Below are 72,089 nucleotides of genomic sequence, written 5' to 3'. Positions count from 1 at the left end.
TGGGTAGGTTCTGTAAGAGTAGATGAAGCTCCATAGAGAGAGGACAGTGACAAGGTGGGAAGGTTCTGTAAGAGTAGATGAAGGTCCATAGAGAGAGGACAGTGACAAGGTGGGAAGGTTCTGTAAGAGTAGATGAAGGTCCCTAGAGAGAGGACAGTGACAAGGTGGGAAGGTTCTGTAAGAGTAGATGAAGCTCCATAGAGAGAGGACAGTGACAAGGTGGGAAGGTTCTGTAAGAGTAGATGAAGGTCCATAGAGAGAGGACAGTGACAAGGTGGGAAGGTTCTGTAAGAGTAGATGAAGGTCCCTAGAGAGAGGACAGTGACAAGGTGGGAAGGTTCTGTAAGAGTAGATGAAGCTCCATAGAGAGAGGACAGTGACAAGGTGGGAAGGTTCTGTAAGAGTAGATGGAGGTCCATAGAGAGAGGACAGTGACAAGGTGGGGAGGTTCTGTAAGAGTAGATGAAGGTCCATAGAGAGAGGACAGTGACAAGGTGGGAAGGTTCTGTAAGAGTAGATGAAGCTCCATAGAGAGAGGACAGTGGCAAGGTGGGAAGGTTCTGTAAGAGTAGATGAAGCTCCATAGAGAGAGGACAGTGACAAGGTGGGGAGGTTCTGTAAGAGTAGATGAAGCTCCATAGAGAGAGGACAATGACAAGGTGGGAAGGTTCTGTAAGAGTAGATGAAGCTCCATATAGAGAGGACAGTGACAAGGTGGGAAGGTTCTGTAAGAGTAGATGAAGCTCCATAGAGAGAGGACAGTGACAAGGTGGGAAGGTTCTGTAAGAGTAGATGAAGGTCCATAGAGAGAGGACAATGACAAGGTGGGAAGGTTCTGTAAGAATAGATGGAGGTCCATAGAGAGAGGACAGTGACAAGGTGGGGAGGTTCTGTAAGAGTAGATGGAGGTCCATAGAGAGAGGACAGTGACAAGGTGGGAAGGTTCTGTAAGAGTAGATGAAGCTCCATAGAGAGAGGACAATGACAAGGTGGGAAGGTTCTTTAAGAGTAGATGGAGCTCCATAGAGAGAGGACAGTGACAAGGTGGGAAGGTTCTGTAAGAGTAGATGAAGGTCCATAGAGAGAGGACAGTGACAAGGTGGGAAGGTTCTGTAAGAGTAGATGAAGCTCCATAGAGAGAGGACAATGACAAGGTGGGAAGGTTCTGTAAGAGTAGATGAAGCTCCATAGAGAGAGGACAGTGACAAGGTGGGGAGGTTCTGTAAGAGTAGATGAAGGTCCATAGAGAGAGGACAGTGACAAGGTGGGAAGGTTCTGTAAGAGTAGATGAAGCTCCATAGAGAGAGGACAGTGACAAGGTGGGAAGGTTCTGTAAGAGTAGATGAAGGTCCATAGAGAGAGAACAGTGACAAGGTGGGGAGGTTCTGTAAGAGTAGATGAAGGTCCATAGAGAGAGGACAGTGACAAGGTGGGAAGGTTCTGTAAGAGTAGATGGAGCTCCATAGAGAGAGGACAGTGACAAGGTGGGGAGGTTCTGTAAGAGTAGATGAAGCTCCATAGAGAGAGGACAGTGACAAGGTGGGAAGGTTCTGTAAGAGTAGATGAAGGTCCATAGAGAGAGGACAATGACAAGGTGGGAAGGTTCTGTAAGAGTAGATGAAGCTCCATAGAGAGAGGACAGTGACAAGGTGGGAAGGTTCTGTCAGAGTAGATGAAGGTCCATAGAGAGAGGACAGTGACAAGGTGGGAAGGTTCTGTAAGAGTAGATGAAGGTCCATAGAGAGAGGACAGTGACAAGGTGGGAAGGTTCTGTAATAGTAGATGGAGCTCCATAGAGAGAGGACAATGACAAGGTGGGAAGGTTCTGTAAGAGTAGATGAAGGTCCATAGAGAGGACAGTGACAAGGTGGGAAGGTTCTGTAAGAGTAGATGAAGGTCCCTAGAGAGAGGACAGTGACAAGGTGGGAAGGTTCTGTAAGAGTAGATGAAGGTCCATAGAGAGAGGACAGTGACAAGGTGGGAAGGTTCTGTAAGAGTAGATGAAGGTCCATAGAGAGGGCAGTGACAAGGTGGGAAGGTTCTGTAAGAGTAGATGAAGGTCCATAGAGAGGACAGTGACAAGGTGGGAAGGTTCTGTAAGAGTAGATGAAGGTCCCTAGAGAGAGGACAGTGACAAGGTGGGAAGGTTCTGTAAGAGTAGATGAAGCTCCATAGAGAGAGGACAATGACAAGGTGGGAAGGTTCTGTAAGAGTAGATGAAGGTCCCTAGAGAGAGGACAGTGACAAGGTGGGAAGGTTCTGTAAGAGTAGATGAAGCTCCATAGAGAGAGGACAGTGACAAGGTGGGAAGGTTCTGTAAGAGTAGATGAAGGTCCATAGAGAGAGAACAGTGACAAGGTGGGAAGGTTCTGTAAGAGTAGGTAAGCTCCATAGAGAGAGGACAATGACAAGGTGGGAAGGTTCTGTAAGAGTAGATGAAGGTCCATAGAGAGAGGACAGTGACAAGGTGGGAAGGTTCTGTAAGAGTAGATGAATCTCCATAGAGAGAGGACAATGACAAGGTGGGAAGGTTCTGTAAGAGTAGATGAAGCTCCATAGAGAGAGGACAATGACAAGGTGGGAAGGTTCTGTAAGAGTAGATGGAGCTCCATAGAGAGAGGACAGTGACAAGGTGGGAAGGTTCTGTAAGAGTAGATGGAGGTCCATAGAGAGAGGACAATGACAAGGTGGGAAGGTTCTGTAAGAGTAGATGGAGGTCCATAGAGAGAGGACAGTGACAAGGTGGGAAGGTTCTGTAAGAGTAGATGAAGCTCCATAGAGAGAGGACAGTGACAAGGTGGGAAGGTTCTGTAAGAGTAGATGAAGGTCCATAGAGAGAGAACAGTGACAAGGTGGGAAGGTTCTGTAAGAGTAGATGAAGGTCCATAGAGAGAGGACAGTGACAAGGTGGGAAGGTTCTGTAAGAGTAGATGAAGCTCCATAGAGAGAGGACAGTGACAAGGTGGGAAGGTTCTGTAAGAGTAGATGAAGCTCCATAGAGAGAGGACAATGACAAGGTGGGAAGGTTCTGTAAGAGTAGATGAAGGTCCATAGAGAGAGGACAGTGACAAGGTGGGAAGGTTCTGTAAGAGTAGATGGAGCTCCATAGAGAGAGGACAATGACAAGGTGGGAAGGTTCTGTAAGAGTAGATGAAGCTCCATAGAGAGAGGACAATGACAAGGTGGGAAGGTTCTGTAAGAGTAGATGAAGGTCCATAGAGAGAGGACAATGACAAGGTGGGAAGGTTCTGTAAAAGTAGATGAAGGTCCATGGAGAGAGGACAGTGACAAGGTGGGAAGGTTCTGTAAGAGTAGATGAAGGTCCATAGAGAGAGGGCAGTGACAAGGTGGGAAGGTTCTGTAAGAGTAGATGAAGCTCCATAGAGAGAGGACAGTGACAAGGTGGGAAGGTTCTGTAAGAGTAGATGAAGGTCCATAGAGAGAGGACAGTGACAAGGTGGGAAGGTTCTGTAAGAGTAGATGAAGGTCCATAGAGAGGGCAGTGACAAGGTGGGAAGGTTCTGTAAGAGTAGATGAAGGTCCATAGAGAGAGGACAGTGACAAGGTGGGAAGGTTCTGTAAGAGTAGATGAAGGTCCATAGAGAGAGGACAGTGACAAGGTGGGAAGGTTCTGTAAGAGTAGATGAAGGTCCATAGAGAGAGGACAGTGACAAGGTGGGGAGGTTCTGTAAGAGTAGATGAAGGTCCATAGAGAGAGGACAGTGACAAGGTGGGAAGGTTCTGTAAGAGTAGATGAAGCTCCATAGAGAGAGGACAGTGACAAGGTGGGAAGGTTCTGTAAGAGTAGATGAAGGTCCATAGAGAGAGGACAGTGACAAGGTGGGAAGGTTCTGTAAGAGTAGATGAAGGTCCCTAGAGAGAGGACAGTGACAAGGTGGGAAGGTTCTGTAAGAGTAGATGAAGCTCCATAGAGAGAGGACAGTGACAAGGTGGGTAGGTTCTGTAAGAGTAGATGAAGCTCCATAGAGAGAGGACAGTGACAAGGTGGGAAGGTTCTGTAAGAGTAGATGAAGGTCCATAGAGAGAGGACAGTGACAAGGTGGGAAGGTTCTGTAAGAGTAGATGAAGGTCCCTAGAGAGAGGACAGTGACAAGGTGGGAAGGTTCTGTAAGAGTAGATGAAGCTCCATAGAGAGAGGACAGTGACAAGGTGGGAAGGTTCTGTAAGAGTAGATGAAGGTCCATAGAGAGAGGACAGTGACAAGGTGGGAAGGTTCTGTAAGAGTAGATGAAGGTCCCTAGAGAGAGGACAGTGACAAGGTGGGAAGGTTCTGTAAGAGTAGATGAAGCTCCATAGAGAGAGGACAGTGACAAGGTGGGAAGGTTCTGTAAGAGTAGATGGAGGTCCATAGAGAGAGGACAGTGACAAGGTGGGGAGGTTCTGTAAGAGTAGATGAAGGTCCATAGAGAGAGGACAGTGACAAGGTGGGAAGGTTCTGTAAGAGTAGATGAAGCTCCATAGAGAGAGGACAGTGGCAAGGTGGGAAGGTTCTGTAAGAGTAGATGAAGCACCATATAGAGAGGACAGTGACAAGGTGGGAAGGTTCTGTAAGAGTAGATGAAGCTCCATAGAGAGAGGACAGTGACAAGGTGGGAAGGTTCTGTAAGAGTAGATGAAGGTCCATAGAGAGAGGACAATGACAAGGTGGGAAGGTTCTGTAAGAATAGATGGAGGTCCATAGAGAGAGGACAGTGACAAGGTGGGAAGGTTCTGTAAGAGTAGATGAAGCTCCATAGTGAGAGGACAATGACAAGGTGGGAAGGTTCTGTAAGAGTAGATGAAGCTCCATAGAGAGAGGACAGTGACAAGGTGGGAAGGTTCTGTAAGAGTAGATGAAGCTCCATAGTGAGAGGACAATGACAAGGTGGGAAGGTTCTGTAAGAGTAGATGAAGCTCCATAGTGAGAGGACAATGACAAGGTGGGAAGGTTCTGTAAGAGTAGATGAAGGTCCATAGAGAGAGGACAGTGACAAGGTGGGAAGGTTCTGTAAGAGTAGATGAAGGTCCATAGAGAGAGGACAATGACAAGGTGGGAAGGTTCTGTAAGAGTAGATGAAGGTCCATAGAGAGAGGACAATGACGAGGTGGGAAGGTTCTGTAAGAGTAGATGAAGTTCCATAGAGAGAGGACAATGACAAGGTGGGAAGGTTCTGTAAGAGTAGATGGAGGTCCATAGAGAGAGGACAGTGACAAGGTGGGAAGGTTCTGTAAGAGTAGATGAAGGTCCATAGAGAGAGGACAGTGACAAGGTGGGAAGGTTCTGTAAGAGTAGATGAAGGTCCATAGAGAGAGGACAATGACAAGGTGGGAAGGGTCTGTAAGAGTAGATGAAGCTCCATAGAGAGAGGACAGTGACAAGGTGGGAAGGTTCTGTAAGAGTAGATGAAGGTCCATAGAGAGAGGACAGTGACAAGGTGGGAAGGTTCTGTAAGAGTAGATGAAGCTCCATAGAGAGAGGGCAGTGACAAGGTGGGAAGGTTCTGTAAGAGTAGATGAAGGTCCATAGAGAGAGGACAGTGACAAGGTGGGAAGGGTCTGTAAGAGTAGATGAAGGTTCATAGAGAGAGGACAGTGACAAGGTGGGAAGGTTCTGTAAGAGTAGATGAAGGTTCATAGAGAGAGGACAATGACAAGGTGGGAAGGTTCTGTAAGAGTAGATGAAGCTCCATAGAGAGAGGACAGTGACAAGGTGGGAAGGTTCTGTAAGAGTAGATGAAGCTCCATAGAGAGAGGACAGTGACAAGGTGGGAAGGTTCTGTAAGAGTAGATGAAGGTCCATAGAGAGAGGACAATGACAAGGTGGGAAGGTTCTGTAAGAGTAGATGAAGCTCCATAGAGAGAGGACAGTGACAAGGTGGGAAGGTTCTGTAAGAGTAGATGAAGCTCCATAGAGAGAGGACAGTGACAAGGTGGGAAGGGTCTGTAAGAGTAGATGAAGGTCCATAGAGAGAGGACAATGACAAGGTGGGAAGGTTCTGTAAGAGTAGATGAAGGTCCATAGAGAGAGGACAGTGACAAGGTGGGAAGGGTCTGTAAGAGTAGATGAAGGTTCATAGAGAGAGGACAGTGACAAGGTGGGGAGGTTCTGTAAGAGTAGATGAAGGTCCATAGAGAGAGGACAGTGACAAGGTGGGAAGGTTCTGTAAGAGTAGATGAAGGTCCATAGAGAGAGGACAGTGACAAAGTGGGGAGGTTCTGTAAGAGTAGATGAAGGTCCATAGAGAGAGGACAGTGACAAGGTGGGAAGGTTCTGTAAGAGTAGATGAAGGTCCATAGAGAGAGGACAGTGACAAGGTGGGAAGGTTCTGTAAGAGTAGATGAAGGTCCATAGAGAGAGGACAGTGACAAGGTGGGAAGGTTCTGTAAGAGTAGATGAAGGTCCATAGAGAGAGGACAGTGACAAGGTGGGAAGGTTCTGTAAGAGTAGATGAAGCTCCATAGAGAGAGGTCAATGACGAGGTGGGAAGGTTCTGTAAGAGTAGATGAAGGTCCATAGAGAGAGGACAATGACAAGGTGGGAAGGTTCTGTAAGAGTAGATGAAGCTCCATAGAGAGAGGACAGTGACAAGGTGGGAAGGTTCTGTAAGAGTAGATGAAGCTCCATAGAGAGAGGACAGTGACAAGGTGGGAAGGTTCTGTAAGAGTAGATGAAGCTCCATAGAGAGAGGACAATGACAAGGTGGGAAGGTTCTGTAAGAGTAGATGAAGGTCCATAGAGAGAGGACAGTGACAAGGTGGGAAGGTTCTGTAAGAGTAGATGAAGGTCCATAGAGAGAGGACAGTGGCAAGGTGGGAAGGTTCTGTAAGAGTAGATGGAGGTCCATAGAGAGAGGACAGTGACAAGGTGGGAAGGTTCTGTAAGAGTAGATGGAGGTCCATAGAGAGAGGACAGTGACAAGGTGGGAAGGTTCTGTAAGAGTAGATGAAGGTCCATAGAGAGAGGACAATGACAAGGTGGGAAGGTTCTGTAAGAGTAGATGAAGCTCCATAGAGAGAGGACAGTGACAAGGTGGGAAGGTTCTGTAAGAGTAGATGAAGCTCCATAGAGAGAGGACAGTGACAAGGTGGGGAGGTTCTGTAAGAGTAGATGAAGCTCCATAGAGAGAGGACAGTGACAAGGTGGGAAGGTTCTTTAAGAGTAGATGAAGGTCCATAGAGAGAGGACAATGACAAGGTGGGAAGGTTCTGTAAGAGAAGATGAAGCTCCATAGAGAGAGGACAATGACAAGGTGGGAAGGTTCTGTAAGAGTAGATGAAGCTCCATAGAGAGAGGACAATGACAAGGTGGGAAGGTTCTGTAAGAGTAGATGAAGGTCCATAGAGAGAGGACAATGACAAGGTGGGAAGGTTCTGTAAGAGTAGATGAATCTCCATAGAGAGAGGACAATGACAAGGTGGGAAGGTTCTGTAAGAGTAGATGAAGCTCCATAGAGAGAGGACAATGACAAGGTGGGAAGGTTCTGTAAGAGTAGATGAAGCTCCATAGAGAGAGGACAGTGACAAGGTGGGGAGGTTCTGTAAGAGTAGATGAAGGTCCATAGAGAGAGGACAGTGACAAGGTGGGAAGGTTCTGTAAGAGTAGATGAAGGTCCATAGAGAGAGGACAGTGACAAGGTGGGAAGGTTCTGTAAGAGTAGATGGAGGTCCATAGAGAGAGGACAGTGACAAGGTGGGAAGGTTCTGTAAGAGTAGATGAAGCTCCATAGAGAGAGGACAGTGACAAGGTGGGAAGGTTCTGTAAGAGTAGATGAAGGTCCATAGAGATAGGACAATGACAAGGTGGGAAGGTTCTGTAAGAGTAGATGAAGCTCCATAGAGAGAGGACAATGACAAGGTGGGAAGGTTCTGTAAGAGTAGATGGAGGTCCATAGAGAGAGGACAGTGACAAGGTGGGAAGGTTCTGTAAGAGTAGATGAAGCTCCATAGAGAGAGGACAGTGACAAGGTGGGAAGGTTCTGTAAGAGTAGATGAAGGTCCATAGAGAGAGGACAGTGACAAGGTGGGAAGGTTCTGTAAGAGTAGATGAAGCTCCATAGAGAGAGGACAGTGACAAGGTGGGAAGGTTCTGTAAGAGTAGATGAAGCTCCATAGAGAGAGGACAGTGACAAGGTGGGAAGGTTCTGTAAGAGTAGATGAAGGTCCATAGAGAGAGGACAATGACAAGGTGGGAAGGTTCTGTAAGAGTAGATGAAGGTCCATAGAGAGAGGACAGTGGCAAGGTGGGAAGGTTCTGTAAGAGTAGATGAAGCTCCATAGAGAGAGGACAGTGACAAGGTGGGGAGGTTCTGTAAGAGTAGATGAAGCTCCATAGAGAGAGGACAATGACAAGGTGGGGAGGTTCTGTAAGAGTAGATGAAGGTCCATAGAGAGAGGACAATGACAAGGTGGGAAGGTTCTGTAAGAGTAGATGAAGGTCCATAGAGAGAGGACAGTGACAAGGTGGGAAGGTTCTGTAAGAGTAGATGAAGCTCCATAGAGAGAGGACAGTGACAAGGTGGGAAGGTTCTGTAAGAGTAGATGAAGGTCCATAGAGAGAGGACAGTGACAAGGTGGGGAGGTTCTGTAAGAGTAGATGAAGCTCCATAGAGAGAGGACAGTGACAAGGTGGGAAGGGTCTGTAAGAGTAGATGGAGGTCCATAGAGAGAGGACAGTGACAAGGTGGGGAGGTTCTGTAAGAGTAGATGAAGGTCCATAGAGAGAGGACAATGACAAGGTGGGAAGGGTCTGTAAGAGTAGATGAAGCTCCATAGAGAGAGGACAGTGACAAGGTGGGAAGGTTCTGTAAGAGTAGATGAAGGTCCATAGAGAGAGGACAATGACAAGGTGGGAAGGTTCTGTAAGAGTAGATGAAGGTCCATAGAGAGAGGACAATGACAAGGTGGGAAGGTTCTGTAAGAGTAGATGAAGCTCCATAGAGAGAGGACAGTGACAAGGTGGGAAGGTTCTGTAAGAGTAGATGGAGCTCCATAGAGAGAGGACAGTGACAAGGTGGGGAGGTTCTGTAAGAGTAGATGAAGGTCCATAGAGAGAGGACAATGACAAGGTGGGAAGGTTCTGTAAGAGTAGATGGAGGTCCATAGAGAGAGGACAATGACAAGGTGAGGAGGTTCTGTATTGTTACACATCTATGCGACTCTCCCTTGTTTATTGCCTTTCCAGGAACTGAGCTGATAGGAAGAACTTCTGTGGGAGATAAGGCAGAGGATCTGGTCAGACTGGTCAGAGCCGGTGACAGAAGCTGCTCCCATCCCTATATGGTAGGGAACGCAGGGGCTGTGGGCTCATGCACAGCTTAGTATTAGGTAACATGTGGGGTTCCCCGGGGTCCTGATGAAATGGACCCACAAATATACAATAAATTCTAAAAATTATAACATTTTCTTTAAATGTCTGTCCTGTTCCTGATCTGGATTTAGGCCAGATCAACACACATTGTCATACCGCACCAGTAACCAGCACCCTGCATTCACAGCAGACAACTGTAGAGACCCCAGAGCAGACAAATACTAGAGACCCCAGAGCAGACAAATACTAGAGACCCCAGAGCAGACAAATACTGGAGACCTCCAGAGCAGACAAATACTAGAGACCCCAGAGCAGACAAATACTGGAGACCTCCAGAGCAGACAAATACTAGAGACCCCAGAGCAGACAAATACTGGAGACCTCCAGAGCAGACAAATACTAGAGACCCCAGAGCAGACAAATACTGGAGACCTCCAGAGCAGACAAATACCAGAGACCCCAGAGCAGACAAATACCAGAGACCCCAGAGCAGACAAATACCGGAGACCCCAGAGCAGACAAATACCGGAGACCCCAGAGCAGACAAATACCAGAGACCCCAGAGCAGACAAATACTAGAGACCCCAGAGCAGACAAATACTGGAGACCTCCAGAGCAGACAAATACTAGAGACCCCAGAGCAGACAAATACTGGAGACCTCCAGAGCAGACAAATACCAGAGACCCCAGAGCAGACAAAGACCGGAGACTCCAGAGCAGACAAATACTAGAGACCCCAGAGGAGACAAATACTAGAGACCCCAGAGCAGACAAATACCAGAGACCCCAGAGCAGACAAATACCAGAGACCCCAGAGCAGACAAATACCAGAGACCCCAGAGCAGACAAATACTGGAGACCTCCAGAGCAGACAAATACTAGAGACCCCAGAGCAGACGAATACTGGAGACCTCCAGAGCAGACAAATACTAGAGACCCCAGAGCAGACAAATACCAGAGACCCCAGAGCAGACAGAGACCGGAGATTCCAGAGCAGACAGAGACCGGAGACTCCAGAGCAGACAAATACTGGAGACCTCCAGAGCAGACAAATACCAGAGACCCCAGAGCAGACAAATACCAGAGACCCCAGAGGAGACAAATACTAGAGACCCCAGAGCAGACAACAAAATAAATAAATCCGCTCTTCTCATCCCTGCACCACATGCTGCAGCTTCTACTTTTTTCATGACGCACAACTGTGATGTCAGATGCTGGGGCATGCGCACGTCATAGACTAGACGCTGGCGCACATGTAGAAAGAAGAGGGGGGCAGGCTGGCCGTACACTACAGGGGGGCATGCTGGCCGTACACTACAGGGGGGCATGCTGGTCGTACACTACAGGGGGGCGTGCTGGTCGTACACTACAGGGAGGCTGGCTGGCCGTACACTACAGGGAGGCTGGCTGGCCGTACACTACAGGGAGGCTGGCTGGCCGTACACTACAGGGAGGCTGGCTGGTCGTACACTACAGGGGGGCATGCTGGCCGTACACTACAGGGGGGCTGGCTGGCCGTACACTACAGGGGGGCTGGCTGTACACTACAGGGAGGCTTGCTGGCCGTATACTACAGGGAGGCTTGCTGGCCGTATACTACAGGGAGGCATGCTGGCCGTATACTACAGGGAGGCATGCTGGCCGTACACTACAGGGAGGCTTGCTGGCCGTACACTACAGGGAGGCTTGCTGGCCGTATACTACAGGGAGGCTTGCTGGCCGTATACTACAGGGAGGCTTGCTGGCTGTATACTACAGGGAGGCTTGCTGGCCGTATACTACAGGGAGGCTTGCTGGCCGTACACTACAGGGGGGCTGGCTGGCTATATACTGGGTTTTGTTGGTAAAATTAGGTGCCTTGGCTTATACTTGGGTCAGCTTATACTCGAGTACATAGCTAAATGTGTTAAATCATCAGTTTTTTTTTTTTTTTGCAAAGAAACATAGGATGCAGGCCTGACTGGTGAGCATTTGTTAATAAGCCTTAACACTCATGGTTGGATGTCCCCCAATACTGCAATTGACCTACCCATAGGATAAGTCATTAATATTTAATCAGCGGGACAACCAATCATCTATTAAATAACACTCAGTCCATATTCTATTGGCCATCCAGTGGCACTCACTTTACACTACAGAGTCGCGTTCTCCCGGCTCTATAGTACATAACAGCGGATGGGCAGGAGGGTTGGGAGTCGCAGCTCCACTGATCCGCTACTAATGACTAATCCTTTACAGGAAGCCTGGCGGGGTGTTCATTACCATGGCGGCTCAGCTGCATCAGCTCAGATGTCATTGTTATGGAGGCTACAATGTGTGTAAAGAGATTGGGGCACAATTACTGGAGAGTTCACTAAAAGTGCATTGTCCGTGTGTTACGCTTGGTGCGGTGATTCACTAATCAAGAGCGTCAGAAATCATGAATGTGTCGCTTCCCTGCACCGGCCCGGCAGAGTTCACCATCTTTTTGTGGTGCACCTTTAACACAATTGGAAAGTTAAATACAGTGCTTACCTGTGCAAAAGTGCAGCGCAACCCTTAGTAAATGAGCCCCAAGTGTCCGACAGAATAGCTGCAGACGTACAAACCTGACCCAGATACTTAATGAATGAGCAGAGCCATAATGTGACAAGGGGGTGTAGCTGAGCACTGACCGCAATATCCATGGGATTTCTTATGTTATATAATATAGATTTGTAACAATATACAGGACACCGGCTGCTGGTTACCAATCGTAGGCATCTCAATGGAAACGCATGTATTATCAGACCGCCGCTGTGCACAAGCGTTATGTTAACCCCTCGGCCGCTGAAGACACTTTTCACCTTCCTGACACGGCCCATTTTTTAAAATCTGCTTGTGTCAGTACAAGTGGTTATAACTTTGGAAGCTTTAACGTATACAGGAGATTTTGAGATTGTACTTCATGTTAGTTGAAAAATTTTGCTCATATGTTTTGCGTTTATTTATGAAAAAAATGGATATTTGGTGAAAATTTGGAAAAATTCTTGATTTTCTACTTTTTTCACGCAGTCATAACAGCAAAAAAAAAAAATTGATAACTAACATTTACCAAATGTCTGGTTCATGTCTCCAGGGTTTTCAATGTGTCCTCTCGTTTTTGTAGGATGTTCTGGGGCTTTGAACTTTAGGTGTGAATTTTCACATTTTCATAAAAAACACAAAATCATGGAGGGACCTGCTCACGTTTCAAGTCACTTTGAGAGCCCCAAATAATAGAAACACCCCATAAATTACCCCATTATTCTAACTACACCCCTCAATGTTTGTAAAACAACTTTTATGAAGTTTGTTAACCCTTTAATTGTTTTACAGGGGTTAAAATAAAATCGGATGCCATTTTGAAAAAAAAAAATTTTTGGGCTAAATGAAGGTGTTTTTCAGAAAATGTAGAAAAGGCTGCACAAGGTTTGATCCCCAATCTCTCCCGAGTCTAACAACCCCCCATATGTGGTGGTGACTGCTGTACGGGGGGCGCCCAGCAGATTATACATTGTCTATACATCTTTATACTCCTGTTCTGGACCGCAGTGTATTTGTACAACGTTTACGCTTGCGCCATAGTTTGCATTTTCCCAGACATCTGCACCTGGACACTTATGATAATTCATTGCTCCTCTGAAAAAAAAAACACGACAAACGTTTTGTAAACACAAATGTTAACAACAATATAACCACAACTCTTGTATTCGGTTTGCAGACGCAATGTAAACGCCACATGTGACGCAGCCTGCGCCCGGCCGGTGCTGTAGCGCCCAGTTCCTTGTGTAATCAGAGGTCCGGATAGACATTTGTTTGCAGCAGATTTTGGTTCCGCTGAGGTGACACTCGGATAATGTGGAAGGAAACGTAAGGATTGAATAGAGACCTCGGCAAACTAAAGGAGAATACGCAAACCCCTGCAGATGTTGTCCTTGATCCGATTAGAACCATGTAACCCAAAGCTGCACAGCAACAGTGCTAATAATGGGTCCCGGGGGAACCTGCTGACTGTAATTGGGTCTGTCCGTCACATACAGAGATGACGGACACCTGGCTATAGAGGCCGTGGCAGGGACTATAGGGGCTCATTCTCGTGGGGGGCGGATGGTACGGGCTGTTGCCTTGATCTTTTACACTTGTGCACAGGTTACAATGTGTCTCCAGCTAGTTCCAGCGTCTGCTGGAGGCAGCTCAGACCAGTTCAGACCTCACTGATCAGGGATGCATAGCGAGAATTACAGGTGTGGTATGCAGGAGACACAGCTGCTGCAGAACACACACAACCAGACCGGAGCCACCGCCTGGCACAGCCACTACCCCTGGCCCATTACACAATAAACAGGACTGTCATCTGTCATCTCTGGTACTTATTCTGCGGTGCTACCTGCCCATATGTATGCATGTATAGATACATAATGTACATAGAGGAGGAGACACAGGAGTATACAGGCCTCTCCTCACCCTGTGATATACATGTATAGATACATATTATACATAGAGGAGGAGACACAGGAGTATACAGGCCTCTCCTCACCCTGTGATATGCATGTATAGATACATATTATACATAGAGGAGGAGACACAGGAGTATACAGGCCTCTCCTCACCCTGTGATATGCATGTATAGATACATATTATACATAGAGGAGGAGACACAGGAGTATACAGGCCTCTCCTCACCCTGTGATATACATGTATAGATACATATTATACATAGAGGAGGAGACACAGGAGTATACAGACCTCTCCTCACCCTGTGATATACATGTATAGATACATATTATACATAGAGGAGGAGACACAGGAGTATACAGGCCTCTCCTCACCCTGTGATATGCATGTATAGATACATATTATACATAGAGGAGGAGACACAGGAGTATACAGACCTCTCCTCACCCTGTGATATGCATGTATAGATACATATTATACATAGAGGAGGAGACACAGGAGTATACAGGCCTCTCCTCACCCTGTGATATGCATGTATAGATACATATTATACATAGAGGAGGAGACACAGGAGTATACAGGCCTCTCCTCACCCTGTGATATGCATGTATAGATACATATTATACATAGAGGAGGAGACACAGGAGTATACAGGCCTCTCCTCGCCCTGTGATATGCATGTATAGATACATATTATACATAGAGGAGGAGACACAGGAGTATACAGGCCTCTCCTCACCCTGTGATATACATGTATAGATACATATTATACATAGAGGAGGAGACACAGGAGTATACAGGCCTCTCCTCACCCTGTGATATGCATGTATAGATACATATTATACATAGAGGAGGAGACACAGGAGTATACAGGCCTCTCCTCACCCTGTGATATGCATGTATAGATACATATTATACATAGAGGAGGAGACACAGGAGTATACAGGCCTCTCCTCACCCTGTGATATGCATGTATAGATACATATTATACATAGAGGAGGAGACACAGGAGTATACAGGCCTCTCCTCACCCTGTGATATACATGTATAGATACATATTATACATAGAGGAGGAGACACAGGAGTATACAGACCTCTCCTCACCCTGTGATATGCATGTATAGATACATATTATACATAGAGGAGGAGACACAGGAGTATACAGGCCTCTCCTCACCCTGTGATATGCATGTATAGATACATATTATACATAGAGGAGACACAGGAGTATACAGGCCTCTCCTCACCCTGTGATATGCATGTATAGATACATATTATACATAGAGGAGGAGACACAGGAGTATACAGGCCTCTCCTCACCCTGTGATATGCATGTATAGATACATATTATACATAGAGGAGGAGACACAGGAGTATACAGGCCTCTCCTCACCCTGTGATATGCATGTATAGATACATATTATACATAGAGGAGGAGACACAGGAGTATACAGGCCTCTCCTCACCCTGTGATATACATGTATAGATACATATTATACATAGAGGAGGAGACACAGGAGTATACAGACCTCTCCTCACCCTGTGATATGCATGTATAGATACATATTATACATAGAGGAGGAGACACAGGAGTATACAGACCTCTCCTCACCCTGTGATATGCATGTATAGATACATATTATACATAGAGGAGGAGACACAGGAGTATACAGGCCTCTCCTCGCCCCGTGATATACATGTATAGATACATATTATACATAGAGGAGGAGACACAGGAGTATACAGGCCTCTCCTCACCCTGTGATATGCATGTATAGATACATATTATACATAGAGGAGGAGACACAGGAGTATACAGGCCTCTCCTCACCCTGTGATATGCATGTATAGATACATATTATACATAGAGGAGGAGACACAGGAGTATACAGACCTCTCCTCACCCTGTGATATGCATGTATAGATACATATTATACATAGAGGAGGAGACACAGGAGTATACAGACCTCTCCTCACCCTGTGATATGCATGTATAGATACATATTATACATAGAGGAGGAGACACAGGAGTATACAGGCCTCTCCTCACCCTGTGATATACATGTATAGATACATATTATACATAGAGGAGGAGACACAGGAGTATACAGGCCTCTCCTCACCCTGTGATATGCATGTATAGATACATATTATACATAGAGGAGGAGACACAGGAGTATACAGGCCTCTCCTCACCCTGTGATATGCATGTATAGATACATATTATACATAGAGGAGGAGACACAGGAGTATACAGGCCTCTCCTCACCCTGTGATATGCATGTATAGATACATATTATACATAGAGGAGGAGACACAGGAGTATACAGGCCTCTCCTCACCCTGTGATATGCATGTATAGATACATATTATACATAGAGGAGGAGACACAGGAGTATACAGGCCTCTCCTCACCCTGTGATATGCATGTATAGATACATATTATACATAGAGGAGGAGACACAGGAGTATACAGGCCTCTCCTCACCCTGTGATATGCATGTATAGATACATATTATACATAGAGGAGGAGACACAGGAGTATACAGGACTCTCCTCACCCTGTGATATACATGTATAGATACATATTATACATAGAGGAGGAGACACAGGAGTATACAGGCCTCTCCTCGCCCTGTGATATGCATGTATAGATACATATTATACATAGAGGAGGAGACACAGGAGTATACAGGCCTCTCCTCCCCTATGATATGCATGTATAGATACATATTATACATAGAGGAGGAGACACAGGAGTATACAGGCCTCTCCTCGCCCTGTGATATGCATGTATAGATACATATTATACATAGAGGAGGAGACACAGGAGTATACAGGCCTCTCCTCACCCTGTGATATGCATGTATAGATACATATTATACATAGAGGAGGAGACACAGGAGTATACAGGCCTCTCCTCACCCTGTGATATACATGTATAGATACATATTATACATAGAGGAGGAGACACAGGAGTATACAGGCCTCTCCTCACCCTGTGATATACATGTATAGATACATATTATACATAGAGGAGGAGACACAGGAGTATACAGGCCTCTCCTCACCCTGTGATATGCATGTATAGATACATATTATACATAGAGGAGGAGACACATGAGTATACAGGCCTCTCCTCACCCTGTGATATGCATGTATAGATACATATTATACATAGAGGAGGAGACACAGGAGTATACAGGCCTCTCCTCACCCCGTGATATGCATGTATAGATACATATTATACATAGAGGAGGAGACACAGGAGTATACAGGCCTCTCCTCGCCCCGTGATATACATGTATAGATACATATTATACATAGAGGAGACACAGGAGTATACAGACCTCTCCTCACCCTGTGATATACATGTATAGATACATATTATACATAGAGGAGGAGACACAGGAGTATACAGGCCTCTCCTCACCCTGTGATATGTATGTATAGATACATATTATACATAGAGGAGGAGACACAGGAGTATACAGACCTCTCCTCACCCTGTGATATGCATGTATAGATACATATTATACATAGAGGAGGAGACACAGGAGTATACAGGCCTCTCCTCACCCTGTGATATGCATGTATAGATACATATTATACATAGAGGAGACACAGGAGTATACAGGCCTCTCCTCACCCTGTGATATGCATGTATAGATACATATTATACATAGAGGAGGAGACACAGGAGTATACAGACCTCTCCTCACCCTGTGATATGCATGTATAGATACATATTATACATAGAGGAGGAGACACAGGAGTATACAGGCCTCTCCTCACCCTGTGATATGTATGTATAGATACATATTATACATAGAGGAGGAGACACAGGAGTATACAGACCTCTCCTCACCCTGTGATATGCATGTATAGATACATATTATACATAGAGGAGGAGACACAGGAGTATACAGGCCTCTCCTCACCCTGTGATATGCATGTATAGATACATATTATACATAGAGGAGGAGACACATGAGTATACAGGCCTCTCCTCACCCTGTGATATGCATGTATAGATACATATTATACATAGAGGAGGAGACACAGGAGTATACAGGCCTCTCCTCACCCTGTGATATACATGTATAGATACATATTATACATAGAGGAGGAGACACAGGAGTATACAGGCCTCTCCTCACCCTGTGATATGCATGTATAGATACATATTATACATAGAGGAGGAGACACAGGAGTATACAGACCTCTCCTCACCCTGTGATATACATGTATAGATACATATTATACATAGAGGAGGAGACACAGGAGTATACAGGCCTCTCCTCACCCTGTGATATGTATGTATAGATACATATTATACATAGAGGAGGAGACACAGGAGTATACAGGCCTCTCCTCACCCTGTGATATGCATGTATAGATACATATTATACATAGAGGAGGAGACACAGGAGTATACAGACCTCTCCTCACCCTGTGATATGCATGTATAGATACATATTATACATAGAGGAGGAGACACAGGAGTATACAGACCTCTCCTCACCCTGTGATATGCATGTATAGATACATATTATACATAGAGGAGGAGACACAGGAGTATACAGGCCTCTCCTCACCCTGTGATATGTATGTATAGATACATATTATACATAGAGGAGGAGACACAGGAGTATACAGACCTCTCCTCACCCTGTGATATGCATGTATAGATACATATTATACATAGAGGAGGAGACACAGGAGTATACAGGCCTCTCCTCACCCTGTGATATGTATGTATAGATACATATTATACATAGAGGAGGAGACACAGGAGTATACAGGCCTCTCCTCACCCTGTGATATGCATGTATAGATACATATTATACATAGAGGAGGAGACACAGGAGTATACAGGCCTCTCCTCACCCTGTGATATGCATGTATAGATACATATTATACATAGAGGAGACACAGGAGTATACAGGCCTCTCCTCACCCTGTGATATGCATGTATAGATACATATTATACATAGAGGAGGAGACACAGGAGTATACAGACCTCTCCTCGCCCTGTGATATGCATGTATAGATACATATTATACATAGAGGAGGAGACACAGGAGTATACAGGCCTCTCCTCACCCTGTGATATGCATGTATAGATACATATTATACATAGAGGAGGAGACACAGGAGTATACAGGCCTCTCCTCACCCTGTGATATGCATGTATAGATACATATTATACATAGAGGAGGAGACACAGGAGTATACAGGCCTCTCCTCGCCCCGTGATATACATGTATAGATACATATTATACATAGAGGAGGAGACACAGGAGTATACAGACCTCTCCTCACCCTGTGATATACATGTATAGATACATATTATACATAGAGGAGGAGACACAGGAGTATACAGGCCTCTCCTCACCCTGTGATATGCATGTATAGATACATATTATACATAGAGGAGGAGACACAGGAGTATACAGGCCTCTCCTCACCCTGTGATATGCATGTATAGATACATATTATACATAGAGGAGACACAGGAGTATACAGGCCTCTCCTCACCCTGTGATATGCATGTATAGATACATATTATACATAGAGGAGGAGACACAGGAGTATACAGACCTCTCCTCGCCCTGTGATATGCATGTATAGATACATATTATACATAGAGGAGGAGACACAGGAGTATACAGGCCTCTCCTCACCCTGTGATATGCATGTATAGATACATATTATACATAGAGGAGACACAGGAGTATACAGGCCTCTCCTCACCCTGTGATATACATGTATAGATACATATTATACATAGAGGAGGAGACACAGGAGTATACAGGCCTCTCCTCACCCCGTGATATGCATGTATAGATACATATTATACATAGAGGAGGAGACACAGGAGTATACAGGCCTCTCCTCACCCTGTGATATGCATGTATAGATACATATTATACATAGAGGAGGAGACACAGGAGTATACAGGCCTCTCCTCACCCTGTGATATGCATGTATAGATACATATTATACATAGAGGAGGAGACACAGGAGTATACAGGCCTCTCCTCACCCTGTGATATGTATGTATAGATACATATTATACATAGAGGAGACACAGGAGTATACAGGCCTCTCCTCACCCTGTGATATACATGTATAGATACATATTATACATAGAGGAGGAGACACAGGAGTATACAGACCTCTCCTCACCCTGTGATATACATGTATAGATACATATTATACATAGAGGAGACACAGGAGTATACAGGCCTCTCCTCACCCTGTGATATACATGTATAGATACATATTATACATAGAGGAGGAGACACAGGAGTATACAGGCCTCTCCTCACCCTGTGATATGCATGTATAGATACATATTATACATAGAGGAGGAGACACAGGAGTATACAGACCTCTCCTCGCCCCGTGATCTCGGGGTAATAGGGTGACTATCATTCCTACATCAGTAAGCAGCAGCAGTTTGGTCGCACAGTGTAGACACATGGGAAGTTGTGTAAATGTCCACGTGACTCCGATGTCTCACTATTTCCTGAATCAATGGTTGATGATTAATCTATTGAAAACGTAGACCAACGTCCATATGTGGATCAATCAACTCCCAGCATGAAGCCGTGTCTATAACACATTGTAAGAGCACAGCTGAGGGTTTGTTACACTGCATATGTATAAGGGCATCAGCATGGAGCCCATTACCCATCACTGGGCTCAGACATATAAGCATCGGGAGTCATTGGGCCCGCTCAGGGTCCCACATACACAAGTCCCAGGTCAATACTGTCCTCAGGGATTACCCACAGCATCCTCCAGCCTGAACTACAGGAAACTCCAAGGGATCACAGGCCCTGGGGCCCCACTACTGACCTCTCCAGAGTTATAGTCACTGTCCCCTCTCCTACCACAGTGACACAAGGGGCACAGCCAGGAACCTCGATCTCCTAATATGTCCACACCTATACGGCCGCATTCACACACAGTGTTTGCATCCAGTTTCACTTCCAAGGCTGTGACGGATCTTGTGTGGACTGCCTGTGGCGGCGTTCACACGTGGCGTTACATTGTGCAAACACCTGGTGCATACACAGTCATCCCTCGGTGCCATGGAGTTTACTAAACGCACCGGAAAGTATCCGCGGCTTCAGAGAGACTATAGGAGGGCAGATACTATATACTATAGGTCCGCCATGTCGCTCCACCACAGGGGGTAGATCCATCCAGTATGGGAGCCGGCACCGCGTCAGTGTACACTCCAGCCTCTCACCAATCTACCGCATCTACCGTGTAACACGCACAATTCATTGCACCAATCACGTTCTGCACATCTAGGAGCGCTGTAATTGCAATAAGGTGCAAATGAAAAATTTGTGAAAAGTGCAACTGAGGGCACGACCTCTGACCTCACATTTCTACACCTTTTATGATACAGGAAAGTATCTTTTAATATTCTGATAATAAAGATTTTCTGTGTAAATTTGTGGTGATACAATTATTAAGGTTTTGCTCATCTTATTTGGGGGGGGGGGGGGGTATGGGAATCATGAATCCGGCTTGTAAAGTACGGCCCATACATTCCTGATTCCTGTCACTGTCATAAATCTCGGATTTCATCGACAGAACTGGGTGACATTCAGTGTAATGGTAAGAATAAGAGCAGGAAACGTGAAGGTCTCCACAAGAGAACAAAGCCCCAAGTCACATGTAATAGGAACTGGAGATAAAAGTTACATTGTCTGTAATGTGATGGATGTACGGGGTCTCCAGGTCACTAGAACAGGGGTCCCGGCAGTCACTGATCAGTAGGGAGAGCACAGGACCTGCCCCCCTCCCCCCCCCGCCCCGGCCACAGGACCTCGTCCTTATCGTTCCATCTTCTTCCTAATCTTTCCTTCTCCCAGAATTCCCTCTTCCAGCAACATGAAGGGAATGTCAGTGATGTATAAGGTGACACAGAGTCTATGGATGGGGAAGGGGCAGAGTCACTGACGCCAGGGCACCTGTCAGCAGCTCAGCCCAGCCGCCTATACTACACCTAGAGCAATGGCCGCCTATAATACACCTAGAGCAATGGCCTCCTATACTACACCTAGAGCAATGGCCTCCTATACTACACCTAGAGCAATGGCCTCCTATACTACACCTAGAGCGATGGCCGCCTATACTACACCTAGAGCAATGGCCGCCTATACTACACCTAGAGCGATGGCCGCCTATACTACACCTAGAGCAATGGCCTCCTATACTACACCTAGAGCAATGGCCTCCTATACTACACCTAGAGCAATGGCCTCCTATACTACACCTAGAGCAATGGCCTCCTATACTACACCTAGAGCAATGGCCTCCTATACTACACCTAGAGCAATGGCCTCCTATACTACACCTAGAGCAATGGCCTCCTATACTACACCTAGAGCAATGGCCGCCTATACTACACCTAGAGCAATGGCCTCCTATACTACACCTAGAGCAATGGCCTCCTATACTACACCTAGAGCAATGGCCTCCTATACTACACCTAGAGCAATGGCCTCCTATACTACACCTAGAGCAATGGCCTCCTATACTACACCTAGAGCAATGGCCTCCTATACTACACCTAGAGCAATGGCCGCCTATACTACACCTAGAGCAATGGCCGCCTATAATACACCTAGAGCAATGGCCTCCTATACTACACCTAGAGCAATGGCCTCCTATACTACACCTAGAGCAATGGCCTCCTATACTACACCTAGAGCAATGGCCTCCTATACTACACCTAGAGCAATGGCCGCCTATACTACACCTAGAGCAATGGCCGCCTATAATACACCTAGAGCAATGGCCTCCTATACTACACCTAGAGCGATGGCCGCCTATACTACACCTAGAGCAATGGCCTCCTATACTACACCTAGAGCAATGGCCTCCTATACTACACCTAGAGCAATGGCCTCCTATACTACACCTAGAGCGATGGCCGCCTATACTACACCTAGAGCAATGGCCTCCTATACTACACCTAGAGCAATGGCCTCCTATACTACACCTAGAGCAATGGCCTCCTATACTACACCTAGAGCGATGGCCGCCTATACTACACCTAGAGCGATGGCCTCCTATACTACACCTAGAGCAATGGCTGCCTATGCTACACCTAGAGCAATGGCCTCCTATACTACACCTAGAGCAATGGCCTCCTATACTACACCTAGAGCAATGGCCGCCTATACTACACCTAGAGCAATGGCCGCCTATACTACACCTAGAGCAATGGCCTCCTATACTACACCTAGAGCAATGGCCGCCTATGCTACACCTAGAGCAATGGCCTCCTATACTACACCTAGAGCAATGGCCGCCTATACTACACCTAGAGCAATGGCCGCCTATAATACACCTAGAGCAATGGCCTCCTATACTACACCTAGAGCAATGGCCTCCTATACTACACCTAGAGCAATGGCCTCCTATACTACACCTAGAGCAATGGCCTCCTATACTACACCTAGAGCAATGGCCGCCTATACTACACCTAGAGCAATGGCCGCCTATAATACACCTAGAGCAATGGCCTCCTATACTACACCTAGAGCGATGGCCGCCTATACTACACCTAGAGCAATGGCCTCCTATACTACACCTAGAGCAATGGCCTCCTATACTACACCTAGAGCAATGGCCTCCTATACTACACCTAGAGCGATGGCCGCCTATACTACACCTAGAGCAATGGCCTCCTATACTACACCTAGAACAATGGCCTCCTATACTACACCTAGAGCAATGGCCTCCTATACTACACCTAGAGCGATGGCCGCCTATACTACACCTAGAGCGATGGCCTCCTATACTACACCTAGAGCAATGGCCGCCTATGCTACACCTAGAGCAATGGCCTCCTATACTACACCTAGAGCAATGGCCTCCTATACTACACCTAGAGCAATGGCCGCCTATACTACACCTAGAGCAATGGCCGCCTATACTACACCTAGAGCAATGGCCTCCTATACTACACCTAGAGCAATGGCCGCCTATGCTACACCTAGAGCAATGGCCTCCTATACTACACCTAGAGCAATGGCCTCCTATACTACACCTAGAGCAATGGCCGCCTATACTACACCTAGAGCAATGGCCGCCTATACTACACCTAGAGCAATGGCCTCCTATACTACACCTAGAGCGATGGCCTCCTATACTACACCTAGAGCGATGGCCGCCTATACTACACCTAGAGCAATGGCCTCCTATACTACACCTAGAGCAATGGCCTCCTATACTACACCTAGAGCAATGGCCTCCTATACTACACCTAGAGCAATGGCCGCCTATACTACACCTAGAGCAATGGCCTCCTATACTACACCTAGAGCAATGGCCTCCTATACTACACCTAGAGCAATGGCCGCCTATACTACACCTAGAGCGATGGCCGCCTATACTACACCTAGAGCAATGGCCTCCTATACTACACCTAGAGCAATGGCCGCCTATACTACACCTAGAGCAATGGCCGCCTATACTACACCTAGAGCAATGGCCTCCTATACTACACCTAGAGCAATGGCCTCCTATACTACACCTAGAGCAATGGCCGCCTATACTACACCTAGAGCAATGGCCTCCTATACTACACCTAGAGCAATGGCCTCCTATACTACACCTAGAGCAATGGCCGCCTATACTACACCTAGAGCGATGGCCTCCTATACTACACCTAGAGCAATGGCCTCCTATACTACACCTAGAGCGATGGCCTCCTATACTACACCTAGAGCAATGGCCTCCTATACTACACCTAGAGCAATGGCCTCCTATACTACACCTAGAGCAATGGCCGCCTATACTACACCTAGAGCGATGGCCTCCTATACTACACCTAGAGCAATGGCCTCCTATACTACACCTAGAGCAATGGCCGCCTATACTACACCTAGAGCGATGGCCGCCTATACTACACCTAGAGCGATGGCCTCCTATACTACACCTAGAGCAATGGCCGCCTATACTACACCTAGAGCAATGGCCTCCTATACTACACCTAGAGCAATGGCCTCCTATACTACACCTAGAGCGATGGCCGCCTATACTACACCTAGAGCAATGGCCTCCTATACTACACCTAGAGCAATGGCCGCCTATAATACACCTAGAGCAATGGCCTCCTATACTACACCTAGAGCAATGGCCGCCTATACTACACCTAGAGCAATGGCCGCCTATACTACACCTAGAGCAATGGCCGCCTATACTACACCTAGAGCAATGGCCGCCTATACTACACCTAGAGCGATGGCCTCCTATACTACACCTAGAGCAATGGCTGCATATGCTACACCTAGAGCAATGGCCTCCTATACTACACCTAGAGCAATGGCCGCCTATACTACACCTAGAGCAATGGCCTCCTATACTACACCTAGAGCAATGGCCTCCTATACTACACCTAGAGCAATGGCCGCCTATACTACACCTAGAGCAATGGCCTCCTATACTACACCTAGAGCAATGGCCTCCTATACTACACCTAGAGCAATGGCCGCCTATAATACACCTAGAGCAATGGCCTCCTATACTACACCTAGAGCAATGGCCGCCTATACTACACCTAGAGCAATGGCCGCCTATACTACACCTAGAGCAATGGCCTCCTATACTACACCTAGAGCAATGGCCTCCTATACTACACCTAGAGCAATGGCCGCCTATACTACACCTAGAGCAATGGCCGCCTATACTACACCTAGAGCAATGGCCTCCTATACTACACCTAGAGCAATGGCCTCCTATACTACACCTAGAGCAATGGCCGCCTATACTACACCTAGAGCAATGGCCGCCTATACTACACCTAGAGCGATGGCCTCCTATACTACACCTAGAGCGATGGCCTCCTATACTACACCTAGAGCAATGGCCGCCTATACTACACCTAGAGCAATGGCCGCCTATACTACACCTAGAGCAATGGCCGCCTATACTACACCTAGAGCAATGGCCGCCTATACTACACCTAGAGCAATGGCCGCCTATACTACACCTAGAGCAATGGCCTCCTATACTACACCTAGAGCAATGGCCTCCTATACTACACCTAGAGCAATGGCCGCCTATACTACACCTAGAGCAATGGCCTCCTATACTACACCTAGAGCGATGGCCTCCTATACTACACCTAGAGCGATGGCCTCCTATACTACACCTAGAGCGATGGCCTCCTATACTACACCTAGAGCGATGGCCTCCTATACTACACCTAGAGCGATGGCCTCCTATACTACACCTAGAGCAATGGCCTCCTATACTACACCTAGAGCAATGGCCTCCTATACTACACCTAGAGCAATGGCCTCCTATACTACACCTAGAGCAATGGCCTCCTATACTACACCTAGAGCAATGGCCTCCTATACTACACCTAGAGCGATGGCCTCCTATACTACACCTAGAGCGATGGCCTCCTATACTACACCTAGAGCGATGGCCGCCTATACTACACCTAGAGCAATGGCCTCCTATACTACACCTAGAGCAATGGCCTCCTATACTACACCTAGAGCGATGGCCTCCTATACTACACCTAGAGCGATGGCCTCCTATACTACACCTAGAGCAATGGCCTCCTATACTACACCTAGAGCAATGGCCTCCTATACTACACCTAGAGCAATGGCCTCCTATACTACACCTAGAGCGATGGCCTCCTATACTACACCTAGAGCGATGGCCTCCTATACTACACCTAGAGCGATGGCCTCCTATACTACACCTAGAGCGATGGCCTCCTATACTACACCTAGAGCAATGGCCTCCTATACTACACCTAGAGCAATGGCCTCCTATACTACACCTAGAGCAATGGCCGCCTATACTACACCTAGAGCAATGGCCTCCTATACTACACCTAGAGCGATGGCCTCCTATACTACACCTAGAGCGATGGCCTCCTATACTACACCTAGAGCAATGGCCTCCTATACTACACCTAGAGCAATGGCCTCCTATACTACACCTAGAGCAATGGCCTCCTATACTACACCTAGAGCAATGGCCTCCTATACTACACCTAGAGCCATGGCCTCCAATACTACACCTAGAGCAATGGCCTCCTATACTACACCTAGAGCAATGGCCTACTATACTACACCTAGAGCAATGGCCTCCTATACTACACCTAGAGCAATGGCCTCCTATACTACACCTAGAGCAATGGCCGCCTATACTACACCTAGAGCAATGGCCTCCTATACTACACCTAGAGCAATGGCCTCCTATACTACACCTAGAGCAATGGCCTCCTATACTACACCTAGAGCAATGGCCTCCAATACTACACCTAGAGCAATGGCCTCCTATACTACACCTAGAGCAATGGCCGCCTATACTACACCTAGAGCAATGGCCTCCTATACTACACCTAGAGCAATGGCCTCCTATACTACACCTAGAGCAATGGCCTCCTATACTACACCTAGAGCAATGGCCTCCTATACTACACCTAGAGCAATGGCCTCCTATACTACACCTAGAGCAATGGCCTCCTATACTACACCTAGAGCGATGGCCTCCTATACTACACCTAGAGCGATGGCCTCCTATACTACACCTAGAGCCATGGCCTCCTATACTACACCTAGAGCCATGGCCTCCAATACTACACCTAGAGCAATGGCCTCCTATACTACACCTAGAGCAATGGCCTACTATACTACACCTAGAGCAATGGCCTCCTATACTACACCTAGAGCAATGGCCTCCTATACTACACCTAGAGCAATGGCCGCCTATACTACACCTAGAGCAATGGCCTCCTATACTACACCTAGAGCAATGGCCTCCTATACTACACCTAGAGCAATGGCCTCCTATACTACACCTAGAGCCATGGCCTCCAATACTACACCTAGAGCAATGGCCTCCTATACTACACCTAGAGCAATGGCCGCCTATACTACACCTAGAGCAATGGCCTCCTATACTACACCTAGAGCAATGGCCTCCTATACTACACCTAGAGCAATGGCCTCCTATACTACACCTAGAGCAATGGCCTCCTATACTACACCTAGAGCAATGGCCTCCTATACTACACCTAGAGCAATGGCCTCCTATACTACACCTAGAGCAATGGCCTCCTATACTACACCTAGAGCAATGGCCTCCTATACTACACCTAGAGCAATGGCCTCCTATACTACACCTAGAGCAATGGCCTCCTATACTACACCTAGAGCAATGGCCTCCTATACTACACCTAGAGCAATGGCCTCCCTATACTACACCTAGAGCAATGGCCTCCTATACTACACCTAGAGCAATGGCCTCCTATACTACACCTAGAGCAATGGCCTCCTATACTACACCTAGAGCAATGGCCTCCTATACTACACCTAGAGCAATGGCCTCCTATACTACACCTAGAGCAATGGCCGCCTATACTACACCTAGAGCAATGGCCGCCTATACTACACCTAGAGCAATGGCCGCCTATACTACACCTAGAGCAATGGCCGCCTATACTACACCTAGAGCAATGGCCGCCTATACTACACCTAGAGCAATGGCCGCCTATACTACACCTAGAGCAATGGCCTCCTATACTACACCTAGAGCAATGTCCGCCTATACTACACCTAGAGCAATGGCCGCCTATACTACACCTAGAGCAATGGCCTCCTATACTACACCTAGAGCAATGGCCTCCTATACTACACCTAGAGCAATGGCCTCCTATACTACACCTAGAGCAATGGCCTCCTATACTACACCTAGAGCAATGGCCTCCTATACTACACCTAGAGCGATGGCCTCCTATACTACACCTAGAGCGATGGCCTCCTATACTACACCTAGAGCGATGGCCTCCTATACTACACCTAGAGCGATGGCCTCCTATACTACACCTAGAGCGATGGCCTCCTATACTACACCTAGAGCGATGGCCTCCTATACTACACCTAGAGCAATGGCCTCCTATACTACACCTAGAGCAATGGCCTCCTATACTACACCTAGAGCAATGGCCTCCTATACTACACCTAGAGCAATGGCCTCCTATACTACACCTAGAGCAATGGCCTCCTATACTACACCTAGAGCAATGGCCTCCTATACTACACCTAGAGCAATGGCCTCCTATACTACACCTAGAGCAATGGCCTCCTATACTACACCTAGAGCAATGGCCGCCTATACTACACCTAGAGCAATGGCCTCCTATACTACACCTAGAGCAATGGCCTCCTATACTACACCTAGAGCAATGGCCTCCTATACTACACCTAGAGCAATGGCCTCCTATACTACACCTAGAGCAATGGCCTCCTATACTACACCTAGAGCAATGGCCTCCTATACTACACCTAGAGCAATGGCCTCCTATACTACACCTAGAGCAATGGCCTCCTATACTACACCTAGAGCAATGGCATCCTATACTACACCTAGAGCAATGGCCTCCTATACTACACCTAGAGCAATGGCCGCCTATACTACACCTAGAGCAATGGCCGCCTATACTACACCTAGAGCAATGGCCTCCTATACTACACCTAGAGCAATGGCCTCCTATACTACACCTAGAGCAATGGCCGCCTATACTACACCTAGAGCAATGGCCTCCTATACTACACCTAGAGCAATGGCCTCCTATACTACACCTAGAGCAATGGCCTCCTATACTACACCTAGAGCGATGGCCGCCTATACTACACCTAGAGCAATGGCCTCCTATACTACACCTAGAGCAATGGCCTCCTATACTACACCTAGAGCAATGGCCTCCTATACTACACCTAGAGCAATGGCCGCCTATACTACACCTAGAGCAATGGCCTCCTATACTACACCTAGAGCAATGGCCTCCTATACTACACCTAGAGCAATGGCCTCCTATACTACACCTAGAGCAATGGCCTCCTATACTACAACCTAGAGCAATGGCCGCCTATACTACACCTAGAGCAATGGCCTCCTATACTACACCTAGAGCAATGGCCTCCTACTACACCTAGAGCGATGGCCTCCTATACTACACCTAGAGCGATGGCCTCCTATACTACACCTAGAGCAATGGCCTCCTATACTACACCTAGAGCAATGGCCGCCTATACTACACCTAGAGCGATGGCCTCCTATACTACACCTAGAGCAATGGCCGCCTATACTACACCTAGAGCAATGGCCTCCTATACTACACCTAGAGCAATGGCCTCCTATACTACACCTAGAGCGATGGCCGCCTATACTACACCTAGAGCGATGGCCGCCTATACTACACCTAGAGCGATGGCCTCCTATACTACACCTAGAGCAATGGCCGCCTATACTACACCTAGAGCAATGGCCTCCTATACTACACCTAGAGCAATGGCCTCCTATACTACACCTAGAGCAATGGCCTCCTATACTACACCTAGAGCAATGGCCTCCTATACTACACCTAGAGCAATGGCCTCCTATACTACACCTAGAGCAATGGCCTCCTATACTACACCTAGAGCAATGGCCTCCTATACTACACCTAGAGCAATGGCCTCCTATACTACACCTAGAGCGATGGCCTCCTATACTACACCTAGAGCGATGGCCGCCTATACTACACCTAGAGCGATGGCCTCCTATACTACACCTAGAGCAATGGCCTCCTATACTACACCTAGAGCAATGGCCTCCTATACTACACCTAGAGCAATGGCCTCCTATACTACACCTAGAGCAATGGCCTCCTATACTACACCTAGAGCGATGGCCTCCTATACTACACCTAGAGCGATGGCCTCCTATACTACACCTAGAGCAATGGCCTCCTATACTACACCTAGAGCAATGGCCGCCTATACTACACCTAGAGCAATGGCCTCCTATACTACACCTAGAGCAATGGCCTCCTATACTACACCTAGAGCAATGGCCTCCTATACTACACCTAGAGCAATGGCCTCCTATACTACACCTAGAGCAATGGCCTCCTATACTACACCTAGAGCGATGGCCTCCTATACTACACCTAGAGCAATGGCCTCCTATACTACACCTAGAGCAATGGCCGCCTATACTACACCTAGAGCGATGGCCTCCTATACTACACCTAGAGCAATGGCCTCCTATACTACACCTAGAGCAATGGCCTCCTATACTACACCTAGAGCGATGGCCGCCTATACTACACCTAGAGCAATGGCCTCCTATACTACACCTAGAGCGATGGCCGCCTATACTACACCTAGAGCGATGGCCTCCTATACTACACCTAGAGCGATGGCCTCCTATACTACACCTAGAGCAATGGCCTCCTATACTACACCTAGAGCAATGGCCTCCTATACTACACCTAGAGCAATGGCCTCCTATACTACACCTAGAGCAATGGCCTCCTATACTACACCTAGAGCAATGGCCTCCTATACTACACCTAGAGCAATGGCCTCCTATACTACACCTAGAGCAATGGCCTCCTATACTACACCTAGAGCAATGGCCTCCTATACTACACCTAGAGCAATGGCCTCCTATACTACACCTAGAGCAATGGCCTCCTATACTACACCTAGAGCAATGGCCTCCTATACTACACCTAGAGCAATGGCCGCCTATACTACACCTAGAGCGATGGCCGCCTATACTACACCTAGAGCGATGGCCGCCTATACTACACCTAGAGCAATGGCCTCCTATACTACACCTAGAGCAATGGCCTCCTATACTACACCTAGAGCAATGGCCTCCTATACTACACCTAGAGCAATGGCCTCCTATACTACACCTAGAGCAATGGCCTCCTATACTACACCTAGAGCAATGGCCTCCTATACTACACCTAGAGCAATGGCCTCCTATACTACACCTAGAGCGATGGCCTCCTATACTACACCTAGAGCGATGGCCGCCTATACTACACCTAGAGCGATGGCCTCCTATACTACACCTAGAGCAATGGCCGCCTATACTACACCTAGAGCAATGGCCTCCTATACTACACCTAGAGCAATGGCCTCCTATACTACACCTAGAGCAATGGCCTCCTATACTACACCTAGAGCAATGGCCTCCTATACTACACCTAGAGCGATGGCCTCCTATACTACACCTAGAGCAATGGCCTCCTATACTACACCTAGAGCAATGGCCGCCTATACTACACCTAGAGCGATGGCCTCCTATACTACACCTAGAGCAATGGCCGCCTATACTACACCTAGAGCAATGGCCTCCTATACTACACCTAGAGCAATGGCCTCCTATACTACACCTAGAGCAATGGCCGCCTATACTACACCTAGAGCGATGGCCGCCTATACTACACCTAGAGCGATGGCCTCCTATACTACACCTAGAGCAATGGCCGCCTATACTACACCTAGAGCAATGGCCTCCTATACTACACCTAGAGCAATGGCCTCCTATACTACACCTAGAGCAATGGCCTCCTATACTACACCTAGAGCAATGGCCTCCTATACTACACCTAGAGCAATGGCCTCCTATACTACACCTAGAGCAATGGCCTCCTATACTACACCTAGAGCAATGGCCTCCTATACTACACCTAGAGCAATGGCCTCCTATACTACACCTAGAGCAATGGCCTCCTATACTACACCTAGAGCAATGGCCTCCTATACTACACCTAGAGCGATGGCCTCCTATACTACACCTAGAGCAATGGCCTCCTATACTACACCTAGAGCAATGGCCGCCTATACTACACCTAGAGCAATGGCCTCCTATACTACACCTAGAGCAATGGCCTCCTATACTACACCTAGAGCAATGGCCTCCTATACTACACCTAGAGCAATGGCCTCCTATACTACACCTAGAGCAATGGCCTCCTATACTACACCTAGAGCGATGGCCTCCTATACTACACCTAGAGCAATGGCCTCCTATACTACACCTAGAGCAATGGCCGCCTATACTACACCTAGAGCGATGGCCTCCTATACTACACCTAGAGCAATGGCCTCCTATACTACACCTAGAGCAATGGCCTCCTATACTACACCTAGAGCGATGGCCGCCTATACTACACCTAGAGCAATGGCCTCCTATACTACACCTAGAGCGATGGCCGCCTATACTACACCTAGAGCGATGGCCTCCTATACTACACCTAGAGCAATGGCCTCCTATACTACACCTAGAGCAATGGCCTCCTATACTACACCTAGAGCAATGGCCTCCTATACTACACCTAGAGCAATGGCCTCCTATACTACACCTAGAGCAATGGCCTCCTATACTACACCTAGAGCAATGGCCTCCTATACTACACCTAGAGCAATGGCCTCCTATACTACACCTAGAGCAATGGCCTCCTATACTACACCTAGAGCAATGGCCTCCTATACTACACCTAGAGCAATGGCCTCCTATACTACACCTAGAGCAATGGCCTCCTATACTACACCTAGAGCAATGGCCTCCTATACTACACCTAGAGCAATGGCCTCCTATACTACACCTAGAGCAATGGCCGCCTATACTACACCTAGAGCAATGGCCGCCTATACTACACCTAGAGCGATGGCCGCCTATACTACACCTAGAGCAATGGCCTCCTATACTACACCTAGAGCAATGGCCTCCTATACTACACCTAGAGCAATGGCCTCCTATACTACACCTAGAGCAATGGCCTCCTATACTACACCTAGAGCAATGGCCTCCTATACTACACCTAGAGCAATGGCCTCCTATACTACACCTAGAGCAATGGCCTCCTATACTACACCTAGAGCAATGGCCTCCTATACTACACCTAGAGCAATGGCCTCCTATACTACACCTAGAGCAATGGCCTCCTATACTACACCTAGAGCAATGGCCGCCTATAATACACCTAGAGCAATGGCCTCCTATACTACACCTAGAGCAATGGCCTCCTATACTACACTTCTAGCCGTAGTCACTGATAAAACTGAGATTCCAGCAGAATTTTCTACATGTTTCTGGGCACATACCACACTAAGTGCAATAAAGGACATCTACCACCAGGATGAAGGACTGTAAACCAAGTACTGACACACTGGTGTGCGCCCCCTAGGGCAGGGTCTGCTCTTCTTTTAGCACCCTATGCCCTGGTTTTTACAAATTATGCAAATAAGCCTGAGGGCGGGTTCACACGTTGCGTTTTGACCTGCGTTTTCATTGCTTTGAAACGCATATACAACAGCTGAGGAGAGGTGATTTGCCTAATTACATCACTGTTAACATGTCCGTTTACAAAACGCATCGTAAACGTGATGTTAACGCATGTGTTCTGTTAACGCATGCGTTAACATTGCGTTTACAAACGTAAACGGTAATGTAATTAGGCGAATCACCTCTCATCAGCTGTTGTATATGCGTTTCAAACGCAATGAAAACGCGACCAAAACGCAACGTGTGAACGCACCCTGAGGGGCTCCATAGATGTTAGTGGAGCTTGGAGACCCTCAAGTTCATTTGCAGAATCCTTAAAAACCGGGGCATAGGAAGCTGAAAGAAGAGCAGATCCTGCCAGAGGGGGCGCATAATAATAGGTCAGTGTGCTTGGTTTATAATCCTACATCCTGGTGGTAAATAGGTCAGTGTGCTTGGTTTAACTTAAAGGAGTTTTCCCTCAAAACAAGTTAGGGTGAAGACACACATGGCGTTTTTGGGCCGTTTTTACTAAGTGCGTTTTCAGATCGTTAAAAACGCATGCGTTTTTGTCCGTTTTTCATTGCGCAATTTCGGAAAAACTGACAAACTTTTAAAAAACGGATGCGTTTTTTAACGATCTGAAAACGCACTTAGTAAAAACGGCCCAAAAACGCCATGTGTGTCTTCACCCTTAGGCCTATGCACAGGATCAGCAGGATCGGGCCTAAGGGTGATGTCACACGTGGCGTTTTTAGGCCGTTTTTGGGCTGTTTTTACTAAGTGCGTTTTCAGATCGTTAAAAACGCATGCGTTAAAAAACGCATCCGTTTTTTAAAAACGCATCCGTTTTTTAAAAACGCATGCGTTTTTTGAAAATGCATGCGTTTTTGTCCGTTTTTCCGAAATTGCGCAATGAAAAACGGACAAAAACGCATGCGTTTTCAAAAACCGCATGCGTTTTCAAAAAACGGATGCGTTTTTTAACGATCTGAAAACGTACTTAGTAAAAACGGCCCAAAAACGGCCCAAAAACGCCATGTGTGTCTTCACCCTAAGTTGCTGATCGTGGGGTTGTCAGTGATGAGACCCACACATATCACGAGAACAATGGGGGACATTTACATAAAGTGTCGGTGTCTGCATTGGCTTTGTTACCGACCTGCTCTCGGTAAGAAGACACACATGTAATATTGTAGAGCTGTGCAGAGACATTTCTGGCGCCGAGACCATTTTCTGTCCCTGGGACCAAAATCTGTCCCGAGCACCAGAAATGTGTCCAACAGTCCCTGCTAGACCAGTTTTCTTTTGGTCTACTTTCCGCCAGTTTTCAGCGCCCAAAAAGGGCTGCGACACATAGTAATTCTGTCTGAGTTTCCACTCCGCCAAAGCCACGCCCCTTTTCGGAGAAGAGTCGGAGCAGACGGAAAAAGGCATTTTTTCTGTCCCCGAAAGCTAATAAATAGGTAGGAGAGCAGAAGATGCAGTGAAAGCGCCACAAAACTGGCGGAAACACCATAGTAAATGTCCCCCAATGTGTCCAAGGAGCCTCCATCCTTCCCCTGGTTGCTCCCCCAGATGAGCGGAGCGGGCGGCCACGTATGTAGCTGACGGAGATTGCCAGGCGCCACGGACACTGAGCACGAGACGAGGGCACAAGTAACGGAAGTGATGCAGGAAGTTTACAACCACGGCAGTAACCAGACAAAAGCTGCTGCTGCTTTATCCACAGCTGCAACCTGTATACACATAGAATCTGCACATCAATCATAGGGGTCCGGCTCCTGCTACCAAGCTGCGGTAGGGGCCCCATCTCCAATGCGTTTCTACTAAAACGGATGCGACCAGTAACCTGCACCACGTGATTAGAATATAAACAATGCAAAACTCAAGGCGCTTGTCCTGATTGCACGTGTGTTGTACATGTAACAAGCCTCTCCCCACAGCCTCTGCATCGTCAGGGCGCGTTCACACGTTGCGTTTTGACCTGCGTTTTCATTGCGTTTTAAACGCATATACAACAGCTGAGGAGAGGTGATTTGCCTAATTACATCACTGTTAACATGTCCGTTTACAAAACGCATCGTAAACGCGATGTAAACGGTAATGTAATTAGGCAAATCACCTCTCATCAGCTGTTGTATATGCGTTTAAAACGCAATGAAAACGCGACCAAAACGCAACGTGTGAACGCGCCCTCAGGCCTCCTCTGTACATCCACAGCCATATAGAAAACCACACAGAGTAACAGAAGCCCTCACCAGCCTCAATGGAGCCGAGCTCCAGTAATCCCACGGCTGCGTTCACACGTGGCGTTCACCTCACAACAGCCGAGGAGGAGATCTACCTAATGACATCGAGGTAACGTCTTGTTGTCATTCTATTTGGAAAATAAAAAGTATTTTAAAGTACAAGCGCAATGTCAGCACATTTGCTAATTTTGTGTTAACATTGAGTTCTGTAAACGGAAATGTTAACAGCAATGTAATTAGGTAAATTGTACACAATGTGGACGCCACGTGCATGCGCTGCTGACTGCCTTATGGTGCAGGACGAGCAGCCACCACGTCTTACAATTCTCACAGTCCTCCAGGGAGGATCAGTCTCTCCCAGCATGCCCGGCTCACTGCCACCAGGACATTAATCCAAGAATAAAGAGGGAATTAGCGGCCCCTCTGCCGACCGACCGCGAGGCTCCCCAAGGCCTCGTCTCCACTAATTGTTTTATTGGCCGCGATCATCATTCAGAAGCTGCGGCACATTGATAGGGGAGAAGGGTGCGGTCACACGCTGCACTTAGGTTTGGGTCGGTATTACTTACTATTATAACAAGTGACAGACATCAAATCAACAGGCGGGTGACATTTGTCTCCTCCAAAATCAAATCCACCCGTTCAGCTCATGTCTTGCACCTGTGCAATTGACAAAACTGCCCCTAAAACCTCCTGATCACGATGCAGTTTTAACTGCAACATGTGACCGCAGCCTAAAAGCCAACGCTCCAACATCTGCATGCTGAGGATCCCGTGACGGAGAGACTGTCCTGTGAGTACGGACCTCGGCCGCACACAGTCCAAGCAGATCCAGACCATGACCCGGGTGGGCTCCATTGTGCTGCCATTATGGGAGCCACAGGATGACTTGGGGACAGCAGTCAGATAACAATCCTGAGACTACAGACGCCTGGGAGTGTCTTCTATACATGTGTAATGGAGTCTCCTGGGACCTCCGGGTGATAAGACCCCGGGGGTGGGGTGGGAGCGATTACTGAACAGGAACAATACACAAGCAGGGAGCAGGACAAACACATCACTGAGGGGATCACAGGGGGCTCTTTATGCAAGTATTTACAGGGCATTGTATACAAAATGACCCCTATATAGAGAGTCATTACACATACAAAGGTAAGTACACAGTGTCAGCAGCAGCACACAATATTACACTCACAGACAATTAGGGATATTTGGTATTCAGGAGAATGAGGGCGTCTAAGTGGGGTCATACAATGGGAATATCCTCATCTCATACAATTTAGGCCTCACGCACACAACCAGCACCGCGCCCCTAAAAGTAGTGTCCTCTCATGGTGCGTCCCCTTTGTGCATAGGGCCTTATCGACCCCAGCGCTGGGTGCACCCCCACACCCCTATAACATGATTCTCACACCATAACCAGCCCTGCAGCCGCATTTACACATCACATGTAATACAGAGGCTGCGGGAGCTTCAGGGGTGTCTCATGTAATACAGAGGCTGCGGGAGCTTCAGGGGTGTCTCATGTAATACAGAGGCTGCGGGAGCTTCAGGGGTGTCTCATGTAATACTGAGGCTGCGGGAGCTTCAGGGGTGTCTCATGTAATACCGAGGCTGCGGGAGCTTCAGGGGTGTCTCATGTAATACCGAGGCTGCGGGAGCTTCAGGGGTGTCTCATGTAATACCGAGGCTGCGGGAGCTTCAGGGGTGTCTCATGTAATACAGAGGCTGCGGGAGCGTCAGGGGTGTCTCATGTAATACCTAGGCTGCGGGAGCTTCAGGGGTGTCTCATGTAATACTGAGGCTGCGGGAGCTTCAGGGGTGTCTCATGTAATACTGAGGCTGCGGGAGCGTCAGGGGTGTCTCATGTAATACAGAGGCTGCGGGAGCGTCAGGGGTGTCTCATGTAATACTGAGGCTGCGGGAGCTTCAGGGGTGTCTCATGTAATACTGAGGCTGCGGGAGCTTCAGGGGTGTCTCATGTAATACCGAGGCTGCGGGAGCGTCAGGGGTGTCTCATGTAATACTGAGGCTGCGGGAGCGTCAGGGGTGTCTCATGTAATACAGAGGCTGCGGGAGCGTCAGGGGTGTCTCATGTAATACTGAGGCTGCGGGAGCTTCAGGGGTGTCTCATGTAATACAGAGGCTGCGGGAGCTTCAGGGGTGTCTCATGTAATACAGAGGCTGCGGGAGCTTCAGGGGTGTCTCATGTAATACAGAGGCTGCGGGAGCTTCAGGGGTGTCTCATGTAATACAGAGGCTGCGGGAGCTTCAGGGGTGTCTCATGTAATACAGAGGCTGCGGGAGCTTCAGGGGTGTCTCATGTAATACAGAGGCTGCGGGAGCTTCAGGGGTGTCTCATGTAATACTGAGGCTGCGGGAGCGTCAGGGGTGTCTCATGTAATACTGAGGCTGCGGGAGCGTCAGGGGTGTCTCATGTAATACTGAGGCTGCGGGAGCTTCAGGGGTGTCTCATGTAATACTGAGGCTGCGGGAGCTTCAGGGGTGTCTCATGTAATACTGAGGCTGCGGGAGCGTCAGGGGTGTCTCATGTAATACTGAGGCTGCGGGAGCGTCAGGGGTGTCTCATGTAATACAGAGGCTGCGGGAGCTTCAGGGGTGTCTCATGTAATACAGAGGCTGCGGGAGCTTCAGGGGTGTCTCATGTAATACTGAGGCTGCGGGAGCGTCAGGGGTGTCTCATGTAATACAGAGGCTGCGGGAGCTTCAGGGGTGTCTCATGTAATACCGAGGCTGCGGGAGCTTCAGGGGTGTCTCATGTAATACTGAGGCTGCGGGAGCTTCAGGGGTGTCTCATGTAATACAGAGGCTGCGGGAGCTTCAGGGGTGTCTCATGTAATACAGAGGCTGCGGGAGCTTCAGGGGTGTCTCATGTAATACCGAGGCTGCGGGAGCGTCAGGGGTGTCTCATGTAATACTGAGGCTGCGGGAGCTTCAGGGGTGTCTCATGTAATACAGAGGCTGCGGGAGCGTCAGGGGTGTCTCATGTAATACAGAGGCTGCGGGAGCTTCAGGGGTGTCTCATGTAATACAGAGGCTGCGGGAGCTTCAGGGGTGTCTCATGTAATACCGAGGCTGCGGGAGCGTCAGGGGTGTCTCATGTAATACAGAGGCTGCGGGAGCTTCAGGGGTGTCTCATGTAATACTGAGGCTGCGGGAGCTTCAGGGGTGTCTCATGTAATACTGAGGCTGCGGGAGCGTCAGGGGTGTCTCATGTAATACCGAGGCTGCGGGAGCTTCAGGGGTGTCTCATGTAATACTGAGGCTGCGGGAGCGTCAGGGGTGTCTCATGTAATACAGAGGCTGCGGGAGCGTCAGGGGTGTCTCATGTAATACAGAGGCTGCGGGAGCGTCAGGGGTGTCTCATGTAATACAGAGGCTGCGGGAGCTTCAGGGGTGTCTCATGTAATACCGAGGCTGCGGGAGCTTCAGGGGTGTCTCATGTAATACTGAGGCTGCGGGAGCGTCAGGGGTGTCTCATGTAATACAGAGGCTGCGGGAGCTTCAGGGGTGTCTCATGTAATACCGAGGCTGCGGGAGCTTCAGGGGTGTCTCATGTAATACAGAGGCTGCGGGAGCTTCAGGGGTGTCTCATGTAATACCGAGGCTGCGGGAGCTTCAGGGGTGTCTCATGTAATACAGAGGCTGCGGGAGCGTCAGGGGTGTCTCATGTAATACTGAGGCTGCGGGAGCGTCAGGGGTGTCTCATGTAATACAGAGGCTGCGGGAGCTTCAGGGGTGTCTCATGTAATACAGAGGCTGCGGGAGCTTCAGGGGTGTCTCATGTAATACAGAGGCTGCGGGAGCTTCAGGGGTGTCTCATGTAATACTGAGGCTGCGGGAGCGTCAGGGGTGTCTCATGTAATACAGAGGCTGCGGGAGCTTCAGGGGTGTCTCATGTAATACCGAGGCTGCGGGAGCTTCAGGGGTGTCTCATGTAATACCGAGGCTGCGGGAGCTTCAGGGGTGTCTCATGTAATACTGAGGCTGCGGGAGCGTCAGGGGTGTCTCATGTAATACTGAGGCTGCGGGAGCTTCAGGGGTGTCTCATGTAATACAGAGGCTGCGGGAGCGTCAGGGGTGTCTCATGTAATACTGAGGCTGCGGGAGCTTCAGGGGTGTCTCATGTAATACTGAGGCTGCGGGAGCGTCAGGGGTGTCTCATGTAATACAGAGGCTGCGGGAGCTTCAGGGGTGTCTCATGTAATACCGAGGCTGCGGGAGCGTCAGGGGTGTCTCATGTAATACTGAGGCTGCGGGAGCGTCAGGGGTGTCTCATGTAATACTGAGGCTGCGGGAGCGTCAGGGGTGTCTCATGTAATACTGAGGCTGCGGGAGCTTCAGGGGTGTCTCATGTAATACCGAGGCTGCGGGAGCTTCAGGGGTGTCTCATGTAATACCGAGGCTGCGGGAGCGTCAGGGGTGTCTCATGTAATACCGAGGCTGCGGGAGCTTCAGGGGTGTCTCATGTAATACAGAGGCTGCGGGAGCGTCAGGGGTGTCTCATGTAAACAATCCTAAACATACGGCGCTGGGCACTGGGGGTTTTGCACATACGGCGCTGGTCACCGGTGGTTTTGCACATACGGCGCTGGTCACCGGTGGTTTTGCACATAGGGCGCTGGGCACCGGTGGTTTTGCACATAGGGCGCTGGGCACCGGTGGTTTTGCACATAGGGCGCTGGGCACCGGTGGTTTTGCACATACGGCGCTGGGCACCGGTGGTATTGCACATACGGCGCTGGGCACCGGTGGTTTTGCACATACGGCGCTGGGCACCGGTGGTTTTGCACATACGGCGCTGGGCACCGGTGGTTTTGCACATACGGCGCTGGGCACCGGTGGTTTTGCACATAGGGCGCTGGGCACCGGTGGTTTTGCACATAGGGCGCTGGGCACCGGTGGTTTTGCACATACGGCGCTGGGCACCGGTGGTTTTGCACATAGGGCGCTGGGCACCGGTGGTTTTGCACATACGGCGCTGGGCACTGGGGGTTTTGCACATACGGCGCTGGTCACCGGTGGTTTTGCACATAGGGCGCTGGTAACCGGTGGTTTTGCACATAGGGCGCTGGTCACCGGTGGTTTTGCACATACGGCGCTGGTCACCGGTGGTTTTGCACATAGGGCGCTGGTCACCGGTGGTTTTGCACATAGGGCGCTGGGCACCGGGGGTTTTGCACATAGGGCGCTGGGCACCGGTGGTTTTGCACATACGGCGCTGGGCACCGGGGGTTTTGCACATACGGCGCTGGGCACCGGTGGTTTTGCACATAGGGCGCTGGGCACCGGTGGTTTTGCACATACGGCGCTGGGCACCGGTGGTTTTGCACATACGGCGCTGGGCACCGGTGGTTTTGCACATACGGCGCTGGGCACCGGTGGTCTTGCACATACGGCGCTGGGCACCGGTGGTCTTGCACATACGGCGCTGGTCACCGGTGGTTTTGCACATACGGCGCTGGGCACCGGTGGTTTTGCACATACGGCGCTGGTCACCGGTGGTTTTGCACATAGGGCGCTGGTCACCGGTGGTTTTGCACATAGGGCGCTGGTCACCGGTGGTTTTGCACATAGGGCGCTGGTCACCGGTGGTTTTGCACATACGGCGCTGGGCACCGGTGGTTTTGCACATAGGGCGCTGGTCACCGGTGGTTTTGCACATAGGGCGCTGGGCACCGGTGGTTTTGCACATAGGGCGCTGGGCACCGGTGGTTTTGCACATAGGGCGCTGGTCACCGGTGGTTTTGCACATAGGGCGCTGGGCACCGGTGGTTTTGCACATAGGGCGCTGGGCACCGGTGGTTTTGCACATAGGGCGCTGGGCACCGGTGGTTTTGCACATAGGGCGCTGGGCACCGGTGGTTTTGCACATAGGGCGCTGGTCACCGGTGGTTTTGCACATAGGGCGCTGGTCACCGGTGGTTTTGCACATACGGCGCTGGTCACCGGTGGTTTTGCACATAGGGCGCTGGGCACCGGTGGTTTTGCACATAGGGCGCTGGGCACCGGTGGTTTTGCACATAGGGCGCTGGTCACCGGTGGTTTTGCACATAGGGCGCTGGTCACCGGTGGTTTTGCACATACGGCGCTGGTCACCGGTGGTTTTGCACATAGGGCGCTGGTCACCAGGGGTTTTGCACAGGTTTGGATATAATTTCATATACAGACGTACGTGTGGCTGGATGTGAGGATTCGGGGAGGCTCCCCAAGGTTGCAGCTTTTTCCTGAATACACAATGGGCTGCGATGATGTGGACTCTGCTCCGGGGCAGCACTTTCCTAACGAGCTGTGAATACAATTAAGAGATCCTTCTGTTAAAGGTTAATTCACTTAACGAGATGAGAGAACAGCAGGTGGAGGAGGGGAGGTGGGTGTGACCTCTCAGACACAGGAGAATAACCTTGTCCATTCTAGCAGCTAGGACCCCCAGAATCACCTGCAGAGCATTGCGCCCACTATGGTTACTGTGCAATGCTCTGCTGATTCTTTCATCTCCTCCCAGACCAGATTTGCATCCTGTGAGTCACTGATCCTGGAGAAGGCGAGGGATTGTATGGGCCTCTATGATCCAGGACCTTACACCAGTGCCCGCTACATGGGGAGAAACCCTGCACCCTCTGCTCCCATGCAATCCAGTGTCAGGGCACCTCCGCTGATCCTATGGGGGCTAGACATATGGGCCTCAGTATTCTGACTGCACATAAATGTATGTAATACCCGCCTGCACATGTATATATCATGTGTTCATTGTGCTGCACTATGTACGCTGTGACACAATACGCTGCACACAAAGGGTTATTCCCATGTGTACATGCACCGTGCACCACATTTATGTCGTAAGTCTTGTATAATTGTGGCGCACCTCCATTATACTTGGTGTACTAGCATTATGGGCACCCGCAGCATGCGCCACATTCATGTGCTGTGCTGCATCACTACTAGAACATGCGGGTCAGTGTGTTCTCTGGTGGACGCTCACCAGGGGTAGTGGACCCTCTGGACCAGCGCAGAAGATGACATAGCCTGACGCTGCCCCCCCCCATAGCCTGACGCTGCCCCCCCCCCATAGCCTGATGCTGCCCCCCCCCATAGCCTGACGCTGCCCCCCCCATAGCCTGATGCTGCCCCCCCATAGCCTGATGCTGCCCCCCCCATAGCCTGATGCTGCCCCCCCCCATAGCCTGATGCTGCCCCCCCCCATAGCCTGATGCTCCCCCCCCCCATAGCCTGATGCTGCCCCCCCCCATAGCCTGATGCTGCCCCCCCCCATAGCCTGATGCTGCCCCCCCATAGCCTGATGCTGCCCCCCCCCATAGCCTGATGCTGCCCCCCCCCATAGCCTGATGCTGCCCCCCCCATAGCCTGATGCTGCCCCCCCCATAGCCTGATGCTGCCCCCCCCATAGCCTGACGCTGCCCCCCCCATAGCCTGACGCTGCCCCCCCATAGCCTGATGCTGCCCCCCCCCATAGCCTGATGCTGCCCCCCCCCCATAGCCTGATGCTGCCCCCCCCCCATAGCCTGATGCTGCCCCCCCCCATAGCCTGATGCTGCCCCCCCCCATAGCCTGATGCGGCCCCCCCCCCCCATAGCCTGATGCTGCCCCCCCCCATAGCCTGACGCTGCCCCCCCCATAGCCTGACGCTGCCCCCCCCATAGCCTGATGCTGCCCCCCCCCCATAGCCTGATGCTGCCCCCCCCATAGCCTGATGCTGCCCCCCCCATAGCCTGATGCTGCCCCCCCCATAGCCTGACGCTGCCCCCCCCATAGCCTGATGCTGCCCCCCCCATAGCCTGATGCTGCCCCCCCCCCATAGCCTGATGCTGCCCCCCCCATAGCCTGATGCTGCCCCCCCATAGCCTGATGCTGCCCCCCCCCATAGCCTGATGCTGCCCCCCCCCATAGCCTGATGCTGCCCCCCCCCATAGCCTGATGCTGCCCCCCCCATAGCCTGATGCTGCCCCCCCATAGCCTGATACTGCCCCCCCCATAGCCTGATGCTGCCCCCCCCATAGCCTGATGCTGCCCCCCCATAGCCTGATGCTGCCCCCCCCATAGCCTGATGCTGCCCCCCCCATAGCCTGATGCTGCCCCCCCCATAGCCTGATGCTGCCCCCCCCATAGCCTGATGCTGCCCCCCCCATAGCCTGATGCTGCCCCCCCATAGCCTGATGCTGCCCCCCCCATAGCCTGATGCTGCCCCCCCCATAGCCTGATGCTGCCCCCCCCATAGCCTGATGCTGCCCCCCCATAGCCTGATGCTGCCCCCCCCCATAGCCTGATGCTGCCCCCCCCATAGCCTGATGCTGCCCCCCCCATAGCCTGATGCTGCCCCCCCATAGCCTGATGCTGCCCCCCCCATAGCCTGATGCTGCCCCCCCCCCATAGCCTGATGCTGCCCCCCCAGAGCCTGATGCTGCCCCCCCCATAGCCTGATGCTGCCCCCCCCATAGCCTGATGCTGCCCCCCCCATAGCCTGATGCTGCCCCCCCCATAGCCTGATGCTGCCCCCCCATAGCCTGATGCTGCCCCCCCCATAGCCTGATGCTGCCCCCCCCATAGCCTGATGCTGCCCCCCCCATAGCCTGATGCTGCCCCCCCCCCCATAGCCTGATGCTGCCCCCCCCATAGCCTGATGCTGCCCCCCCCATAGCCTGATGCTGCCCCCCCATAGCCTGATGCTGCCCCCCCCATAGCCTGATGCTGCCCCCCCCATAGCCTGATGCTGCCCCCCCATAGCCTGATGCTGCCCCCCCCATAGCCTGATGCTGCCCCCCCCATAGCCTGATGCTGCCCCCCCCATAGCCTGATGCTGCCCCCCCCATAGCCTGATGCTGCCCCCCCCATAGCCTGATGCTGCCCCCCCCATAGCCTGATGCTGCCCCCCGTGTCACTGCTGGGATAGTATTTGGCAGGTGATGAGCGGGTTTTCTCCACCGCTCAGAATTATCACCAAAAAGTCCAATCTCCATCTCCTCGGAGCAGAGAATCTTATTCCTCATAGTCCGGATCCTCCATGTGTCTTACCCTGAGGATAAGCTTCCAGACTCTGCCATAAAGCCCCGACTGCTGGAGGCTGCAGTGATGGGTGAACCCCACCTACCTACCACAGTGATAGGTGACCCCCATCTCCCCTCCTGCAGTGATAGGTGACCCCCATCTCCCCTCCTGCAGTGATAGGTGACCCCCATCTCCCCTCCTGCAGTGATAGGTGACCCCCATCTCCCTCCTGCAGTGATAGGTGACCCCCATCTCCCCTCCTGCAGTGATAGGTGACCCCCATCTCCCCTCCTGCAGTGATAGGTGACCCCCATCTCCCCTCCTGCAGTGATAGGTGACCCCCATCTCCCTCCTGCAGTGATAGGTGACCCCCATCTCCCCTCCTGCAGTGATAGGTGACCCCCATCTCCCCTCCTGCAGTGATAGGTGACCCCCATCTCCCTCCTGCAGTGATAGGTGACCCCCATCTCCCCTCCTGCAGTGATAGGTGACCCCCATCTCCCCTCCTGCAGTGATAGGTGACCCCCATCTCCCTCCCTGCAGTGATAGGTGACCCCCATCTCCCCTCCTGCAGTGATATGTGACCTCCCATCTCCCCTCCTGCAGTGATAGGTGACCCCCATCTCCCTCCTGCAGTGATAGGTGACCCCCATCTCCCCTCCTGCAGTGATAGATGACCCCCATCTCCCTCCTGCAGTGATAGGTGACCCCCATCTCCCCTCCTGCAGTGATAGGTGACCCCCATCTCCCTCCTGCAGTGATAGGTGACCCCCATCTCCCCTCCTGCAGTGATAGGTGACCCCCATCTCCCTCCTGCAGTGATAGGTGACCCCCATCTCCCCTCCTGCAGTGATAGGTGACCCCCATCTCCCTCCTGCAGTGATAGGTGACCCCCATCTCCCTCCTGCAGTGATAGGTGACCCCCATCTCCCCTCCTGCAGTGATAGGTGACTCCCATCTCCCTCCTGCAGTGATAGGTGACCCCCATCTCCCCTCCTGCAGTGATAGGTGACCCCCATCTCCCCTCCTGCAGTGATAGGTGACTCCCATCTCCCCTCCTGCAGTGATAGGTGACTCCCATCTCCCCTCCTGCAGTGATAGGTGACCCCCATCTCCCTCCTGCAGTGATAGGTGACCCCCATCTCCCCTCCTGCAGTGATAGGTGACCCCCATCTCCCCTCCTGCAGTGATAGGTGACCCCCATCTCCCCTCCTGCAGTGATAGGTGACCCCCATCTCCCCTCCTGCAGTGATAGGTGACCCCCATCTCCCCTCCTGCAGTGATAGGTGACCCCCATCCCCCTCCTGCAGTGATAGGTGACTCCCATCTCCCTCCTGCAGTGATAGGTGACTCCCATCTCCCTCCTGCAGTGATAGGTGACCCCCATCTCCCTCCTGCAGTGATAGGTGACCCCCATCTCCCTCCTGCAGTGATAGGTGACCCCCATCTCCCTCCTGCAGTGATAGGTGACCCCCATCTCCCCTCCTGCAGTGATAGGTGACCCCCATCTCCCTCCTGCAGTGATAGGTGACTCCCATCTCCCCCTCCTGCAGTGATATGTGACCCCCATCTCCCTCCTGCAGTGATAGGTGACCCCCATCTCCCTCCTGCAGTGATAGGTGACCCCATCTCCCTCCTGCAGTGATAGGTGACCCCCATCTCCCCTCCTGCAGTGATAGGTGACCCCCATCTCCCTCCTGCAGTGATAGGTGACCCCCATCTCCCCTCCTGCAGTGATAGGTGACCCCCATCTCCCCTCCTGCAGTGATAGGTGACCCCCATCTCCCTCCTGCAGTGATAGGTGACCCCCATCTCCCCTCCTGCAGTGATAGGTGACTCCCATCTCCCTCCTGCAGTGATAGGTGACCCCCATCTCCCTCCTGCAGTGATAGGGGGGTGTATAATATCACCTCATGTATTGTATATTATACACCCCCCGCACTGTTATATCACCTCATGTATTGTATATTATACACCCCCCGCACTGTTATATCCTTATATCAATCCTTGTATTGTATATTATACACCCCCCGCACTGTTATATCACCTCATGTATTGTATATTATACACCCCCCGCACTGTTATATCCTTATATCACCTCATGAATTGTATATTATACACCCCCCGCACTGTTATATCCTTATATCACCTCATGTATTGTATATTATACACCCCCCGCACTGTTATATCCTTATATCACCTCATGTATTGTATATTATACACCCCCCGCACTGTTATATCCTTATATCACCTCATGTATTGTATATTATACACGCCCCGCACTGTTATATCCTTATATCACCTCATGTATTGTATATTATACACCCCCCGCACTGTTATATCCTTATATCACCTCATGTATTGTATATTATACACCCCCCGCACTGTTATATCCTTATATCACCTCATGTATTGTATATTATACACCCCCCGCACTGTTATATCCTTATATCACCTCATGTATTGTATATTATACACCCCCCGCACTGTTATATCACCTCATGTATTGTATATTATACACCCCCCGCACTGTTATATCACCTCATGTATTGTATATTATACACCCCCCCGCACTGTTATATCCTTATATCACCTCATGTATTGTATATTATACACCCCCCGCACTGTTATATCACCTCATGTATTGTATATTATACACCCCCCGCACTGTTATATCCTTATATCACCTCATGTATTGTATATTATACACCCCCCGCACTATTATATCCTTATATCACCTCATGTATTGTATATTATACACCCCCCGCACTGTTATATCCTTATATCACCTCATGTATTGTATATTATACACCCCCCGCACTGTTATATCCTTATATCACCTCATGTATTGTATATTATACACCCCCCGCACTGTTATATCCTTATATCACCTCATGTATTGTATATTATACACCCCCCGCACTGTTATATCCTTATATCACCTCATGTATTGTATATTATACACCCCCCGCACTGTTATATCCTTATATCACCTCATGTATTGTATATTATACACCCCCCGCACTGTTATATCCTTATATCACCTCATGTATTGTATATTATACACCCCCCGCACTGTTATATCCTTATATCACCTCATGTATTGTATATTATACACCCCCCGCACTGTTATATCCTTATATCACCTCATGTATTGTATATTATACACCCCCCGCACTGTTATATCCTTATATCACCTCATGTATTGTATATTATACACCCCCCGCACTGTTATATCCTTATATCACCTCATGTATTGTATATTATACACCCCCCGCACTGTTATATCCTTATATCACCTCATGTATTGTATATTATACACCCCCGCACTGTTATATCCTTATATCACCTCATGTATTGTATATTATACACCCCCCGCACTGTTATATCCTTATATCACCTCACGTATTGTATATTATACACCCCCCGCACTGTTATATCCTTATATCACCTCATGAATTGTATATTATACACCCCCCGCACTGTTATATCCTTATATCACCTCATGTATTGTATATTATACACGCCCCGCACTGTTATATCCTTATATCACCTCATGTATTGTATATTATACACCCCCCGCACTGTTATATCCTTATATCACCTCATGTATTGTATATTATACACGCCCCGCACTGTTATATCCTTATATCACCTCATGTATTGTATATTATACACCCCCCGCACTGTTATATCCTTATATCACCTCATGTATTGTATATTATACACCCCCCGCACTGTTATATCCTTATATCACCTCATGTATTGTATATTATACACCCCCCGCACTGTTATATCACCTCATGTATTGTATATTATACACCCCCCGCACTGTTATATCACCTCATGTATTGTATATTATACACCCCCCGCGCTGTTATATCCTTATATCACCTCATGTATTGTATATTATACACCCCCCGCACTGTTATATCCTTATATCACCTCATGTATTGTATATTATACACCCCCGCACTGTTATAGCCTTATATCACCTCATGTATTGTATATTATACACCCCCCGCACTGTTATATCCTTATATCACCTCATGTATTGTATATTATACACCCCCCGCACTATTATATCCTTATATCACCTCATGTATTGTATATTATACACCCCCCGCACTGTTATATCCTTATATCACCTCATGTATTGTATATTATACACCCCCCGCACTATTATATCCTTATATCACCTCATGTATTGTATATTATACACCCCCGCACTGTTATATCCTTATATCACCTCATGTATTGTATATTATACACCCCCCGCACTGTTATATCCTTATATCACCTCATGTATTGTATATTATACACCCCCCGCACTGTTATATCCTTATATCACCTCATGTATTGTATATTATACACCCCCCGCACTGTTATATCCTTATATCACCTCATGTATTGTATATTATACACCCCCCGCACTGTTATATCCTTATATCACCTCATGTATTGTATATTATACACCCCCCGCACTGTTATATCCTTATATCACCTCATGTATTGTATATTATACACCCCCGCACTGTTATATCCTTATATCACCTCATGTATTGTATATTATACACCCCCCGCACTGTTATATCCTTATATCACCTCATGTATTGTATATTATACACCCCCCGCACTGTTATATCCCTGTATTGGACGTTGTACACACCTCGCGCTGTTCTTTCCGCTGCGGTTCCGCCTGCGGCCGGGAGTAGGTACTTGGCGCTCTCACATGAAGGGGGGCGGGGCTGTCGCTGTGGTGAGGATGACGTCACTGGTGACGAGCTGAGGCGACGCGTATAAATGCTGAGGAGAGCGCGTCCCTTCCAGTCAGGCGGAGGCAGCGCGCGGTCCCGGCAGAGGAGGAGACTCACCAGACCGACAGCATGGGATACGGGGTAAGAGCGGCCTCCCCGGGGGCTACGGGTAAGAGCGGCCTCCCCGGGGGCTACGGGGTAAGAGCCGGCCTCACCGGGGCTACAGGAGGGGTATACGGGGTAAGAGCCGGCCTGGGGGCTACAGGAGGGGTATACGGGGTAAGAGCCGGCCTCACCGGGGGCTACAGGAGGGGTATACGGGGTAAGAGCCGGCCTCACCGGGGGCTACAGGAGGGGTATACGGGGTAAGAGCCGGCCTCACCGGGGGCTACAGGAGGGGTATACGGGGTAAGAGCCGGCCTCACCGGGGGCTACAGGAGGGGGTATACGGGGTAAGAGCCGGCCTCACCGGGGGCTACAGGAGGGGTATACGGGGTAAGAGCCGGCCTCACCGGGGCTACAGGAGGGGTATACGGGGTAAGAGCCGGCCTCACGGGGGCTACAGGAGGGGTATACGGTGCCCTCTGACATGTGCTGTGGGGTAAGGGGGTCTCGTGGTGCCCGCTGACATGTGCTGTGGGGTAAGGGGGTCTCGTGGTGCCCTCTGACATGTGCTGTGGGGTAAGGGGGTCTCGTGGTGCCCGCTGACATGTGCTGTGGGGTAAGGGGGTCTCGCGGTGCCCGCTGACATGTGCTGTGGGGTAAGGGGGTCTCGTGGTGCCCGCTGACATGTGCTGTGGGGTAAGGGGGTCTCGTGGTGCCCGCTGACATGTGCTGTGGGGTAAGGGGGTCTCGTGGTGCCCGCCGACATGTGCTGCGGGTAAGGGGGTCTCGCGGTGCCCGCTGACAAGTGCTGCGGGGTAAGGGGGTCTCGCGGTGCCCGCTGACAAGTGCTGTGGGGTAAGGGGGTCTTGCGGTGCCCGCTGACATGTGCTGTGGGGTAAGGGGGTCTTGCGGTGCCCGCTGACATGTGCTGTGGGGTAAGGGGGTCTTGCGGTGCCCGCTGACATGTGCTGTGGGGTAAGATGGTCTCGCGGTGCCCGCTGACATGTGCTGTGGGGTAAGGGGGTATCGCGGTGCCCGCTGACATGTGCTGTGGGGTAAGGGGGTATCGCGGTGCCCGCTGACATGTGCTGTGGGGTAAGGGGGTCTCGCGGTGCCCGCTGACATGTGCTGTGGGTAAGGGGGTCTTGCGGTGCCCGCTGACATGTGCTGTGGGGTAAGGGGGTCTTGCGGTGCCCGCTGACATGTGCTGTGGGGTAAGGGGGTCTCGCGGTGCCCGCTGACATGTGCTGTGGGGTAAGGGGGTCTTGCGGTGCCCGCTGACATGTGCTGTGGGGTAAGGGGTCTCGCGGTGCCCGCTGACATGCAGGGTTGTGCACTGAGGTTTCCTCGGTAGGGGTTGGGCCGCTCAGTGCAGTTTTCCTGGCACGATGGTGTCCGGCGGCAGGAGGCTTCTGCATTGCGACCCTTTTGGGGCGGCTCTGAGGATGAGCCGGTGATGCCAGGGACGGAGCGTGTCCCAGTCACTTCAATCCTTTCACTTGTAAATTAGTGCTGGCGCCTGGGCGCCCCTGACATTGGCAGCTGCGGGGTGCACGTGTCCCTGCGGCGGTGGGGTAGTGTCTGCTGAGCGGGGGACATGTGTGCAGTGAGGGATGCGGGCCGGCCTGTCTTACGGGAGAATCCTGTTCTGAACGGGTTAAGGCCTTTACATCTGCTTTACCTGCACTTTGGCTAGAAATATATTCCGGGGAGGGGGGATCCAAACACTTGTGCTGTCATTGCCTGGGGGTCATTGGGCTCATACAATGCCCCCCCCCCCCCCCCCCCCCATCAGGTTATACTGGTGAGGGGGCTCTGTGCCAATCTGTGAGTGTCTAACATGCCCCCCATACTGCGTCCTGCCTCCCCTGTGTGCCGGGGGCCCCCCTCTATACTGCGTCCTGCCTCCCCTGTGTGCCGGGGGCCCCCCTCTATACTGTGGCCTGCCTCCCCTGTGTGCCGGGGCCCCCCTCTATACTGTGGCCTGCCTCCCCTGTGTGCCGGGGCCCCTCTATACTGTGGCCTGCCTCCCCTGTGTGCCGGGGGCCCCCTCTATGCTGTGGCCTGCCTCCCTTTGTGCTGGGCGCCCCCTCTATACTGTGGCCTGCCTCCCCTGTGTGCCGGGCCCCCCTCTATACTGCGGCCTGCCTCCCCTGTGTGCCGGGGGCCCCCCTCTATGCTGCGGCCTGTGTGCCGGGGGCCCCCCTCTATACTGTGGCCTGCCTCCCCTGTGTGCTGGGCGCCCCCCCTCTATACTGTGGCCTGCCTCCCCTGTGTGCTGGGCGCCCCCTCTCTATACTGTGGCCTGCCTCCCCTGTGTGCTGGGCGCCCCCCCTCTATACTGTGGCCTGCCTCCCCTGTGTGCCGGGGGCCCCCCTCTATACTGCGGCCTGCCTCCCCTGTGTGCTGGGCGCCCCCCCTCTATGCTGCGGCCTGTGTGCCGGGGGCCCCCCTCTATACTGTGGCCTGCCTCCCCTGTGTGCCGGGGGCCCCCCTCTATACTGTGTCCTGCCTCCCCTGTGTGCTGGGCGCCCCTCTCTATACTGTGGCCTGCCTCCCCTGTGTGCTGGGCGCCCCCCCTCTATACTGTGGCCTGCCTCCCCTGTGTGCTGGGCGCCCCCCCTCTATACTGTGGCCTGCCTCCCCTGTGTGCTGGGCGCCCCCTCTCTATACTGTGGCCTGCCTCCCCTGTGTGCCGGGGGCCCCCCTCTATACTGCGGCCTGCCTCCCCTGTGTGCTGGGCGCCCCCCCTCTATGCTGCGGCCTGTGTGCTGGGCGCCCCCTCTCTATACTGTGGCCTGCCTCCCCTGTGTGCTGGGCGCCCCCTCTCTATACTGTGGCCTGCCTCCCCTGTGTGCTGGGCGCCCCCTCTCTATACTGTGGCCTGCCTCCCCTGTGTGCTGGGCGCCCCCCCTCTATACTGTGGCCTGCCTCCCCTGTGTGCTGGGCGCCCCCCCTCTATACTGCGGCCTGCCTCCCCTGTGTGCTGGGCGCCCCCTCTCTATACTGCGGCCTGCCTCCCCTGTGTGCTGGGCGCCCCCTCTCTATACTGTGGCCTGCCTCCCCTGTGTGCTGGGCGCCCCCCCTCTATACTGTGGCCTGCCTCCCCTGTGTGCTGGGCGCCCCCCCTCTATACTGCGGCCTGCCTCCCCTGTGTGCTGGGCGCCCCCCCTCTATGCTGCGGCCTGTGTGCCGGGGGCCCCCCTCTATACTGTGGCCTGCCTCCCCTGTGTGCCGGGGGCCCCCTCTATACTGTGTCCTGCCTCCCCTGTGTGCTGGGCGCCCCCTCTCTATACTGTGGCCTGCCTCCCCTGTGTGCTGGGCGCCCCCCCTCTATACTGTGGCCTGCCTCCCCTGTGTGCTGGGCGCCCCCCCTCTATACTGCGGCCTGCCTCCCCTGTGTGCTGGGCGCCCCCCCTCTATACTGTGGCCTGCCTCCCCTGTGTGCCGGGGGCCCCCTCTATACTGTGGCCTGCCTCCCCTGTGTGCTGGGCGCCCCCTCTCTATACTGCGGCCTGCCTCCCCTGTGTGCTGGGCGCCCCCCCTCTATACTGTGGCCTGCCTCCCCTGTGTGCCGGGGGCCCCCCTCTATACTGCGGCCTGTGTGCCGGGGGCCCCCCTCTATACTGTGGCCTGCCTCCCCTGTGTGCTGGGGCGCCCCCCCTCTATACTGTGGCCTGCCTCCCCCTGTGTGCTGGGCGCCCCCCCTCTATACTGTGGCCTGCCCCCCCTCTATACTGTGGCCTGCCTCCCCTGTGTGCTGGGCGCCCCCCTCTATACTGCGGCCTGCCTCCCCTGTGTGCCGGGGGCCCCCCTCTATGCTGCGGCCTGTGTGCTGGGCGCCCCCCCTCTATACTGCGGCCTGCCTCCCCTGTGTGCTGGGCGCCCCCCCTCTATACTGCGGCCTGCCTCCCCTGTGTGCTGGGCGCCCCCCCTCTATACTGCGGCCTGCCTCCCCTGTGTGCTGGGCGCCCCCCCTCTATACTGCGGCCTGCCTCCCCTGTGTGCTGGGCCCCTCCCACGTGCCTGGTCATTTGCCACTGGTTGCTTTGTGGTCAGTTACTGCTGCACTGGGCATGCAGTCCTCGGTCTCGCACGCTGGGGTGCTGGTTGCGGTAACAGCTGTGCTGTGAAGGGTTAATGTGTGAGGTTGTGAAATGTTCCTGTAGATGTGTTGTTCTCAGGGCGTGAGCCTGGCATGGCTCTGGTGCCCTCGGGCTGCGGGGATGTGCCATCGCTCATGACCTGCGGCGTCCACTGGAAGAAGCTTCAAGCCTGAGCTGTGCAGCCTCCACATGCTATGACTCCCCCGCACCCCTCACCCTGTCCTGAGCTCCTGTGCAGCCGCCACATGCTATGACTCCCCTGCACCCCTCACCTCGTCCTGTGCTCCTGTGCAGCCTCCACATGCTATGACTCCCCCGCACCCCTCACCCTGTCCTGAGCTCCTGTGCAGCCTCCACATGCTATGACTCCCCCGCACCCCTCACCCTGTCCTGAGCTCCTGTGCAGCCTCCACATGCTATGACTCCCCGCACCCCTCACCCTGTCCTGAGCTCCTGTGCAGCCTCCACATGCTATGACTCCCCCCTCACCTCGTCCTGGGCTCCTGTGCAGCCTCCACATGCTATGACTCCCCCCTCCACCTCGTCCTGGGCTCCTGTGCAGCCGCCACATGCTATGACTCCCCTGCACCCCTCACCTCGTCCTGTGCTCCTGTGCAGCCGCCACATGCTATGACTCCCCTGCACCCCTCACCTCGTCCTGGGCTCCTGTGCAGCCTCCACATGCTATGACTCCCCCGCACCCCTCACCCTGTCCTGAGCTCCTGTGCAGCCTCCACATGCTATGACTCCCCCGCACCCCTCACCCTGTCCTGAGCTCCTGTGCAGCCTCCACAATGCTATGACTCCCCGCACCCCTCACCTCGTCCTGTGCTCCTGTGCAGCCTCCACATGCTATGACTCCCCCGCACCCCTCACCTCGTCCTGAGCTCCTGTGCAGCCTCACATGCTATGACTCCCCCCTCACCTCGTCCTGGGCTCCTGTGCAGCCTCCACATGCTATGACTCCCCCTCACCTCGTCCTGGGCTCCTGTGCAGCCTCCACATGCTATGACTCCCCCTCACCCTGTCCTGGGCTCCTGTGCAGCCTCCACATGCTATGACTCCCCCGCACCCCTCACCTCGTCCTGTGCTCCTGTGCAGCCGCCACATGCTATGACTCCCCCGCACCTCGTCCTGAGCTCCTGTGCAGCCTCCACATGCTATGACTCCCCCCGCACCCCTCACCCTGTCCTGTGCTCCTGTGCAGCCTCCACATGCTATGACTCCCCCTCGCTTTGTCCTGGGCTCCTGTGCAGCCGCCACATGCTCCCCCCCCCCCCCCAGTGCTGCTCTTATTTACAACTATGGAAAACCATTCCTGGGGGGGCATGCACACATACACCTGAGGGGTTTCCTGGGGGGGGGGCATGCACACATACACCTGAGGGGTTCCTGGGGGGGGGGGGCATGCACACATACACCTGAGGGGTTCCTGGGGGGGGGGGGCATGCACACATACACAGGGGTTCCTGGGGGGGGGGGGCATGCACACATACACCTGAGGGGTTCCTGGGGGGGGGGGGCATGCACACATACACCTGAGGGGTTCCTGGGGGGGGGGGGCATGCACACATACACCTGAGGGGTTCCTGGGGGGGGGGGGGGGCATGCACACATACACCTGAGGGGTTCCTGGGGGGGGGGGGGGGGGGGCATGCACACATACACCTGAGGGGTTCCTGGGGGGGGGGGGGGGGGGCATGCACACATACACCTGAGGGGTTCCTGGGGGGGGGGGGGGGGGGCATGCACACATACACCTGAGGGGTTCCTGGGGGGGGGGGGGGGGGGGCATGCACACATACACCTGAGGGGTTCCTGGGGGGGGGGGGGGGGGCATGCACACATACACCTGAGGGGTTCCTGGGGGGGGGGGGGGGCATGCACACATACACCTGAGGGGTTCCTGGGGGGGGGGGGGGGCATGCACACATACACCTGAGGGGTTCCTGGGGGGGGGGGGGCATGCACACATACACCTGAGGGGTTCCTGGGGGGGGGGGGGGGCATGCACACATACACCTGAGGGGTTCCTGGGGGGGGGGGGGGGCATGCACACATACACCTGAGGGGTTCCTGGGGGGGGGGGGGGGGGCATGCACACATACACCTGAGGGGTTCCTGGGGGGGGGGGGGGGGGCATGCACACATACACCTGAGGGGTTCCTGGGGGGGGGGGGGGGGGGGGGGCATGCACACATACACCTGAGGGGTTCCTGGGGGGGGGGGGGGGGGGGCATGCACACATACACCTGAGGGGTTCCTGGGGGGGGGGCATGCACACATACACCTGAGGGGTTCCTGGGGGGGGGGGGGGGGGGGCATGCACACATACACCTGAGGGGTTCCTGGGGGGGGGGCATGCACACATACACCTGAGGGGTTCCTGGGGGGGGGGGGGGGGCATGCACACATACACCTGAGGGGTTCCTGGGGGGGGGGGGGGGGGCATGCACACATACACCTGAGGGGTTCCTGGGGGGGGGGGGGGGCATGCACACATACACCTGAGGGGTTCCTGGGGGGGGGGGGGCATGCACACATACACCTGAGGGGTTCCTGGGGGGGGGGGGGGGCATGCACACATACACCTGAGGGGTTCCTGGGGGGGGGGGGGGGCATGCACACATACACCTGAGGGGTTCCTGGGGGGGGGGGGGGGCATGCACACATACACCTGAGGGGTTCCTGGGGGGGGGGGGGGGGGGCATGCACACATACACCTGAGGGGTTCCTGGGGGGGGGGGGGGGCATGCACACATACACCTGAGGGGTTCCTGGGGGGGGCATGCACACATACACCTGAGGGGTTCCTGGGGGGGGGGGCATGCACACATACACCTGAGGGGTTCCTGGGGGGGGGGGGGGGCATGCACACATACACCTGAGGGGTTCCTGGGGGGGGGGGGGGGGCATGCACACATACACCTGAGGGGTTCCTGGGGGGGGGGGGGGTGGCATGCACACATACACCTGAGGGGTTCCTGGGGGGGGGGGGGGGTGGCATGCACACATACACCTGAGGGGTTCCTGGGGGGGGGGGGGGGTAGGGGGCATGCACACATACACCTGAGGGGTTCCTGGGGGGGGGGGGGGGTAGGGGGCATGCACACATACACCTGAGGGGTTCCTGGGGGGGGGGGGGGGTAGGGGGCATGCACACATACACCTGAGGGGTTCCTGGGGGGGGGGGGGGTAGGGGGCATGCACACATACACCTGAGGGGTTCCTGGGGGGGGGGGGCATGCACACATACACCTGAGGGGTTCCGGGGGGGGGGGGCATGCACACATACACCTGAGGGGTTCCTGGGGGGGGGGGGCATGCACACATACACCTGAGGGGTTCCTGGGGGGGGGGTAGGGGGCATGCACACCTGAGGTTCTGGGCACTGCGCCTCCCATTGTCTCCTCTCCGGCCTGGTGCCAGTGAACAGTTTGTTCTCATGATGCTGAAAAGATGATGCGGTTACTGGGCCGAGGTGCAGACACATAACCCCTCCCCAACACACACAAACTCATACAGGTGTGCGACCTCTGGCGGGTGCTACAACCCCCCACCCGTGGGTGCTGTGCCGGTGCACGTCCTGCGATTACTACATGGGGCGCGCATGGCGTGATGAGACTAGTCTGCCCCCCAGGCTGGCAGCAGCATCTTGTTGGTTGGGGTGTGTCGTCTGCCACCATCCTGCCCATGACCTTGCACAAGGTCGTTGTGGTGTCACCTGCGCTTATCTGGGGGTTTTGATCCTGCAATGATGAGATTATTGGGTTTATGATGGGTGGAGTAGTCACACGTGTAAGCTCTGGTGGTCGGGGTTTGTTCATAGGAGGCAGTGTCCCCTCTGTATGTGAAGTGGGGAGCAGGAGGCTCTGCAGATGATCCCCAGAGCTTACAATCTGACAGTATCTGCAGTAGTGTCCCCCAGTTATCACATGTACCCTGCTTTCTGAGCCTTGGTGTCTGTCTCTGCGGCGCCCCCCAGGGTCTGTGCACTAGTGGCCCCTCCTTGTCAGGTGCCCCCCTGGGTTCTGTGCACTAGTGCCCCCCGGGGTCTGTGCACTAGTGGCCCCCTCCTTGTCAGGTGCCCCCCTGGGTTCTGTGCACTAGTGCCCCCCGGGGTCTGTGCACTAGTGGCCCCCTCCTTGTCAGGTGCCCCCCGGGGTCTGTGTACTAGTGGCCCCCTCGTCAGGTGCCCCCCGGGGTCTGTGCACTAGTGGCCCCCCTCCTTGTCAGGTGCCCCCTGGGGTCTGTGCACTAGTGGCCCCCTCCTTGTCAGGTGCCCTCCCCAGGGTCTGTGCACTAGTGGCCCCCTCCTTGTCAGGTGCCCTCCCCAGGGTCTGTGCACTAGTGGCCCCCCTCCTTGTCAGGTGCCCCCCCCCCAGGGTCTGTGCACTAGTGGCTCCCTCCTTGTCAGGTGCCCCCCGGGGTCTGTGCACTAGTGGCCCCCCTCCTTGTCAGGTGCCCCCCCAGGGTCTGTGCACTAGTGGCCCCCTCCTTGTCAGGTGCCCCCCCCAGGGTCTGTGCACTAGTGGCCCCCTCCTTGTCAGGTGCCCCCCCCAGGGTCTGTGCACTAGTGGCCCCCTCCTTGTCAGGTGCCCCCCGGGGGGCTGTGCACTAGTGGCCCCCTCCTTGTCAGGTGCCCCCCTGGTGTCTGTGCACTAGTGGCCCCCTCCTTGTCAGGTGCCCCCCTGGTATCTGTGCACTAGTGGCCCCCTCCTTGTCAGGTGCCCCCCGGGGGGCTGTGCACTAGTGGCCCCCTCCTTGTCAGGTGCCCCCCGGGGTCTGTGCACTAGTGGCCCCCTCCTTGTCAGGTGCCCCCCTGGTATCTGTGCACTAGTGGCCCCCTCCTTGTCAGGTGCCCCCCTGGTATCTGTGCACTAGTGGCCCCCTCCTTGTCAGGTGCCCCCCTGGTGTCTGTGCACTAGTGGCCCCCTCCTTGTCAGGTGCCCCCCTGGTATCTGTGCACTAGTGGCCCCCCTCCTTGTCAGGTGCCCCCCTGGTATCTGTGCACTAGTGGCCCCCTCCTTGTCAGGTGCCCCCCCCAGGGTCTGTGCACTAGTGGCCCCCTCCTTGTCAGGTGCCCCCCCCAGGGTCTGTGCACTAGTGGCCCCCTCCTTGTCAGGTGCCCCCTGGTATCTGTGCACTAGTGGCCCCCTCCTTGTCAGGTGCCCCCCCCAGGGTCTGTGCACTAGTGGCCCCCTCCTTGTCAGGTGCCCCCCTGGTGTCTGTGCACTAGTGGCCCCCTCCTTGTCAGGTGCCCCCCTGGTATCTGTGCACTAGTGGCCCCCTCCTTGTCAGGTGCCCCCCTGGTATCTGTGCACTAGTGGCCCCCTCCTTGTCAGGTGCCCCCCTGGTGTCTGTGCACTAGTGACCCCCCTCCTTGTCAGGTGCCCCCCGGGGTCTGTGCACTAGTGGCCCCCTCCTTGTCAGGTGCCCCCCCCCGGGGTCTGTGCACTAGTGGCCCCCTCCTTGTCAGGTGCCCCCCCCCCGGGGTCTGTGCACTAGTGGCCCCCTCCTTGTCAGGTGCCCCCCGGGGTCTGTGCACTAGTGACCCCCCTCCTTGTCAGGTGCCCCCCGGGGTCTGTGCACTAGTGACCCCCTCCTTGTCAGGTGCCCCCCCCCGGGGTCTGTGCACTAGTGGCCCCCTCCTTGTCAGGTGCCCCCCCCGGGGTCTGTGCACTAGTGGCCCCCTCCTTGTCAGGTGCCCCCCCCCCGGGGTCTGTGCACTAGTGCCCCCTCCTTGTCAGGTGCCCCCCCCCCCCGGGGTCTGCACTAGTGGCCCCCTCCTTGTCAGGTGCCCCCCCGGGGTCTGTGCACTAGTGGCCCCCCTCCTTGTCAGGTGCCCCCCCCCCCCAGGGTCTGTGCACTAGTGACCCCCTCCTTGTCAGGTGCCCCCCGGGGTCTGTGCACTAGTGGCCCCCTCCTTGTCAGGTGCCCCCCCCCCCGGGGTCTGTGCACTAGTGGCCCCCTCCTTGTCAGGTGCCCCCCCGGGGTCTGTGCACTAGTGGCCCCCTCCTTGTCAGGTGCCCCCCCCGGTGTCTGTGCACTAGTGGCCCCCTCCTTGTCAGGTGCCCCCCCGGGGTCTGTGCACTAGTGGCCCCCTCCTTGTCAGGTGCCCCCCGGTGTCTGTGCACTAGTGGCCCCCTCCTTGTCAGGTGCCCCCCGGGTCTGTGCACTAGTGGCCCCCTCCTTGTCAGGTGCCCCCCGGGTCTGTGCACTAGTGGCCCCCTCCTTGTCAGGTGCCCCCCGGTGTCTGTGCACTAGTGGCCCCCTCCTTGTCAGGTGCCCCCCTGGTATCTGTGCACTAGTGGCCCCCTCCTTGTCAGGTGCCCCCCTGGTATCTGTGCACTAGTGGCCCCCTCCTTGTCAGGTGCCCCCCCGGGGTCTGTGCACTAGTGGCCCCCTCCTTGTCAGGTGCCCCCCCGGGGTCTGTGCACTAGTGGCCCCCTCCTTGTCAGGTGCCCCCCGGGGTCTGTGCACTAGTGGCCCCCTCTTTGTCAGGTGCCCCCCAGTGTTGGACTCTTCCCGGATTCTCCGGCGTGGCCCGGCTCGGGAGTCCTGGTGGGAGCAGAGTCATGGAAACTGTCTGCAGATTACGGGAAGGTCCTGTGTGACTGCAGCATTGTGCAAGGCGGGGGGTGGGGACATTAACCCTGTGTGCTCTTCCCTGCTGTGACTCATGCGGCTGCATCTCCCCCCTCCCACGGATCAGCTGCTTCCCCTCCTCCTCCAGGTCCGGTTTCTCAATGTATCTGTTTTTATATTTTATCTATGGCACATTGTTCCTGCGGCACGTGACGCCGCTGGGGCGGGAGCGCTCTTAACACTTTGCTGGCTGGGTAGAAGTAGTGACGTTGCCGTGTCCTGAGCGACTGCCAGCGCTGCCAGTTTCTATAGCACTCCCTGGCAGCGCATGTGATGGCGGCTGTCACCTTGTTAATGGGCCGCGCCAGGCGAGGCGACACATAGCTCGGTGGCAGGACGTCCAGTTTGGCCTCTGTCCCTGTAATCCTAGATCTTGGCGCCTGGGAGACGCTCGCTCACCCTCCGTGTTGTGTTCCCGTAGGCCGGACGTGATAAGTATGAGCCCGCAGCCACTTCTGAACATGGCGGCAAGAAGAAGAAGGGCAAAGGAAAGGACCGGGACTTGGATGATCTCAAGAAGGAGGTGGCCCTGGTAAGTGCAGGACACCCTAATGGGGTGGGTATAAGGTAGTTCTCCCTTCCCAGTGGCCTCACCCTCTCTCTTACACACAGGACGACCATAAGATGACCCTCGATGAACTGCACCGCAAGTATGGCACCGATCTGACCAGGTAAGACGGCATGGTCCCCTGCAGAGTTGTACACCCAGTGATTTGGGTCATGTCTCCTAAGATGTGGTTCTGTTACAGGGGCTTACAACAGCCCGGGCAGCTGAGATCCTGGCACGTGATGGCCCAAATGCCCTGACGCCTCCCCCCACCACTCCAGAATGGGTGAAGTTCTGCCGCCAGCTGTTTGGAGGTTTCTCCATGTTGCTGTGGATTGGCGCCATTCTCTGCTTCCTGGCGTACGGTATTCAGGCCGCTACAGAGGAGGAGCCCCAGAACGATATGTGAGCAGCAGCGCCACCCGCAGGGTTATCGTGTGTGTCGTGTTCTCTGTGTAACATGTCGTCTTTCCTCAGCTCTACCTCGGTGTTGTCCTGTCCGCTGTCGTCATCATCACTGGCTGCTTCTCCTACTACCAAGAGGCAAAGAGCTCAAAAATCATGGAGTCCTTTAAGAACATGGTGCCGCAGGTGTGTCCTGATCCGGGGTGAGGCTCATGACGTGCAGACGCTTCATTCACTGACCTGTCCGTCTTCTCCCACAGCAAGCCCTGGTCATCCGAAGTGGTGAGAAGCTCAGCATCAATGCCGAAGAAGTCGTCTTGGGAGACCTGGTAGAAGTGAAAGGTGGTGACCGGATCCCAGCGGATCTCCGGATCATCTCTGCCCATGGCTGTAAGGTGAGGGACTCTAGATACCTGCCCCGCTCAGCGCTCTGGTGTCAGGACGCAGCCTCATGTTCTCTCCACTCCTACAGGTGGACAACTCTTCCCTGACTGGAGAGTCCGAGCCCCAGACCAGATCCCCAGACTTCACCAACGAGAATCCCCTGGAGACCCGGAACATTGCCTTCTTCTCCACCAACTGTGTGGAAGGTAAGTGGCTCTTGGACCTTGGCTGCACAATGTACAAAGTGCCTTCCATCATTCGGGTTCTAATATTCCCCTTCCCCCAACAGGAACTGCCCGTGGTGTCGTTATCAACACTGGTGACCGCACTGTCATGGGCCGTATCGCCACCCTGGCGTCTGGTCTGGAGGGTGGCCGCACACCCATTGCCGTGGAGATTGAGCACTTCATCCATATCATCACTGGCGTTGCCGTCTTCCTGGGGGTCAGCTTCTTCATCCTGTCACTCATCCTGCAGTACACCTGGCTGGAGGCCGTCATCTTCCTTATCGGAATCATTGTCGCCAATGTGCCTGAAGGTCTCCTGGCCACGGTCACTGTAAGTAGTCAGAGCCGTGTGTGTGGGGTGCTGATACTGGGCAGACCTTACAGTATGGTCCTTCTCCTTAGGTGTGCCTTACACTCACAGCTAAGAGGATGGCTCGCAAGAACTGCCTGGTCAAGAACCTGGAAGCTGTGGAGACCCTCGGATCTACCTCCACCATCTGCTCTGACAAGACCGGGACCCTCACTCAGAACCGCATGACTGTAGCACACATGTGGTTTGACAACCAGATTCATGAAGCTGACACCACAGAGAATCAGAGCGGTAGGTGCTGGGAGGTCCTGCAGGTCCGGTGCTGAGGCAGTGCTTCCTGGTGGTCTCATCCTCCTCTGTTACTCCTTACAGGTGCCTCCTTCGATAAGAGCTCAGCCACCTGGACAGCCCTGGCCCGTGTCGCTGGTCTGTGTAACCGCGCAGTGTTCCAGGCTGGGCAGGAGAATACTCCCATCCTGAAGGTGAGGTCCTCTGCTCCCCCTTTCTTGTCTGCTCCCCTGTTTTGAGGTGTCTGTAACCCCTCGCTCCTGTGTCTTGCAGAGGGATGTGGCTGGAGACGCCTCTGAATCTGCTCTTCTGAAGTGTATTGAGCTGTGCTGCGGCTCTGTGAGGGACATGAGGGAGAAGAACCTGAAAGTGGCTGAGATTCCCTTCAACTCCACCAACAAATACCAGGTGAGCGGTTGTGGCCTTGTGTAATGTGTTGTGTCAGGAGATCAGAGCTGTGCTGTAGGCCGGGTCAGATGATCGCTGCTGGGTGATGCAGGAGGGGACTGCGGCCTCTGTCATCTCTGCTTAAAATAAACCTGTAACCTTGAGTCGAGCGCATGGCTGCCCCTCGGTGCTGACTCCATGGAGCGCACAGATGGCACGTGGACCAGGAGGATGAGCTGCCCTGGGCATGGCTTGTGTGCCTGGGTGGCGATGCCCCCGGCCGTGTGCTGCCTCTTACAGACTCTGCAGGGTGGCCTAATCTCATTAGCCTGCTTTCTCCTGCACTTTCTGTAATAAGCTGCTTGCTGGGGATTTACTGCTTGGAGTTTGGGCATTCCTCAGGGCTTATCCCATCCAGTAGGAGCCGGTGGTTTGTGCCACTTGTAACCATCCCATTCCTTCTCTCCAGCTGTCCATACACAGGAATGGCAACCCCTCAGAGTCCCGCTACCTGCTAGTTATGAAGGGCGCCCCCGAGAGGATCCTGGACCGATGCTCCACTATCTTACTTCAAGGCAAAGAGCAGCCTCTGGATGAGGAGCTGAAGGACGCTTTCCAGAACGCTTACCTGGAGCTGGGAGGCCTGGGAGAGCGAGTCCTGGGTGAGGCCTCCATCCTCCTGTGACCTGCCCTGTCTCTTCAGCAGACGTCTCATCTGTCTTCTTCCTGCAGGTTTCTGCCACTTGGTCCTTAACGATGAACAGTTCCCTGATGGCTTCAACTTTGATACAGAAGATGTGAATTTCCCCACCGAGGGCTTGTGCTTTGTGGGTCTCATCTCCATGATTGACCCTCCCCGTGCCGCTGTGCCCGATGCAGTAGGCAAATGCAGAAGTGCCGGTATCAAGGTGGGTGCCTTCTCGAGCTGATCTGACATGTGTAACCTCTAGTACGTGGTCTGACTTGTATTCTGCTGTCTGGCTGCAGGTTATCATGGTCACTGGTGATCACCCCATCACTGCCAAGGCCATTGCCAAAGGAGTAGGTATCATCTCTGAGGGCAACGAGACTGTGGAAGACATTGCAGCCCGACTCAACATCCCAGTGAACCAGGTGAACCCCAGGTAGGTGGCCATGGAGACTGGTGATGCTGTGTGGCATCTGCTCCCCGTGGTGAGGACTCATGTTGGCACCTCTATCCTGCAGGGATGCAAAAGCCTGTGTAATCCACGGCTCGGACCTGAAGGACATGTCCCCCGAGCAGATTGATGACATCCTCCGGCACCACACGGAGATTGTATTTGCCAGAACGTCTCCTCAGCAGAAGCTGATCATTGTGGAGGGTTGTCAGAGACAGGTAAGTGGGTGGTGCCCCCTGTATGGCCTGTGTGTAGGGTGATATTACCCTATGACCATATCGTGGTGTTGTGCAGGGAGCCATCGTGGCAGTGACAGGAGATGGTGTGAACGACTCCCCAGCTCTCAAGAAGGCTGACATCGGTATAGCCATGGGCATCGCTGGCTCCGACGTCTCCAAACAGGCGGCCGACATGATCCTGCTGGACGATAACTTTGCGTCTATTGTGACTGGTGTGGAGGAAGGTAAGTGTCTCTCCAGGGGCTGTGCTTGTGTATGACCTGGGGCCCCCGGCTCATGGCTTCTTTGTTACTCACAGGACGTCTGATCTTTGATAACCTGAAGAAATCCATTGCCTACACCCTGACCAGTAACATCCCAGAAATCACTCCCTTCCTCATCTTCATCATTGCCAACATCCCCCTGCCGCTGGGCACCGTCACCATCCTGTGTATCGATCTGGGCACTGACATGGTAGGTCCCCATGGTGCGAGGCTGGATGTAATGGGACACATAATCATTGGGGGGGGAGCTGTAATTGGACCTATACTGGGGGGGAGGAGTGGGGGATCTAATGGCACTAGTACTCATGGAGGGGGGTGTTGCTGTAATGGGAACCATAATTATGGGGAAGGGCGCTGTAATGGGGGGGGAGAGGGATCTAATGGTCCGTACTCACGGAGGGGGGTGTTGCTGTAATGGGACCTATACTGGGGGGGTTGGTGGAGGAGATTTGGCATCTAATGGACCATGCTTTAGTGGGGGGGGGGGGGATCTAAGGGACCTTACTCATGGAGGGGGGGGGGGGGGGTGTTGCTGTAATGGGAGCCATACTCAGTGTCTTCCCCTCGTCAGGTCCCTGCCATCTCTTTGGCTTATGAACAAGCAGAAAGCGACATCATGAAACGCCAACCCCGAAACCCCAAAACGGACAAACTGGTGAATGAGCGTCTGATCAGTATGGCGTACGGGCAGATTGGTAAGTACCCGGTGATGTGGACACTGATCCCAGCTGGCCGGCCCGGTCCTCATCCTCCTCCTCCCCTCAGGTATGATCCAGGCCCTCGGGGGCTTCTTCACATACTTTGTCATCTTGGCGGAGAACGGCTTCCTGCCGTGGACGCTGCTCGGCATCAGAGTGTCCTGGGATGACCGCTGGACCAATGACGTGGAGGATAGCTACGGCCAGCAGTGGGTGAGTGTCACTCGTGTAGTGGGAGTGTGGGGGCTGCCGTACTACAGGGTCCTCATTCTCTCCCCTCTCCTCAGACGTATGAACAGAGGAAGATCGTGGAGTTCACCTGTCACACGGCCTTCTTCGTCAGTATTGTGGTGGTGCAGTGGGCCGACTTAATCATCTGCAAGACCAGGAGGAACTCCGTGTTCCAGCAGGGAATGAAGTGAGTACAGCCCAGGGGTCTCTGGGGGGGGCTGCTGGGGTGTCTGGGGGGGCTGCTGGGGTGTCTGGGGGTGCTGCTGGGGTGTCTGGGGGTGCTGCTGGGGTCTCTGGGGGGGGGAGGGTTGCTAGGGTCTCTGGGGGGGGAGGGTTGCTAGGGTCTCTGGGGGGGGGGGGGAGGGTTGCTGGGGTCTCTGGTGGTCTTGGGGGGGGCTGCTGGGGTCTCTGGGGGGGGGTGGCTGCTGGGGTCTCTGGTGGTCTTGGGGGGGCTGCTGGGGTCTCTGGGGGGGGCTGCTGCTGGGGTCTCTGGTGGTCTGGGGGTGCTGCTGGGGTCTCTGGGGGGGGGCTGCTGGGGTCTCTGGTGGTCTTGGGGGTGCTGCTGATCTCATGGGATGTGACCATGTCTTTCTCTGTAGGAACAAGATCCTGATCTTTGGGCTGTTTGAGGAGACTGCCCTGGCCGCCTTCCTGTCATACTGCCCGGGCATGGATGTGGCGCTGCGCATGTACCCGCTCAAGTAAGTGGTGGTGCACTCCCTGAAGCCTCCTGTGTCCTGGTGGTGGCTGATGTGCACTGTGCTCCCCATGTTCCGGTCTCATCTCCTCCCTCTCGTCTGTTTCAGGCCCACATGGTGGTTCTGTGCCTTCCCGTACTCGCTGCTCATCTTCATATATGATGAAATCCGTAAATTAATCATCAGACGCAGCCCTGGTGGTGAGTGTGCAGCGCTGCTGCAGTGCCGTGTCAGTGTGTCGTGTGTCTTGTGGCAGGGGCTGACTTCTCTCTTCTCTTCCAGGCTGGGTGGAGAAGGAGACCTATTACTAAGCGCTTGGTATGTCCAGACATTTCACACATCCCCCTGCCCTCCGCCTGCCTGCACTCCCGCCTCCCCGCGTGCACCCGTCCGGCCTGTTTCCCGTGGAAGAAGATGCATGGTGGCGAGGGGCGCCGCGCCGCTGTGTGCGTCCTGTTCTCATTGTGCCTTCTCTGGTTTAGTTTTTGTAAGGAGCACGTCCACAGAGATGTTTTATATATATCTGCATTTTTACAATAAAGGTGGGATCAGAGGTCTCTGCGCGTCCTGTCATGTTATCCGGGGACAGGGGCCACAGTCCATGTGCTCCTGGGATGTCCTGGACGATGGGATTGTAATTCCTGCATTGTGCAAGAGGGAGGGAGAAACGACACCAGGAAATGTAAAGCTCCAATCAGGCGGGGCCTAAGTGATGTCACACCTCCAATCAGAGTGACTTCTAGTCCTGGACCGGTTCTTCCTCTTCCTGGTGTCGCCTTCTCATGTTTCCTTCTGTGACTGCGGTTTTCTGGCCCATGTCTGTCCACGAATACAAGTTGGGCCCCAACCTGTGGATAGGGCCCAACTTACTGATCAGTGGGGGTCTCGGTGATGAGATCCCCAGAGATCATGAAAACAAGGGGCCCGATGGAGTCCCTCATACCTCAGTCGGACCCCTCCACGAGAGTAAAAAAGCGACAAGGGGTCCAACTGATACGTGGGATCTGATTACCCTCCTTTTCCTGATCTGTGGGGGTCTCAAAACTGAGACCCCCACTGATCAGCATGTTGGGACCTATCCACGGGATATTCATGGGGAAACCCCTCTAAGGCTGTGCAGCCTTGCACACTGTAACGAGGCAGCAGCTGTGTTAAGAGGCACAGCTACCAGGCAGGGGGGAAGCAGAGGCTCCAGGGCCCGCTGAGGAGCCTTCATCTGTCACCAGGAGAAGCAGCACTTCTAGGCACAGCACGAGGAATAACTCCCAGGTTGATGGATATAAAGTAAAGGTTTTCCTTTCATATGTGCATGCGATATGAAAGATCTAAACATTAAATGACAAATTTCAATAATTCTTGTCGTAAGCTTAAGTGGAACCTGTCAGGTGGATTTAGGACACTAAACCACCCCCTTGTCCTTAAGGACTAGTGGTTTACCAAATTGGCCTTATAATTGCTGTCCATAAACGCATTACAAAAAAATTTATTTGTTCAGGCTCTCTGTGCCTTTGTGTGATACTGCTAGTGAAGCCGGAGTAGTACACCCTGTATCACTGCACGAGTGCTGCAGGTACACAGCATGTAGTATGAAGCCGGAGTAGTACACCCTAGGATCACTGCACAAGTTCTGTAGGTACACAGCATGTAGTATGAAGCCGTAGTACACCCTGTATCACTGCACAAGTGCTGTAGGTTCACAGCATGTAGTATGAAGCCGGAGTAGTACACCCTAGGATCACTGCACAAGTTCTGTAGGTTCACAGCATGTACTATGAAGCCGGAGTAGTACATCCTGTATCACTGCACAAGTGCTGTAGGTACACAGCAGGTACTATGACGCTGGAGTAGTACACCCTGTATCACTACACATGTACTGTAGGTACACAGCAGGTACTATGAAGCCGGAGTAGTACACCCTCTATCACTGCACAGGTGCTGTAAGTACACAGCATGCACTATGAAGCCGGAGTAGTACACCTGGTATCACTGCACAAGTGCTGTAGGTACACAGCATGCACTATGAAGCCGGAGTAGTACACCCTGTATCACTGCACAGGTGCTGTAGGTACACAGCATGCACTATGAAGCCGGAGTAGTACACCCTGTATCACTGCACAAGTGCTGTAGGTACACAGCATGCACTATGAAGCCGGTGTAGTACACCCTGTATCACTGCACAGGTGCTGTAAGTACACAGCATGCACTATGAAGCCGGAGTAGTACACCCTGTATCACTGCACAGGTGCTGTAGGTACACAGCATGCACTATGAAGCCGGAGTAGTACACCCTGGTATCACTACACAAGTGCTGTAGGTTCACAGCATGTACTATGAAGCCGGAGTAGTACACCCTGTATCACTGCACAGGTGCTGTAGGTACACAGCATGCACTATGAAGCCGGAGTAGTACACCCTGGTATCACTACACAAGTGCTGTAGGTACACAGAATGTACTATGAAGCGAGTGAAGACGCGAGATCTGTGGATAAGTATCGCCCGCTAGGGACCCGTGGACAGTTAAGTCTCCCTCATCCACCTGACAGGTTCTCTTTACAATCCATGATCTTGCTGGTAGAAGTCAGAGCGGCGCTGGTCATACGGACCGGACGTGTACAGAGATGTCTCCGCATTGTTGTATGCTATGATTATAAAGAGGTCTGAGGAGAACCAGCACCTACCACTGACAGGGGAATACCGGTGCACCTGGGCCCGAGCTGCACCTCTGGGTGGGGGATAACACATTGCTGGTACCGGTGTAATAAGGAGCAAATTCTACCCCCCCCCCCCCCCCATGCCGAGTGCAACCCTGTATATAGAGAGACTGTGGGCTCCCCTGACCCGCTAGGGGTTGTAGTCTTGCACTGTGGGCACCCCCGTCCTGCTAGGGGTTGTAGTCTTGCACTGTGGGCTCCGCTGACCCGCTAGGGGTTGTAGTCTTGCACTGTGGGCACCCCCGTCCTGCTAGGGGTTGTAGTCTTGCACTGTGGGCTCCCCTGACCCGCTAGGGGTTGTAGTCTTGCACTGTGGGCACCCCCGTCCTGCTAGGGGTTGTAGTCCTGCACTGTGGGCTCCCCTGACCCGCTAGGGGTTGTAGTCCTCCACTGTGGGCACCCCCGTCCTGCTAGGGGTTGTAGTCTTGCACTGTGGGCTCCCCTGACCCGCTAGGGGTTGTAGTCTTGCACTGTGGGCACCCCCGTCCTGCTAGGGGTTGTAGTCCTGCACTGTGGGCTCCCCTGACCCGCTAGGGGTTGTAGTCCTCCACTGTGGGCACCCCCGTCCTGCTAGGGGTTGTAGTCCTGGACTGTGGGCTCCCCTGACCCGCTTGGGGTTGTAGTCCTGCACTGTGGGCACCCCTGACCCGCAAAGGGTTGTAGTCCTGCACTGTGGGCTCCCCTGACCTGCTAGGGGTTGTAGTCCTGCACTGTGGGCACCCCCGTCCTGCTAGGGGTTGTAGTCCTGCACTGTGGGCTCCCCTGACCCGCTAGGGGTTGTAGTCCTGCACTGTGGGCACCCCTGACCCGCTAAGGGTTGTAGTCCTGCACTGTGGGCACCCCTGACCCGCTAGGAGTTGTAGTCCTGGACAGCGGGCTCCCCCCGTCCTGCTAGGGGTTGTAGTCCTGCACTGTGGGCACCCATAACCCGCTAGGGGTTGTAGTCCTGCACTGTGGGCACCCCCGTCCTGCTAGGGGTTGTAGTCCTGGACAGCGGGCTCCCCTGACCCGCTTGGGGTTGTAGTCCTGCACTGTGGGCTCCCCTGACCCGCTTGGGGTTGTAGTCCTGCACTGTGGGCTCCCCTGACCCGCTAGGGGTTGTAGTCCTGCACTGTGGGCTCCCCTGACCCGCTAGGGGTTGTAGTCCTGCACTGTGGGCACCCCTGACCCGCTAGGGGTTGTAGTCCTGGACAGCGGGCTCCCCCCGTCCTGCTAGGGGTTGTAGTCCTGGACAGCGGGCTCCCCCCGTCCTGCTAGGGGTTGTCCTGTCCTTGGTGCAGGGGTCAGGGTGAGGTGGAGGCAGAGCACCCTTGTGGTGCCCCCTCCTGTGTCCGGAGCCAATGAGGTGGCGACCTCTGAAGCTGCAGGTTATGACCTCATTCACACCCGTCTCCTGAGGTGCAGAGGACCTGGAGCCCGGCAGCCGCAGGGGAGGTGAATGGGGCAAAGGAGGGGAATGGGGCAAACACAACCTATAATACTGGTACCGTATGTAGTGACCCGATACGACCCAGAACCAGCACCATGGACTCTGTGTACAGAAGACGAACCGTGTGTGCCCCGGCTCTGGATGTGTAACTACAGGTCCCCACATGGCGCCTTGTAGGACTCTACTTGTCTGTCCCCACTGGCTGTAAGATCTCTGCTTGCTGTCTGTGAATGCTGTGCATCTAGAGGCTGTAGACACATGACACAGCGCAGGTTTTGTTCCAATGTGTCCAGTGTCCATGCCCGGTGACCCCGGGGTCATGTATGATGACCTGAGGCCGTGCCGAGCTGCAGGATTAGCTGTCTGTATGGGGGGATTATGTGTAGTGTAAACCTGTCCCCGGAGCCGCACACCAGACGCCGACAATTCCCACCGCAGAGTGGAAAATTCCTCCCTGACGTGTGAGAAATTCCCAGAGAGGGAGAAGATCCGGGGAGGAATCACAGCAGTCACAGGGCGAGGTGACCCCAATAATACTGGGGGCTAGAGGACCCCAATAATATGGTCTATTACCCTCCTATACCGGGGGCTAGAGGACCCCATAGACATGGTCTATTACCCTCCTATACTGGGGGCTAGAGGACCCCATAGACATGGTCTATTACCCTCCTATACTGGGGGCTAGAGGACCCCATAGACATGGTCTATTACCCTCCTATATTGGGGGCTAGAGGACCCCATAGACATGGTCTATTACCCTCCTATACTGGGGGCTAGAGGACCCCATAGACATGGTCTATTACCCTCCTATACTGGGGGCTAGAGGACCCCATAGACATGGTCTATTACCCTCCTATACTGGGGGCTAGAGGACCCCATAGACATGGTCTATTACCCTCCTATACTGGGGGCTAGAGGACCCCATAGACATGGTCTATTACCCTCCTATACTGGGGGCTAGAGGACCCCATAGACATGGTCTATTACCCTCCGATACTGGGGGCTAGAGGACCCCATAGACATGGTCTATTACCCTCCTATACTGGGGGCTAGAGGACCCCATAGACATGGTCTATTACCCTCCTATACTGGGGGCTAGAGGACCCCATAGACATGGTCTATTACCCTCCGATACTGGGGGCTAGAGGACCCCATAGACATGGTCTATTACCCTCCTATACCGGGGGCTAGAGGACCCCATAGACATGGTCTATTACCCTCCTATACTGGGGGCTAGAGGACCCCATAGACATGGTCTATTACCCTCCGATACTGGGGGCTAGAGGACCCCATAGACATGGTCTATTACCCTCCTATACTGGGGGCTAGAGGACCCCATAGACATGGTCTATTACCCTCCGATACTG

General features: G+C 52.9%; 2 protein-coding genes and 1 long non-coding RNA gene across 3 annotated transcripts; 2 read left to right on the top strand and 1 right to left on the bottom strand.

The window, feature by feature from the left end:
- Positions 1-12,654: 12,654 nt before the first annotated feature.
- LOC140119688 (uncharacterized) lies at positions 12,655-49,972 on the bottom strand. Its single transcript, XR_011853418.1, has 3 exons — positions 49,820-49,972; positions 42,323-42,436; positions 12,655-12,946 (listed from the first exon to the last, which is right to left on the bottom strand). It is a non-coding gene; the product is annotated as an uncharacterized lncRNA (long non-coding RNA).
- LOC140119687 (sodium/potassium-transporting ATPase subunit alpha-1-like) lies at positions 49,897-61,737 on the top strand. Its single transcript, XM_072138976.1, has 4 exons — positions 49,897-50,048; positions 61,188-61,298; positions 61,379-61,438; positions 61,516-61,737. The coding sequence occupies exons 1-4, from the start codon at positions 50,037-50,039 to the stop codon at positions 61,720-61,722; spliced, it is 390 nt and encodes a 129-aa protein (XP_071995077.1). The 5' UTR covers positions 49,897-50,036; the 3' UTR covers positions 61,723-61,737.
- A 19-nt stretch (positions 61,738-61,756) lies between these two features.
- LOC140119686 (sodium/potassium-transporting ATPase subunit alpha-1) lies at positions 61,757-67,139 on the top strand. The gene is made up of 19 exons (XM_072138975.1): positions 61,757-61,904; positions 61,979-62,113; positions 62,191-62,308; positions 62,392-62,660; positions 62,732-62,930; positions 63,012-63,121; positions 63,201-63,335; positions 63,784-63,976; positions 64,047-64,222; positions 64,302-64,438; positions 64,521-64,671; positions 64,748-64,916; positions 64,991-65,145; positions 65,527-65,650; positions 65,721-65,866; positions 65,941-66,071; positions 66,484-66,585; positions 66,691-66,782; positions 66,865-67,139. The coding sequence occupies exons 1-19, from the start codon at positions 61,875-61,877 to the stop codon at positions 66,891-66,893; spliced, it is 2,601 nt and encodes an 866-aa protein (XP_071995076.1). The 5' UTR covers positions 61,757-61,874; the 3' UTR covers positions 66,894-67,139.
- The last annotated feature ends 4,950 nt before the right edge of the window (positions 67,140-72,089 follow it).

Source organism: Engystomops pustulosus, chromosome 2, assembly GCF_040894005.1.
Source record: "Engystomops pustulosus chromosome 2, aEngPut4.maternal, whole genome shotgun sequence".
In the NCBI taxonomy this organism is placed as follows: Eukaryota; Metazoa; Chordata; class Amphibia; order Anura; family Leptodactylidae; genus Engystomops; species Engystomops pustulosus.
This window is presented reverse-complemented; position numbering and strand designations above follow the sequence as displayed.

Coding starts and splice junctions, on each gene's coding strand:
- LOC140119687 (XM_072138976.1), top strand. Junction 61,299..61,378: donor TCAAGAAGGAGGTGGCCCTG/GTAAGTGCAGGA, acceptor TCTTACACACAG/GACGACCATAAGATGACCCT. Junction 61,439..61,515: donor ATGGCACCGATCTGACCAGG/TAAGACGGCATG, acceptor GTTCTGTTACAG/GGGCTTACAACAGCCCGGGC.
- LOC140119686 (XM_072138975.1), top strand. CDS start 61,875: ATGGAGTCCTTTAAGAACATGGTGCCGCAG. Junction 62,114..62,190: donor TCTCTGCCCATGGCTGTAAG/GTGAGGGACTCT, acceptor CCACTCCTACAG/GTGGACAACTCTTCCCTGAC. Junction 62,931..63,011: donor CACCACAGAGAATCAGAGCG/GTAGGTGCTGGG, acceptor TACTCCTTACAG/GTGCCTCCTTCGATAAGAGC.